Raw genomic sequence first — 72,089 nt, forward strand, 5'->3', positions numbered from 1 at the left:
CACCTTTTAAAGGGAGACTCAGACCTACTTTCAGCTCAACAACTGTCCCCAGAGGCAAAAGCTGTTTTGAATATTGTTGCCGATGCTGTTGCAAATAAGCAAGTTTATAGGATTAATGACCAGCTTGAAGTTAATCTGTATGTCATGCTAAACAACAATCACCCAGTAGGCATTCTAGGACAGTGGGATGACCAACTCACTGACCCGCTGTTAATATTGGAGTGGGTATTTTTGGCTTATCAACCAAAGAAAACAGTAAGCACTCACATAGAATTGGTAGCAAAATTAATTTGTAAAGGCCGTCAACGTTGTGTGCAATTAACAGGCCAAGATCCAAAAAACGTTCTGGTTCCTATAAAAAATGACTATCTTGATTGGTGTTTAGCAAACAGTACGGATCTGCAAATGTCACTGTTGGATTTTTCAGGGAAAATATTGTTTCACTTACCATCACATAAACTCCTGCAAATGCATTTGGAATTGCAAATTGTGCAACGCCCTTTGGTTTCCCCGGTGCCACTTTCCGGCCTTACTGTCTTTACTGATGGGTCCGGAAAGACTGGAAAAGCAGTTGTTACATGGAAGCAGGATGGTGAATGGCAAGACCTTATCGGACGAGAAGAAGGGTCTCCTCAGTTAGTGGAACTCCGAGCTGTTGCAATGGCTTTTCAAAGATTTCCTCATCTTCCACTAAATATAGTTACAGATTCCGCCTATGTAGCTGATGTTGTTAAGAGATTAGATAGATCTCTTTTAAAAGAAGTGAACAATAAGAATCTGTTTTTTCTTTTAAAGACCTTGTGGCATGAATTGCAATCTCAGTCGCAACCCTTTTATGTGCTACATGTCTGAAGCCATACTGCACTGCCAGGATTCATTAATGAAGGTAATGCACGAGCTGATGCTCTTGCAGCCCCAGCTTGGGCTGCTCCTCTTCCGGACAAATTTCAACAAGCTGTGACTTCTCATGCCTTTTTCCACCAAGGTGCTAGAGCATTACAACGACAGTTTGAATTGACTCCTTCTGTTGCCAAAGATATTATAGCTTCGTGTCCAGACTGCCAACAACACGTATCCGTGCCTCAGCTAGGAGTTAACCCTAGAGGTCTACAGAGCCTTCAGGTGTGGCAAACAGATGTTACTCATATACCTGAATTTGGGCACTTGAAATATGTACATGTTTCTGTTGACAACTTTTCCACAGCAGTATGGGCCACCGCCCATTCAGGAGAGAAAACTCAAGATGTTACCTCACACTGGAGATCTGCCTTTGCAGCTTTAGGCATCCCTCACCGCATTAAAACAGACAACGGTCCAGGATATGTGGCAGCCCACACCCGCACGTTTTTACACCAATGGGGTGTATCTCATGTAACTGGCATTCCTCATTCCCCCACAGGACAAGCCATTGTCGAACGTACCCATGCTACTCTCAAGCGACTGATTGAAAAACAAAGAGGGGGAATGCAAGGAGAGATGCCACACAGCCGTCTTGCTAAAGCAATATATTTTTGAATCATCTTACCATCCCAGAATATTCCAATAACCCTGTGATATTAACACATTTTTTGTTGTTACAGAGCTCGAGCGAAGTATCTGTTCCTCGTGCCAAAGTCCTAGTGCGGGATCTTATCTCCCGCAAGTGGGAAGGCCCCTGGGACCTTGTTACTTGGGGACGTGGGTATGCTTGTGTCTCTACAGATCGTGGTCCGCAATGGATACCAGCACGAAATGTGTGACCGTTTTTATTGCCCTCCTCAGAAGTATCACCTCCGCAGTCTGGGTGCTACCACAACCAAAAACAAATGCCTGGGTCTAACTTGTACCCTTTGCAGGAGGCAAGGGAGGGGAATCAATATTATGGCCTGCACAAACTGTAAATGCTCTGATTGATGCTGAAGCAGAGGCTTCCTTAATATATGGGAACTCCAGGAAAAGCTGTACAAACATAAATAGAAAGGGAAATACAAGACCTCCCTGGACAATTGTATTCAGTCATGTTTCCCTCGTTCCTGAATATATAATAGGTATACACATTCTAAAAGGACTAACTTTAAATCTTTCTGATGGTCAGTACACTAAAGGCCTTGATTTTAAAACAAAGAAGGGGGAATTCTCTGGACACACCACATAATCAACTGGCAATGGCTTTATATACTCTTAATTTCTTTAACAGAAATCATTCTGCTTTGACAGCAGCAGAACATCATTTTACTACTACGACAGACTCTGCAATTAAACTACGGGTCTTGTATAAGGATCTTGAAGGAGGCCCGACCTGGAGAGTGGATCTGTTGGTATGGGGGAGGGGGTATGTTTGTGTTTTATCACCCACAGGTCCCCGGTGGATACCAGCAAAGAAAGTTAAGCCATATTGTGAGCTGGAAGGAGCAACCCTCCAACCCAATGCCACAGACCCCTCAACTGATGAGTATTTGATCATTAACGAAATATATAGGTTTATTAGTTACTAGTGAAAGATGTAGCTTAGACAATTCTCTGTTTAGCAATATTAAGAATTAAGAACCCAAGTGTTTAACCGTATTAAAAACTCCCTTGGTTTTCCCCCTTGAGTGGTGGCCAGGCTCTGGGTGGAACCCAACAGGAGGATGAAATCAGATGTTTCTGCTCAAAGAAAATTGCCAGTTATTTTGGCCTGTTGATTTAGAGGCTGGACCTGCTTGCAGCGATGTTGGATGCCTCACCTACGGATGGACGCATCGCGTAGGATTTCCGGTTTGCGAGGAAGGGCACTCCAAATCCTCGCTGCAACCAGGGTTCCCCAATAATTGTGGATCTGAATATTAGTACCCCATTAAGTAAGTGTGCTATTTCGTATTTTCCTTATTTTGTAATACTTAGTCATATGCTTTAATTATTGGCAGTGAAACCAGCCTATTCTTTTCAACTAGTAACTGTGACTGCTGTATTGTTTTTAGCTTCTTGTAGAACTATTTTATGCATACTGTGTTTTTTGAAGTTTGTCTAAATTTTAATTGTTAAAGCTTTGCAGGTGCAGCTGTAAAACAAAGAAGGGGGGAGATGTAGGAGAGGCATCGGCCTGTCAGCGCAGCCCCTGAGAAGCAGTAGGGCTTTGATGAGAAACAGGCCTTTGATGAAAAACAGGCCTTGGGAGAAAGATAAGAAACTGCTGAGTTGTGCCAAGGTGGCAGGGAAAAACAACGGACAGCTGCAACACTGAACTGTGGAAAAGTACTGAACTGTGAGAAGTTACCGCTGCGTGAACAGCCTGTGAAAAAGAAGGTGATTGGTCTGCACAGCGCGTGTTAGAGTGGTCTTATGCTGATAGGAGAAAAGGTTGATAGCTGTCTAATTGCTGATTTGCTAATTATGAAGTAAGAGCTTTGGCGAGAGCATAAGTATGTACTATTGTAAGAATAAACGGCCCCTGCCCTGCAGAAAAAAAAAAAAGAGAATACTCTCTGACTCGTTATTTCAGCCGCTACAAAAAGCATGATAATCTTAAAAGAGCCTTTTAAAAAAATGTTTGTATTCTTCCTTTCCTAGAAGAGGTATTTAAATCACTTAGTGGGTTTGGTTTTGATTTTTTTTTAATCAGAAAACACTTGTGATTGAAATATTTTTTGCTCCATAGAACATGCCAATAGTTTTTTTTTTTAATAAGAAAAAGAATAAGTTTCCTTTCCCAAGAATAAAATTCACATGACTGAGTTATTAAGGAATGATACTTGCTTGTTTATAGGACAGTGTTTTGAAAGATGGAAAAACAGAATGGCTAAAGTGTGAACTTGAAAAGAACGATGTACAAATTCAGCAATTGAAAAATATAATAACTCAGTAGGAGGTATGTAGCTGATAATACCTTGACATAAAAAGGCCTGAACCATAGGCCTCAAACCAAAGCCTGAACCATAGGCCTCAAACCAGAGTTGACTTCTGAGTGAACCTCCCGACCAGCATCATTTATTTCATCATGAAATATGAGCATGGTAATATCCTCTGAAAACTATAGATAAAGAATATATATTTTTGGACCCTAAGCCAGCTGTTTCCTAGAAGGCAGGAACTCCTCGGACATGCCCAGGATCCAGGCCAGATCCGGGATGCACCCGAGTGAAGTGAAGCCAATCTACCAGATGTTTTCATGCCCTTTTTTTTTTTTATATGATTTGTTTGTTAAACTGTATAAAAGCAGGACCCTCTCACAGCAAAGATGGAGACCTCACCTACGAGTGGACGCACTGTGTAGGACTTCCCAATTGCCAGGAGCGGTTCTCCGATCCTTCGCTGTGACAGGGCTCTTGGTAGATTTTCACTGTAAACTGTTTGTGCAAACGGAAAGGCCAGGAAGTGTTTACCTCAAAATTGGTGGGGAGAATGTACAACAGGTATATTATTGCTTATCTCATACCCCATTAGGAATCTGCAAGGTGTCTCACAGACCCTGTGGTACCAGGTTAAACAGAAAAGAGAGGTTGAGAACCCCCTGGTAATTAGAGGAACCAGATTTCATAACTTTGTAAGATGGCTCATCCCTATGCTAGGAGTAAGCGAATTAGAAAAAGCCATAGTAAATATCTCTGCCACTGTTGAAATCTTGGCTAACGCTACTGCTGACGCCATTGTCAATTTACCAAAGGAGATTAATTCATTGGCAGAAGTAACTATACAAAATCGCATGGCTTTGGATCTATTAATGGCTGAAGAAGGAGGGGTCTGTACAGTAATTAATCAAAGCTGCTGTGCCTTTGTAAATCGTGAGGCCCAAATTGAGACAGATGTGCACAGGATTTGGGAAGCTTCAAAACTATTTCATTTAATAGCACAAGATGATGCGTCCTGGGGTTTCACAAATCTTTGGGAAAAATTGACTTCATGGCTACCTAATTTTGCATGGTTAAAACAGCTTTTTGTTCTGGTAGTAACATTGTTGATTTTAGGAGTATTAACTTGTATTCTAATCAAATGTTTCTTTTGGTGCTGCCAGAACACTGGAGATGCTAATGTCACATGGAAAAAGAATCAGCTTAGGCATAGGCTGGGATCAAACAAGTACTTTTCTAAAGTGTTAGATCAGGAGTCAATTTATTAAAGGTAGTAAAAGAATTACTAATGTCTTAGAAAAGGGGGGAATTGAGATGAGGAGCTAGGAAATTAAAATAGGATATAGAAATTAGGCACTCAAGAAATGAAGGTATAACTTAGTTTAGAGATAAAGATGGAAGACTTAGAGATCAGGCTAGGGGCTAGAGGCCCATTAGTTAAAAGATAACTAAGATTGAATAGGATAATAGATCATAGTCGATGGGCCAGAGAGCAGAACAATATGGAAACCTTGATTAATGGAAGCTGTGAGGGAACGCTTCCTGATGGAATAGGAAGACAGCCCTAAAAACTGGTCAAAACCAACCCTATGGTCCGGCCCGAGTCCAGGAGGCTACAGAGACTGCGCAAGGAACGGAGGTAAAAAGTTCAACAGTGAGGAAGAGGAGCTACTTCATCTCGGCGACCCCAGCCCACGACCACCGGGACACACTGCGCAGGCGCGACTAGGAGGAGACCGGGGCGGAACATATGAAAAAGACTTTCAGACTCCTTATAATACGAAGCGGGGATAGGTCATGCATATGTATAGGCGTATTATGAATATGTGATGCTTTGTAGCATAAAGCCAAGACAAGGTGCCACGAGAGGTGTGCACGTTTGTGGTGGAGCGATCCCCCGTGCGTCTCAGCGCTGAATAAACATACCTACTTTATAACCTTATAGGTTGTGGAGTCGTGTTTCCGCACGTCAATATGGTGTACGAAACACCCACTTGATGCCTTGTGTGCCCACTCCTGGACCACCCCGGCAATAAAGTGGCTCCTGTTACCTGATTAAATGGATTTGGGTGTTTCCTTCTCTATCTGCCGTGGGTGGCCATAATGATCTCACTGCACACAGCCTTCCTCGCTTCCTCGAGTGAGAAACTGCCGGACTCCCACAGGAGGGGGGGGGTTTCCAGAGATCTTAACCCCTTCTCCAGGCTGGTTTTAGCGAGCTTTTGAGCCAGTCCATAGCAAGCAATTGTCAGCGAAAGCCATGCAAATGTAAACTGCCCGCCGTCCCACATGGGAGCAAAGCCATCTCTTGCTTCTGACAAAGAAACCACAAAGAGCCCGTCCCAGAGCTGGCTGGGGCTCCTGCAGGCCGTGCCCAAAGGCCTGGATGGACATTCAGCCGCCCATAATCGACTGTTAATTGCCACCTTTTGTTTGGCTTGCGACTGGCCACACCTGGAGAATTCTAAGGGGAATGTGTACGATTTATAATCTTTTTCCAGTATCATGAATCACCTCAAAAATACCCTGTTTGGCAGCAGTTGGCAATGGATATTGAGAGACACAGGTAACGTCTGTCCCCCTAACTCCAAAACTCCACACTGCCGTGTGGTAAACACCACTGTTTACTTGCCAAAACATCAAACTGATCTGAGGAAAGTGGGAAAAAAAAAAAAAAGGAAGCAAAGAAATATAGACAAAGTTGTGAGGCCCCTTAAACAATGCTAGCCATTAGGCAATGTTAGCTAGATAACATTCTTACAGAAAACAGGATAGATAGTAAACTAATCCCTGTCTTTGAGATAAAGGGGGAGCCGTATCAGCTAAAGGATGACCAATTCCTGATAACACCAAGGATTTACTTCCTGGAACATCTTGATAGACACAAAAGTTCCAATTAACAAAACAAACAGGTAAAACTAACTCTACAACCTGAAGAGGAGCCAAAGGTCCAGAGAGCATGAGCAGGAAGCAAAGTCAAAAAATTCATGAAAAGGAAGGAGTCTTACTTCATCCTGAAGACCCTTGAAGATCCCCGCCCACCCTCACCAGGAGGCACTGCACAGGCGCAAAGAAGAAGGACTTGGGGGGGGGGGGGCAAGAGGGGAATTTCTCGGAACTAATTCTAATATTCCCTCCTTATCTTCGGAATCCTAATGCATATGTAACATTTCAAACAATAAAAGGAGCTGTTTTTTTGGCTCCCGGCGCGCACGTTTGTGGCGGAGCGATCCCCCGTGTGCCTGACGTTGTAATAAACATACTACTTTATAACTCTTAGTGAGTTGTAGAGTTTGATTCCGCGCCACATTTTGGCACCCCAGATGGGACACTCTCTTCTCGGCTGCTGGAACGACTGAGGGGCGGACATCCTTGATGCGCCCCGAGCCCTTCTCGGAGGAACTCCGCTCTCAGCTGTTCACTGCGGGGGCAGACAAGAACCATCTAAATTGCGGACAAAGGTATGTTTATAAGTTGGTGGGCTGCTGGTAAGGCGCGCAGAGATGTCTGGTGCACAGCGTAGTCCCTGGAGGGTTCCCGTTTGGGTTTGGGGCGCCATGGGAAGGGTTTTGCTTGTAGGTCTTTGGGGTAAACTATCGATGACTGGTATATAAGAGGTAGTTTGCATTTGGGCAGGTTGTCGGTAAACTACTGACATCCTGCGTTGGAAATCCTACCCCGCCCTCCCGGGCTTGCGGAAATCTCTTATTGAAGGGCATTACGCAGGGAAGTTGAAAGTCGCATAACGCGAGCCTTGCGTGGACCCCTTATAAGAGAGGAACGCGAGCAAGATAGCTATCATTAAAATTTTACGTCAATGTGGCTATAATTGGGATAGTTGTGGTAGCCACTTCAGGCACTTAAATTGTTACATCTTGCACTGTGCACTAAATGTTGGTTTACATTAACTGGTTTTGTATTTGTGGCAAATAGTTAATGGTTTATGATTTATGCTACACATGGACTTGATTGTTGTTTTAAATATGGTATATTTTGTGGTATGAGTGAAAAGCGTGACGGGCCCTTTAAGTGTGATAGAGTGCTTGTGTACCTGAGAGACTAAGTGCCTGCAGAGTAATAAAGTGCCTGCGAGCCTGTGTGTCTGTGTGCCTGCATGCCTGCAGGGTGTGAGTGAGACGCAGCATCGCTGCGAAGCGAGTGTGGAGTTCTGATCTGCGTTCCGTGATCCCGTGAGGGGTACGGCCAGAGACGAACGAAGCGTATGACAAATTTTGGAGATGAGTCATTTGAGCTCATAGTCCATCCTTGGTATAATATACACGGGCCTGCGGATTTTTTTTTTCTTGTAACCCAATTTTTGTATTTGATTGTTTTTAGTGTGGAAACAAGGTCTGGGAGAGGTTTGGGAACGACTTTTGGTGTGAAAAGTGTGAGGGAATTTGGTCAAATTGGGATAGAATCGAACGCGCAGGGGAACTTAAAAGAGTTCATTGTGGATATCTGGGAAACATAAAGAACCAGTAAGGGACACAATGGGGAGTGGCCTAAGTAAAGAAATTCTAAAGAAAAGCCCTCTAGGATGCATACTAGTACACTGGAAAGATATTTCTGGGTCCAGTGGTACAGAAAATAAGAAAACCCTTACAAAGTATTGCAATCAGTGGTGGCCACTTTATAAATTAGAGGATGGAGCCAAATGGCCATTAAATGGGACCTTAGATTATAATACTCTCCTACAATTAATGCTATTTTTGAGGAGAGAAGGAAAATGGGATGAAATATCATATGCAGACATGTTCTTTACTCTCCGAAATCACCCTGATTGGCAAAGAGACTGTGGCTTAGTCCCACCACAAGATCCCCTGGTACTCGCTTTAGAGTGAGAAAACAAAAGAGAAGCAAAAGGTAAATTAAAACGATGTTGCTCAGCATGCAGCATTGGTCAGAGGTGTACAAAAAGTGAAAAAATACCACAAGGATCAGATCCAGACTTGACAGACTTATTTAAACCTCCCCCACGACTGCAGTCCCCACCACAACCGAGAGAAAAAGAACAAGACTCAGACTCAGGCCATACCCTTATCCCTTCTCCTCCGGACAGCCCGGTGGCTGCCCGCATTCGATCAAAACAAACTGGGGCAGTCATCCAAGCACCCCTTAGAGAGGCAGTAGGTCCGGACGGGGGAACCATGCTAATAAAAATACCTTTTACCAGTAGTGATTTGGAAAGTTGGAGAAAGTCTGCAAAGGAATTCCAAAGTGACCCAGTGAGAGTAACAAAGCATTTTCAACTTATATTAAAGCAACATAATCCTGACTGGAGTGACGTACAAATATTATTAGATTGTTTAACAGAATCTGAAAAACAAATGGTCCTGAAAGTGGCGGGAGACCTAGCTGCAGACTACTGCAGAGTAAAAGGGGATGATGTTAAAGATTACTTTCCCCTTCAAGATCCAGGATGAAACCCGAATCATTCTGCTCAATTAGAAAGGCTTAGAGCATATCAAGAGTGGGTTTTAAAGGGGATGGAGAGGGCTGTGCCTAGAAATATAAATTGGTCAGCACTATATGAAATCAAACAGGGCCCCTCAGAAACCCCGTCTGAGTTTCTGGACCGTTTAAGAGAAGTAATGCGCCGCAGTACGCCGCTTGACCCCGGATCTGAAATTGGGATACAGGAACTGGTGTCACTATTTTTAGGACAATCTGCCGGGGATATAAGACGCAAACTGCAGAAATTACGTGGCACAGAAGGCAGAAACTTAGAAACATTATTGGAGGAAGCTTGGAGGGTGTTTAGTAACAGAGAAGAAGAATGTAAGAGGGGTCAGAGGAGAATGGTGGCGGTTGTAAGTGAAGTTCGAGAAAGGAAATTCAAAAGAGAGGCTCTAGAGGAAGATCAATGTGCATTCTGCAAAGAAAAAGGGCACTGGAAGAGGGAATGCACAAAGCTGAAGCGAAGGGGTCGAAAGAAAGGGATAATGGCATTAGTGGATGAGGATTGACAGGGACCTGGGGAATCCACCCTAGCGGATCCACTGGTTATAATGAGGCTAGGGAAAGAACAACGAGAAGTGGAATTTTTGGTGGACACGGGAGCAACTTATTCGGTCCTTAACCAGGCTTTGATGCCCTTAGGGGAAGAATATATAATGGTAAAAGGAGCTACTGGCCAGACTGAAAAAGCTTATTTTTGCAAACCACTAAAATATGAATTGGGAAAACAAATTGGTGTACACAAATTCTTATATCTACCTGATTCACCTAAAGCCCTTTTGGGAAGAGACCTTCTGGAACAACTCAAAGCAGTGATTAGGTTTAAAAGAGGGGAAGTTACTCTGGAAGTAAATGATCAACAGTATGTACAAATAATGAGTTTACTTTTAATGGACCTTCCAATAACAGGAAAGATCAGCGAGGAGATTACTGACCAAGTATACCCAGGGGTATGGGCAACAGACGTACCAGGGCAAGCTAAAAACACTGCACCAGTCATAGTAAAGCTGAAAGAAGGACAGAGGCCAGTAAAAATAAAACAATACCCTCTAAAATGGGAAGATAGGGAAGGCATTCAGCCCATCATCGAAAATTTTTTGAAACAGGGATTATTGAAGGAATGTGAATCTGTTTATAATACTCCTATTCTTCCAGTAAAGAAACCAGATGGATCTTACCGCGTAGTACAGGACCTGAGGGCAATCAACAAAATAACAGAGGACCTGTATCCTGTAGTGGCTAATCCCTACGCCTTGCTCACTACCTTGACTCATGACTTAACCTGGTTTACTGTTTTAGATTTGAAGGATGCCTTCTTTTGCCTCCCTCTCCACGAGTCTAACCAGGAGTTATTTGTCTTTGGGAAAATCCCAGAAGTAAAAGTGGCTGTAAAACCCAGTTAACCTGGACGGTGTTGCCTCAAGGATTTAAAAACAGCCCCACGATATTCGGCAATCAACTAGCCAAAGACCTCGAAAGTTGGGATCAGCCACCTGACAAAGGCAAGGTTCTGCAGTATGTAGATGACCTGCTCATCGCCACAGAGACCAGAGAAGGTTGCACAGCTTGGACGGTGAGTCTCTTGAACTTTTTGGGCCTACAGGGGTACCGGGTTTCCCAGAAGAAAGCTCAGGTAGTACAACAACAGGTTATTTATTTGGGTTATGAAATAAGTGCGGGGATCTGTATCTTGGGACAAAGCCAAAAAGAAACAATCTGCCAGAAACCACAACCCAGGACTGTGAAAGAATTGCGCACCTTTCTGGGCATGACCGGGTGGTGCAGGCTCTGGATTTATAACTATGGGCTCCTGGTGAAGCCTCTGTATAATTTGATCAAAGTACACACAGGTGGGAACAAATTAGAATGGACTCCAGAAGCGGCCAGGGCCTATACAGACCTGAAGAAAGCCCTGATGTCAGCACCCGCTCTCGGACTCCCTGACGTGAGTAAGCCTTTCCTTTTATTCTCTCATGAGAAACAGGGGATTGCATTGGAATCCTAGCCCAGGACCTCGGGCCATATCGGAGAGCTGTAGCTTATATTTCCAAGCAATTGGACGAGGCTGCAAAAGGATGGCCAGGGTGCCTCAGAGCAGTGGCAGCTATCATTTTGAACATCCAAGAGGCCCGTAAGTTCACCTTGGGCCAGAAAATTACTGTATTAGTCTCTCACACAGGTGTCAGCAGTTTTGGAAGTGAAAGGTGGCCATTGGTTGTCCCCACAGAGGTTCTTGAAGTACCACGCTGTCATGGTAGAACAAGATGACGTGGAAATAGTGGTGACTAATATTGTCAATCCAGCCTCTTTCTTAGACGGTAACCAAGGGGAGCCTGTGGAACACAACTGCCTAGAGACTATTGAAGCAGTATATTCCAGCCGTCCAGACCTGAAGGACATGCCACTAGAAGGAGCTGAAGACTGGTTCACAGATGGAAGCAGTTACATGGTAAGCGGCATCCGTTACTCGGGATATGCTGTCACAACAACCGACAGGATCCTGGACTCTGGGCCGCTATCTGCTTCAACCTCAGCCCAGAAAGCAGAAATAATTGCCTTGACAAGAGCCCTTGAGAAAGCTGAAGGACTAAAAATCAACATATGGACTGATTCTAAATATGCCTTCGGAGTGGTACACGCTCACGGGGCTATTTGGAGGGAAAGAGGACTTTTAAACTCTCAAGGGAAGACCATCAAGCATGCCACAGAGATTCTGAAACTCCTGGAAGCCGTCCAATTACCAGAAGAGGTGGCTATTATGCATGTAAAGGCACACCAGAAAGTGCAGTCGTCTATAGAAAAAGGCAATGAGCTCACGGATAGAGAGGCAAAACGAGTGGCATGAGAGGAACAGGTAAGCGAGGGAGCACTAATCCCAGATGGTAAGGTCCCATTAGAAGGAAAACCTCACTATAACAAGGAAGATCTTAAACTTATAGAGGATTTAGGTGGGGAATATAACCAGGATGGATGGGCTGTTATGCCACAACAAAAAATCATAGTTCCCTCACACATGATATGGGCAGTAGTTTGGGAGGAACATAGAAAAGGTCACTGGGGAGCAGAAGCACTGTATAAATATTTGATCGAGAAAATCATTGCAAGGAACCTGTATACAACAGTACGACAGGTAACTCAACAGTGTGATCTTTGCCTTCAGACTACCCCCAAAGGAGGTCCAAAATTAGAAATGGGCCAAATAGGCAGAGGCAATCTGCCTGGCCAGCAATGGCAAATCGATTTCTCAGAACTCCCAAGAAAAGGGGGGTATAAATATTTGATGGTATTAACTGATACTTTTTCAGGATGGCCAGAAGCATTTCCTTGCAGAACAGCAAAAGCTCGGGAGGTTACTGTGATAGACAGTAAACTGTTTGTTCATCAAATTCCATTGAAGATACTGGGAGCTCGTGACATGTTATTCCATAAACTATGTAGGCCTAAGCTTAATCTTAACTATTACATTGTGTAACGACTAACTGACTGCAAGTGCTTATCTAAGTTGAAATGCTGAAGCAAGGACTCCTACTATGCAAAAGACTGAAAAGAGGGAGAAAGGGAAGAAGGACAAAGGGGAGAAAGACAAAGGGAAGAAGAAGAAGAAAAAAAAAAAAAAAAAGGGGTAGTGTCTATATTCTGTAAGATATAAACAAAGGCTTTGTGAGCCACTCTCAGGAAAGCAGGAAATACGAGGAGCTGGTGACGTGAGGAAGACCCGGATGGAGCGACCCCCTAGCTGCAAAGTGCGCAGACGCAGGATACACCTCTCAGAGAGACCCGATACCGGAAGGCGGAGGATATAAAAAAGACGGACCCTCGGGAAGTGGGTGCGCGCCGTTGGTGGAGCAGGGACTCCCCGGCCGCCCAGCGCTGTTTTGCTTATTGCCGCTTGCTAAAATAAATAATTGAAATTTAATTTGTCCTAACTTGCATCATTTTTGGCAAGATAGTCTATAACAAAATTGGTGCCGTGACTCGGATAGAGGCAATCTGGTGGGAAGCCCCATACGGGGAGGCGCCCCGCTGAGTTCAGCGGCCCCGGCTGAGTGCTATCACATCACACCCTCTACCGACGAACTCCAAAACTCGGCAACAAGCAAAAGAATACCGGTAACCCCGTAATCTTTGTGCACGAAGCCCCGGACGAAGACGCAGGGTTGCGTGAGTATAGGCCGGTTACCGTTCGGTGGGGTTGGGTTTCCCGGAGCGTGGTGTGTGAGACGCCCAGCAGGGCGAAGCGAGTGCGGACCCCTTGGTAGTGCAGTTCCCATATCCCGCGAGGGACTGGGTCACGAAAAGGGGGAAGCGAATTGTGTGAGTGTGTGAAGGCGCTCCGGAAGATGGGACAGAAGAAAAGCAAGCCTTCTGATCCCATGGGTGATTTGGGACCCGAGGTGAGGTACCCCCAAATACCACCAGATAGCCCTTTAGGCTTGATGTTAAACCATTGGGAAGATTACCCCTCTAGGCGGGGTAAGGACAAAGCAAAAATGATTTATTATTGTATGGAAGTTTGGGGAGGGAAACAAATCAGAGGCGACCATCTCTATTGGCCTGTTTTTGGGTCCTTTGAAGAATGGGTCTGCCAAGCCCTAAACATTTATGTCAACTCAAGGGAACCCTTTAATTTAGAGGAGAGTGAATATGCACAGGTATGGATAGCATCAGATACCCGAATAAATCTATATCCTCTAAAAGAAAAAGTTAAGAAAAAGAAGGTACGTGATGAGGACGAACCTCCCACCTCTCCTCCTCCTTACATACCTCCACCCCCACCGCCGGCGCCTTCACCTCCTCCGACTGCGCCGGAGGACCCAGAGAATTCAGACTCCCCACCTGAATCCCCGAAAGAACCGAGACGAATAACCCGTAGTCAAACTAGAATGGGGTGGGGTGATAGTGGCTTGTACCCCCTAAGGGAGGTTGCGATGGGAGGACCCCAGCCTGGCATGGGATATGTGACTGTCCCTCTTAATTCAGGGGACGTCAGAGAATTTAAAAAAGAGATGGGGAATCTATTGGAGGATCCCTTAGGTGTGGCGGAGCGGGTGGATCAGTTTTTAGGACCAAACATCTATACCTGGGATGAAATACAAGCCATAATGGCTATACTATTCACTGTTGAAGAAAGGGATATGATCAGGAGAGCAGGAATGAGAATTTGGGATCAACAGCATCAGCAAGGTCCGGCAGCAGATGTAAAATGGCCTCTAAATCGACCTAATTGGAATAATCAAAATGAAATCGATAGAGGTCATATGCAAGACCTGAGGACGATTGTAATCCAGGGTATAAGAGAATCAGTCCCTAGAGGACAAAATATAAACAAAGCCTTTAGTGAACATCAGAAAAAGGATGAAACTCCTACCGAGTGGTTAGAGAGACTGAGAAAAAATCTTCAGCTTTACTCAGGACTGGACCCTAATACCCCAGTGGGACAGGTATTGTTAAAGACACAATTTGTGGCAAAAGCATGGATAGATATTAGAAAGAAGCTAGAAAAAATAGAAGATTGGCAGGATCGGGGGTTGGATGAATTACTGAGAGAAGCACAGAAAGTCTATGTCCGAAGGGAGGACGAGACTCAAAAGAAACATACCAGAATGATGGTAGCTGCGATAAGGGAAGGACAGAGAGTGAACAGTGCTGGGAGAAAACAAGAAGGTCAAAGAACAGGCTATAGATCAAAGGAACCGGAGAGAGAGAGAGAAAAAGGGAGTATTGTCTGCTTTTATTGCGGAAGAAAAGGTCACACAAAGAAGAGCTGCAGAAGGAGAATGATGGATGAGAGAATGTTTAAAGAAGATTAGGGGTGTCAGGGGCTCTATTTGCTGGGGAGCCGAGAACGAACTGAGCCCTTGATAAAGTTAAAAGTAGGTCCTCGGCAACAGGAGGTAGAATTTTTAGTAGATTCAGGAGCGGAGAGATCTACTGTTCAAACATTGCCCCAAGGATGTAAGATTTCATCAGAAAAAGTAAAGTAGTTGGAGCAAAAGGAAAACCATTCAGAGTACCGGTAATTAAAGATGTACTCCTTGAAACAGATTCTAAAGTGGGGGTGGGATCCTTATTGTTAGTACCTGAGGCAGATTATAACCTACTGGGGAGAGATCTAATGATTGAATTAGGAATTAGTTTGGAAGTAACAGAACACAAACTTGAAATCAAACTATGCCCCCTACGGGTTGAAGATGAGACTAAAATCAACCCTGAAGTGTGGTACACTCCGGATACGGTGGGAAAACTGAATGTTGAACCTTTTATGGTAACCATCCGGGATCCTGAAGTACCGGTGAGGATTAAGCAATATCCCATACCTCTGGAGGGAAGGCAAGGATTAAAACCAGAAATTCAGAGATTAATAAAGCAGGGATTATTGGAACCCTGCATGTCCCCTTTTAATACTCCCATTTTACCTGTCAAGAAGGCGGATGGGGGGTACAGATTAGTCCATGACCTAAGGGAAATTAACAAAAGGACTGTAACTAGATTCCCTGTAGTAGCTAACCCACACACTCTCTTAAGTCAATTAGGCCCAAACGACCGGTGGTACAGTGTAATAGACTTGAAGGACGCTTTCTGGGCATGTCCCTTAAAAGAGGAATGCAGAAACTATTTTGCTTTTGAGTGGGAGGACCCAGACACCCACAGGAAAACTCAACTCCGGTGGACGGTCCTACCCCAAGGTTTCACTGAATCCCCAAACCTGTTTGGGCAAGCTTTAGAACAAATTTTGCAGGATTACCAGATAGGAGATACCCTTACCCTAGTCCAGTATGTAGATGATCTTTTAATAGCAGGGGAGGATGAGGAAAGGGTTCGGGAAGAAAGCATCAAATTGTTAAATTTCCTGAGCTTAAAGGGACTGAAGGTGTCAAAATCCAAATTGCAATTTGTTGAAAAGGAAGTTAAATACCTAGGGCATCAAGTCAAGGAACTAAGAAATTGGATCCAGAAAGAGTTAAAGGGATACTTTCCCTACCAAGTCCAAAAACCAAGAAACAAGTCTGGCAGCTATTAGGGCTATTTGGATATTGTGAGCAGTGGATCGAAGGGTATAGTGGAAAGGTAAAGCTTTTATACACCAAAATAACTAAAAATGGATTATTAAAATGGACTCAGGAAGATGATCAACGGTTAAAAGAACTAAAAACTGAATTAGTAAATGCTCCTGTTCTGAGCTTGCCCGACCTGAAAAGACCATTTTTCTTATTTGTCAACACAGAGGAAGGAACTGCATTTGGAGTATTAGCCCAGGAATGGGCAGGAAAAAAGAAACCAGTAGCATATATCTCAAAATTACTGGACCCCGTAATCAGGAGTTAATATCACAAATTTTGCAAGCTATACGAGGGCCCAGCGAAATTGCGGTAGTACACTTAAAGGGACACTAGAGGGGGCTAAATCCTTTAGTACGGGGGAATAACCTTGCTGATCAAGAGACAAAGAGAGCAGTGCTATTAGCACTGCACTTGGATGATCCGATAGAGACCAGAAAGCGGTGTGTTAATTGTGGAGATAATTACCTCCCCTGTTATGGTTGCTGGGACGATTTCGGGGTAGACGGCATAGAATGTGTATGTGAAAGACCAGGGTTTAAGTGGTGCTTTTTCCATGGAAAATCCTATGAAACTTTAAACTTTACTATTCAAGAACAAACAAAATTAAATCAAATGGGGATTAAACAGAAAGCTAATGGAAAATGGGAACTCCCGGACGGCCGAGAAGTTCTCCCAAAACCCATAGCTACCAAAATAATGCAGCAATTCCATAAAAACACTCATTGGGGAACTCAGGCATTAGTGGATCAATTTGCAACTAAATACATGTGCATTGGGATATATGATATAGCCAAACGAGTGATAGGAGAATGTCTCGTTTGTCAAAAAGTAAATAAACATCAAATAAGAAAACGAGTATATGGGGGGCGAGAATTGGCTCATAGACCTTTTGCAAAAATACAAATAGACTTTACTGAATTACCAAAGGTGGGGAGGTATAAATACCTATTAGTAATTATAGATCATTTAACTCAATTCGTAGAAGCCTTTCCCACAGCCCGAGCCACAGCTCACACAGTAACAAGGATATTACTTGAAGAAATTATACCTCGGTATGGAACAATAGAAACAATAGACTCAGATAGGAGTCCACATTTTGTATCCAGAGTAGCCAAAGAGACTTTGGCTGCGCTGGGTACGCAGTGGCAGTACCACACTCCGTGGCACCCGCAGAGCTCAGGGAAAGTTGAACGTATGAACGGAGAAATAAAAAAACAACTTACCAAACTAATGTTAGAAACTAAAATGTCATGGGTAAAGTGTCTCCCTTTAGCTTTGTTAAATATCAGAACTCAGCCCCGAACTGATGTAGGCATTTCTCCCTTTGAAATGCTATATGGGATGCCCTATGATTTAGAAATGCCACCGGATCACCCCCAACTTGAAGAATTAAAGATAAAATCCTATCTGATACAGCTAATGGCAAGGAGAAAACAACTGCAGGCCCGGGGGATGGTAGTACAAAGGCCTCCATTGGATGTGGCCATGCATCAAATCCAACCAGGAGATAAAGTACTAATCAAATCATGGAAAGAATCTTCTTTGACCCCCCGTTGGGAAGGACCCTATGTTGCTCTTATCACTACAGAAACTGCTGTTCGGACTGCTGAGAAGGGGTGGACACACGCAAGCCGAGTAAAGGGACCTATACAGGATCCGGCCTGGAAAGTGACCAGCCCTCCTGGGGATCTACGAGTCACCCTTCGGAAAACCTGAAAGAACTCTCTACACATTGTGAGATAAGAACCTACGAAGGACTCGATGAGTGAGACCCTGATATTTTTGTCCAATTGAAACTTATATTTGTTTTCCTTTTATATGCATAAAGTGTAAAGTGTAATGTATGTAAAGAAGGCTGGGGGATTCATAATGCACATGGAATAAATCTCCGGTCTAGTTGTAATCAGTGTTACTAACGAGAACGGAGATTAACTAATCAGGCCCTAAAACTGGAGTAAAAACAGGAAAATAATTGAAGATTCTAAAACTTGGTAGAAAATATTTACTAAAGGGATAAATCCTGAAAGAGAGTGCACTCACTCTAATTGACCTACTGAATAACACCCTCAGATCCTAAGGGTGATCTGTAGAAAGCAGATCCCCTGGGTCCCCTGTCGTGAACCCGAGGTCAAAGATAAAAACTGGGAGACCTATGTGTCCCGGAGTAGAGGCAAACGTACCCCTGAAGAATACGGCTGCTGCCGAGAAGATGGAACACCCTGCTGCTCTAAGCAACAGAGTAGGCAGAGGAGGCAGAGACGTATCAAAGTGGGGAAAACTTTACTGCCCTACTCTGAAGAAAAAAGGACCTCTGAGGGAGAAGGGCCAGACGAGAGTGTCAGACACCCCGATACAAAAGAGACTAAGAAAAAATATGCAAATCTATAGAATCCCGTCAGCCTTCTATTGGAGCTATTGGATAGTCTGGCTAGGTGTATTAGCTACAATGAATACACTACCAGGATGGGCTAGAACGACTAACCAATCCCACCAACCTTTTGAACATACCCTAACTAATCAAATTATATGGCCTTGGACAGATGCTTATTATGGACATACAGGAAGTATGGATGCAGATTTGTATGGGACAGAGTTAGCAACTACCATACTAAGCAATAACCTAACACTCCAAACATATAAATGGGAGAATTCATCCCATACCTGGACAGCTAAAAAAGGAGATGAGATACAGATAGGCTGCAGAGTATTCAATGTAAATGTGATAATAAGTCGGCACCCTTTAATTCAAACCGTCCATCAGCCCCCTTTTACTCAAATTGTTATCAGAGACAAAACGGCATCTAAAATAGCTCAAACCCATTGTGAGTCAGAGGCCTGTTGGTATACATTTACTGCAACCCAACCAGTGTCCATAGTTTATTTGAGAGGAACCAGGTCAGGAGATCAAGCTATATCTTTCCGATTTCCATTGAATATACAGGAGGAAACTACAACAACCACAACCCACGCTCCCAAAGAGACTACTCAGACTACTCATACTATTCCAACACAACCAACAGTCGTGCTTAGCCCAAGAATTTTTGAAATTGGACCATATGCAATTAGAAATACAGGTCAACAACAAATGCTGTTTAACCCGGCATGGTCTCTCAAACAAGTTGAATTGTTAATGCAAAATAATGTTTCAAATATTCAGACAGCATGTTCACCTTTCCTAAAGACTTCTTACGAGGGATGGACAACCTGGCTGCAAAAACAAACTCCTCACACAAAAAGAACGCAGAGAGACTTAACCGGTGCTTTGAAAACAGGATTGGGAGTTTTAAATAGTATTGATTCGGAGGTGATAATGAACAAATTGGCTACCTCAATTAGTGATTTAACTAATATACAAAGGCCTTTGCGATCTTCCTTATTGGCTTTGGGGGCTAACCAGTGGCTGTTGTCGAATATATTACCAAAAGGGGAAAAGGTAAATATAAAGGATCATGAATTGATTACAGATGCACTCAGTGTGCTTCAAAATAACCTCTCTTTAGCTCTCAGCTGCATCCAGGCTCAAATATGGATGCAGTCGATAGCTGCCTCAATTATAAGAGAAGGTGAAGAAGGTATTCTTCCTACTGAAATTCGGAGAATAATTTGGGACAGTGCTACTAATTTTGAAAAGAAACTCCAATCCTGGTGGAACCTGGTAAACTTTACCTATGACCCCATCACAAACACAGCTACTACCTTTATACTCACTATTTACAATGCCACCATATACCAAATTTATCCTATCATTGCATTAAGGCTGAATCACAACGGGACCATACTCTATCCTTCTGAGCATAGAGTATGGGCCCAAAAGGTAAACGGAAAATGGCAAACTGTCAATCTAGAGTCTTGCATTGTACGGGAACAACAAGGATTCATTTGTGAAGGCAATGCAATTGAGACACAAGATATTTGTTTAGATACTGAACAAAATATTTGTCACTTTGAGGTCCATCCCAATGAAAATCCTAAAACAGTACTTATATATATTGGCGAAGGTTGTGTATGTTTGAGGACGGTTTGTGAATTCTTAACCGTAGACAAGATCATAGTAGAGACAAAAAATTATTCAAATATCTGTGTTTGCAATTTCACAAAGATAATCAGATGTGACTTTTCCTATTTAACCCCGGTCACGTCTTACCAACTCCTGCAATCCAATTATACATTAATACATAATCTACAACCTACACCCATTGGAATGAATCTCACTTTGGTTAGACAGTTACTTCAACACAAAGACTTAGTTAGAATTTTAGAGAAAGTTAGAGAAAACGGACAGAAAACTCTAATAACTGTTCATCACAATGTGGAAGAAATACACCGAGTCTTGGAAAGAGCAAAAAAGAATGCAGAACATAATTGGTGGGACACCCTTTTTGGATGGTCACCTACTGCTACAGGCATCTTGAACAAGTTGTGTCACCCCATTGTGGTTCTCTTGATATTAATCTTAATCAGTTTGACTTTGTCAATAATATTATATGTCATAACTTGGAGAATGATGCAACGGGTAACATATCTGATATCTGTCACCCGTCCAATACTCATTAAAGCCAAAACCAACCAATTAGATGATGACTTTAAATTGAAAAAAACTCTCCTGTTAAGTCAACAAGAATTGCAACGATTTGATGAACAAAATGATAAAAAGAAAAAGGGGGGATTGTGATAGACAGTAAACTGTTTGTTCATCAAATTCCATTGAAGATACTGGGAGCTCGTGACATGTTATTCCATAAACTATGTAGGCCTAAGCTTAATCTTAACTATTACACTGTGTAACGACTAACTGACTGCAAGTGCTTATCTAAGTTGAAATGCTGAAGCAAGGACTCCTACTATGCAAAAGACTGAAAAGAGGGAGAAAGGGAAGAAGGACAAAGGGGAGAAAGACAAAGGGAAGAAGAAGAAGAAAAAAAAAAAAAAAGGGGGTAGTGTCTATATTCTGTAAGACATAAACAAAGGCTTTGTGAGCCACTCTCAAGAAAGTAGGAAATACGAGAAGCTGGTGACGCGAGGAAGACCCGGATGGAGCGACCCCCTAGCTGCAAAGTGCGCAGACGCAGGGTACACCTCTCAGAGAGACCCGATACCGGAAGGCGGAGGATATAAAAAAGACGGACCCTCGGGAAGTGAGTGCGCGCCGTTGGTGGAGCAGAGACTCCCCGGCCGCCCAGCGCTGTTTTGCTTATTGCCGCTTGCTAAAATAAATAGTTGAAATTTAATTTGTCCTAACTTGCATCATTTTTGGCAAGATAGTCTATAACAGTTACCAGAGTCCTTCTACAAGAAATCATCCCAAGGTTTGGTGTACCATCAGTAATCTCCTCAGACAGGGGACCACACTTTGTATCAAGAGTAGTTCAACAAGTGAGCTTACGATTAGGGATCGATTGGCAATTGCATGCTCCCTATCGACCTCAATCAAGTGGTCAGGTGGAGAAAATGAATCACTTGATCAAACAACAGATTGTAAAATTGGAACAGGAAGCAAATTTAACTTGGCCACAATCCTTACCTCTGGCTCTTTTGCGGATCAGAACAAGACCCAGGGCTAAGGAAGGAGTGAGCTCTTTTGAAATTTTATATGGAAGGCCATATTCTGTAAAAATGGGAACATCAGAACAAATAGGGGAAAACCAATTGAATAAGTATCTTATAGAATTGAGCAGACAACTCAAAAAGATTGAGAAACATGTATACAGCACAAGGAGCAGGGCACTTGATGGCCCAGTGCATAAGATATCACCAGGCGATTTTGTATATGTAAAGTCTCTTGCAGATAAGACCTTGGAGCCACAGTGGGAAGGACCATTCCAAGTGCTGCTCACCTCCTTCACAGCTATCAAAATCAAGGAACAGGCATCATGGATACATCATACCAGGGTAAAGAAGGCTCCTAAACAACGCTGGGAGGTAACAGAAACTGGACCATTAAAACTCAGACTCAAACAAAAACTTTTATAAACAAAAGCTATTGGATGTAGACCTCAATATGATCAACCGTGAGTTTGAACTGTTAATATGTTTTAGTATTTCCCTTTTTGCCTGTGCCCAGGAACCTAAAGACTGGCCTTGGAATCATGCTCAGAAAAATCATGCCATGATGATAAAGGATGTGGACTCAAAAACGAAATTAGCCATAGTGGTTGTTCACAATAATAAGGTATACCAAAAGAATCAGTGGAGCAGGGACTAACACTGGCATATTAAGGCTATGAAAGTAGATTGTAGGATAGTTTGGAAAGTAAAAGAATTTACTTTTGGGAAGAAAAGGGGGGAATTGATCTGAGGAAAGCGAAAAAGAAAAAAAAAAAAAAGGAAGCAAAGAAATATAGACAAAGTTGTGAGGCCCCTTAAACAATGCTAGCCATTAGGCAATGTTAGCTAGATAACATTCTTACAGAAAACAGGATAGATAGTAAACTAATCCCTGTCTTTGAGATAAAGGGGGAGCCGTATCAGCTAAAGGATGACCAATTCCTGATAACACCAAGGATTTACTTCCTGGAACATCTTGATAGACACAAAAGTTCCAATTAACAAAACAAACAGGTAAAACTAACTCTACAACCTGAAGAGGAGCCAAAGGTCCAGAGAGCATGAGCAGGAAGCAAAGTCAAAAAATTCATTAAAAGGAAGGAGTCTTACTTCATCCTGAAGACCCTTGAAGATCCCCGCCCACCCTCACCAGGAGGCACTGCACAGGCGCAAAGAAGAAGGACTTGGGGGGGGGGGGGCAAGAGGGGAATTTCTCGGAACTAATTCTAATATTCCCTCCTTATCTTCGGAATCCTAATGCATATGTAACATTTCAAACAATAAAAGGAGCTGGTTTTTTGGCTCCCGGCGCGCACGTTTGTGGCGGAGCGATCCCCCGTGTGCCCGACGTTGTAATAAACATACTACTTTATAACTCTTAGTGAGTTGTAGAGTTTGATTCCGTGCCACAAAACCCTAATATTTTTCCTTTTGTTCTCGAGTTCTGCCCTCCAGCAATTGCACCAACTTCGACATGTTACCAGTAGATCGCCCATGTAATATTGCCTGGGGTACCCCCAGTGCCGACGCCTTCCGCCAAAGAGGATTCCTTCCTGAATCGTAAAACCGACCTGACTTATCCCGGGGCGGTTTAAACTCTCTACCAGGAGGCTGCTCGGGGGGGAGTTTCCGACTGACTGGCCGAACCCTCCGGCTTCCATCTTCACCCCCACCCAGGTCAGTCCAGCCCATCTCTCACCCATAAGTAACCAGATCCTGTCACACTTCTGCCCACGTTAACACGTGCACGTGAAGGGTGGGGGGGGGGGTTTGCTGGTTGCATTCAATAGCTCTTTGCACCCTTTCTCTGAGGGACTGGACATGGATCTTTAAGGCATCCGGGAGCCCTCTGATGAGAGGTTTAAGGTGGCTGGGATCCACCGGCGCCGCAAGCGGGATTCCACACCGGCCCCTCTCATACATCACCTGAATGCCGGCCGCCTTTTGTACTCCCTCTGCCAGCTCCAACAGTCCCTTTACTTTAATGGTAACAGGCTCCCCCCTCTCCTTCGGGTCCACACCCCCAGCCCAGTAAGCCACTCGAGATGTTATCGACTGGTTACCCGCTGGTCCGTCACTTAAAAACACTCCGGGACCCCAGAAACCTCCCGCCTCGTCATCACTCAACAGAATTCGATCCCCCCCCATTAAAGAAACTCTCCACAAATACTCAGTTTCAGTTTCACCCGGCTTACGCGAATATTTAACCTGAAGCTCACTAAGCTCAGGTCCCGTCCAGGGGGTTGTGCGGACAAAGGTTCGGGGGTTCCCACCTTGTGGACCTGTATGCCTTTCTGTTTTAATGAGAGGTCGCACATATCTTTCCTCCAACTCCTTTATTTCCTCCGAGCCACTTTCATCAGACTCTCCCCAAATAGCTCCATCCCACTCCTCAAGATCTACACTGGTAATTAACTTTCAAATCTGAATAACACTAGGGGGCTTTTTTGCTTGTGCCAGCATAATTTCAATTTTTTTTTCTAATAAGTGCCTTCTCTCTCTTTCTCATAACAATTCTGTCTTTAAATGATTGATTTCCAACCACTCCTCTAAGGCATCTCTCTCTACTACTACAAAGTAATCCTGCGCCTGAATCAAGCAGGCACCTAATATGGCACACACTTTTCCTTCACTTCCACTATTTCGCCAACTTCCCCGGCTTTGTTCCAACTTTCTTGCAACTTCCACCAGATCAAACCACCTCTCCTTCGCCCATTGTATCTCTGAGGGAGAAGGGGCACAACTATATTTCTGTAATAACTCCTCTATCGACATCCTGCCAACTATGCCAATTGTTACAGAGGATCTCAAATGAGCAACCAACCACCAAAAATAAAAAATTATTAACACAGTTAACTAGCTCTCCGTAAATTACAGGTTCGAATGTCTGTGAGAGGAGAACAGAACAACTTTCTAGGGTTTAACGGCAACCCAAAATACAGAACAAAGCCCCACTCCCTGGGGTTTAACGGCAACCCAAAATGCTCTATCACTCACCTAACAAGTGAGGGTTCTCAACCTCGAGGACCTGTTCAGGGCAGCGTCCTGACCTAAGGCACCTCGAGGAGTTTCCTTGGGCAGTGTCCTGACCCAAGGGGAGAGTCCTCGACCGCAGCTGCTGCTCCAGGGGATGAGCTCAAAATGGCTCCCCCAGGGGACTCCATTTATACCCAGGCCGAATCTGACCTGTAGTCAACAGTGGCTCACATTGGCCAAAGGCCCCAATTACCGTGAAGCCCTGAGAACAAAGGCAGCCAGGAGCTGCTGCACTTCAGCAGCCAAGAAGCTCTGCTTTCATTGGGCGGGTGCACCTGCCACAGGGGGGTATAGATATATTTTGGTTTTGGTTGATACCTTTACTGGGTGGCCCGAGGCTTTCCCCTGTTGCACCAACAAATCAAAAGAGGTAGTTAAAGCTATGCTAAAAGAAATTATCCCGTGATTTGGTACACCTTTGGGATGTCATCAGATAATGGGCCTCACTTTATTGCTGGAATTGTGAAACAGTTGAGCAAAGCTTTTTCTATAATTTGGGATTACCACACTATTTATAGACCACAATCCAGCAGTAAAGTGGAGCGAATGAATGATACTCTCAAACAGCAGCTTGGGAAAATCTGTCAGGAAACACCTATGACTTAGGTACAGGCCCTACCCTTAGCATTGCTGAGAGTTAGAATCCAGCCCCATGGAAAGAGTAATTTGAGTCCACATGTGTTATTATATGGACGACAGTACCAGGCTCCACGTGTGCCATGTGCCACTCATATCATGAGAGAACTAAATTTTAAAACTTATTTGATATCTTTAGGGAATACCTTACAGAAGCTCCAGAAATACATCGTGACAAATAGACCTTTGGAACTTGACACACCAGCACATCCTTTCCAGCCTGGAGATTGGGTCTATGTCAAGTCATGGAACACTGAACCTCTGACAGAAAAGTGGAAAGGACCATTTCAAGTTTTGTTAACTACCTCTACGGCAGTCAAGGTTTGGGGCAAAAGCCCTTGGATTCATTATTCAAGAATCAAGAAAGCTCCCACCCCACGGGTAGTGGAGCAGCAGTCTCCTCTTAAATTGAAATTAAGGAGGTCATGATTGAGTTTCATGTCTGGTCTGTGACAATTACGATAGCCATGAGTCAAGTTGGGCAAACTCATTGGGACTAAAATTTCCATTCGATGTTAGTCCAAAATCTTACAAGGGTGCTTAACAAAACTAACTGTTGGATTTGTACCCATCTTCCAGAACATAGGTCTAAAGGGTGGTCTTTGACAGGAGTCCCGATTCCTTTTGAAACAAATTGGAACGATTTATGGATAAATTCAAAATACATGAATTTGAGTAATACTAACCTTTGAGTTTGTAAAGTAGAAAATCTTAATATTTTGGATGTTAAATGTGTAACCACCAATAAAACTGCCAGCCCTGGTAATATTTCAGTAGGACACTATCCAAATTGCGGCTGGGCAATACAACTTCAAACTAAGAAAAATCAAGATGGCTATTGGAATGTCCCAAAAGGCAAAGGATGGTACTGGTTATGTAGAAACTCAGCACAAAAGGCCTTAACCTCCAGGTTGGTCAGGGACATGTACACTAGGAGGCCTGGTCCCTAATATAATGAATAAATTAAATTAACAGAGTGGATGGGTAAGGACCTTCCTTAAACGAACCAGAAGGACTGCTATAGCAGACCGTCCTTATGCATTGCACAGTTTTGTTAGATAGTTTCTCCCTTGGCTAGGAGTAAGTGAATTGGAAAAGACAATTGTAAATATATCCGCCATAATGGAGAACATAGAAAACAAAACTATGGACGCCATACAAGCATTACAAATTGAAGTGCCCAGTTTATTTCAGGTAGTATTACAAAATCAAATGGCCCTTGACTTACTATTGGCTTCACAAGGGGGTGTCTACACTGTAATTAACACAAGATGTTGTGTATATGTAGATCAGAGTGGCAGAATTTCCACGGATTTGACAGAAATTTAGGAACAGACAAAGGTCTTGCATCAGGTTACCAAGGATGATATGTCCTGGGGCTTTGAAGAATTGTGGCACAAACTTACTTCATGGCTACCAAATTGGGTATGGTTAAGAAATCTGTTTGTAATAATAATAGTAGTAATCTACATCTGTATCTTAGCTTGCATTATAATTCAATGTTGTAGTTGTTGTAGCCAAATCTGTATGAAAATAAGGTATGGGTATTCAGTATTGAGACCTTGGATTTATGAGTCCAAAGTCTCCACAGGGCTCCCTCCTCCAGCTGCATCCTGTGTTATTCAGGCAGCCTTATCAGCTTCGACCTCCACACTATCCACCCCGTGACTAATAGTTACTTCTTGCAAGTGTTTGAGGCATTCCTTATGTCAGCCTCAACTTTTATCGCTTTCTCAGGCTGTTTTTCTTAGTTCGTGTTTCTTGCAGGCCTGGTTTTTCGTCTCTCACAGTCTCTGCCACTCCTTCCTCCTCATGCTCTTCCCCTGCTCCAGCATGGAGTCCCTCCCACAGGATACAGTCCTTCACACACTGCTCCATCATGGGTCCTTTCCATGGGGTGCAGTCCTTCAGGAACAGACAGCTCCAGCATGGACTCCCCACAGGGCCACAGGTCCTGACAGAAGATCTGCTCCAGCGTGGGCTCTCCACAGGGTCACAGCGTCATTCAGGTGCAGCCACCTGCTCCAGCATGGGTCCTCCAGGGGCTGCAGGTGGGCATCTGGTCCACCGTGGACCTCCATGGCTGCAGGGGGACAGCCTGACCTCTCACCACAGGCTGCAGCGGAGTCTCTGCTCTGGAGCACCTCCCCCCCACACTTCGCTGACCTTGATGTCTGCAGAGTTGTTTCTCTCAGATATTCTCACTCCTCTCTTCTGGCTGCTGTTGTGCAGCAGTTTTTCCCCTTCTTAAATACATTATCCCAGAGGCACTAGCACCATCGCTAATTGGCTCAGCTTTGGCCAGTGGCAGGTCTGTCTTGGAGCCTGCTGGCATTGGCTCTATCGGGCATGGGGGGAAGCTTCTGGGATCTTCTCACAGAAGCCACCCCCGCAGCCCTCCTGCTAACAAAACCTCGCTACACAAACCCAGTATATTTATATCTCTTTCTTAAGAAAGTTCATACAATTTCATATTATAAAGACTAATATAAAGACTAATAGTTAGGGAATGAGATTTTCCTAACATACTTATTACGCATGCTGAGGCCCTGCTTTACAGGAAGGTGGCTAAACATCTGCCTGCCAATGAGAAGTGGTGAGTGAATTCCTTATTTTGCTTGACTTGTGTGTACAGCTTGGCTTCACTTGCTAAACCCTTTTCCTTTTGCCCTTCTGATTCTCTCCACCTTTCCACTGCAGGGGAGGTAAACCAGCAAGCAACTGTGTGGGGGCTTACCTGCCAGTCAGGGTCAACCCACCACAAGTCTGTATTGCATCTTGATAATAAAGTAAAATTAAAATACCTTTATAAATATCATTTGTAAATTGTGACTATATGAAGGAAGATTGTGAAATAAAATTGGAAATGAACGGAATCCCCATCTTTTTGTATTTAAGATTAGTGCAAAGTTCTTCACCTGGGGAGGAACAACCCCAGGCACCAATATAGGATGGGGGCCACCCAGCTGGAAAGCAGCTTGGCGGAAAATACCCGGGGGTCCTGATGGATGCCAGGTTGAACATGAGCCAGCAATGTGCCCTTGCAGCAAAGGCGGCTAATGGTATCCTGGGCTGCATTAGGAGGAGTGTTGCTAGCAGGTTGGGGGAGGTGATCCTTCCCCTCTACTCAGCACTGGTGAGGCCACACCTGGAGTCCTGTGTCCAGTTCTGGGCTCCCCAGTACAAGAAAGACATGGACATACTGGAGGGAGTCCAACAAAGGGCCATAAAGATGATGAAGGGACTGGAGCATCACTCCTATGAGGAAAGGCTGAGAGAGCTGGGACTGTTTAGCCTGGAGAAGAGAAGGCTCAGGGGAGATGTCATCAATGTATATAAATACCTGAAGGGAGGGTGCAGAGGTGAAGATGGAGCCAGGCTCTTTTCAGTGGTGCCCAGTGACAGGACCAGAGGCAATGGGCACAAATTGAAACACAGGAGGTTCTTGTCTGATCGCAAGGAGACTTTTTTACTGTGTGGGTGACTGAGCGCTGGAACAGGTTGCTCAGGGAGGTTGTGGAGTCTCCCTCCTTGGAGATTTTTAAGAGCCGTGTGGCAGGTGCATCCGCCCAATGAAAGCAGAGCTTCTTGGCTGCTGAAGTGCAGCAGCTCCTGGCTGCCTTTGTTCTCAGGGCTTCACGGTAATTGGGGCCTTTGGCCAATGTGAGCCACTGTTGACTACAGGTCAGATTCGGCCTGGGTATAAATGGAGTCCCCTGGGGGAGCCATTTTGAGCTTATCCCCTGGAGCAGCAGCTGCAGTCAAGGACTCTCCCCTTGGGTCAGGACGCTGCCCAAGGAAACTCCTCGAGGTGCCTTGGGTCAGGACGCTGCCCTGAGCAGGTCCTCGAGGTTGAGAGCCCTCACTTGTTAGGTGAGTGATAGAGCGTTTTGGATTGCCGTTAAACCCTAGGGAGTGGGGCTTTGTTCTGCGTTTTGGGTTGCCGTTAAACCCTAGAAAGTTGTTCTGTTCTCCTCTCACAGACATTCGAACCTGTAATTTACGGAGAGCTAGTTAACTGTGTTAATAATTAATTTTTTTTTTTGGTGGTTGGTTGCTCATTTGGGAGCCTCCGTAACACCCCCTTTTCTAAGTAGTTCAGTAAAATCTATTTCCTCCTTTGGTAATCCCAAATACTAGTTTATTGGTAGTGTTCAGGTTATTTCTAAGACAAATTTCACACTTCTCTGTAATGGACTGAACAATTTCTGTCATAGCTCTACTTATAATCATTTTCTGAAGGTGTTTCACCAAATTCTCTGTTCCCCAATGTACCTTATGTTCTTTCTTAGCAATTTCCCTCATCAATTAGGGTGGAACAATTACCTGTCTAGTGGGTGTAACGGCCCACCCATTCACCTGCTCCTTGGCCTGTAATTTAGTTATCAACTTACCATCTTTTTCATCATACTTGGGTGGTGTGTCTGGCAAAATTATTTCCTTTACAGGTACCAGGGCTAGGATGCCTTTTTCTGCAGCCTCCTTTGCAGCTTTATCTGCCAATTGATTACCCAATTCTGGTGCGGTTTTACCTGTCTGGTGGGCTTTACAATGCGTAACTGCGATTGCCTTGGTTTTTGAATGCTTTCTTGAATCTGGGGGGCATGTTTAATCACAGTTCCTTGTGTTGATAACAATCCTCTTTCTTTCCAAATAGCCCCGTGGGCGTGGACTACCCTGAAGACATACTTGGAATCTGTCCATATGTTGGCTCCTTTTCCTTCACTGAGGTCTAGTGCTCTCTTGAGGGCTATTAATTCGGCTTTCTGGGCGGATACCTTTGAAGACAAAGCTCGCAATTCTATTACCTTGTCAACTGTGGTTATAGCATACCCAGACATTTGCTTTCCATCTTGAACAAAGCTGCTTCTGTTGGTGTACAGCTCCCAATCCAGGTTCTCTAATGGGGTGTCCTTGAGGTCTGGTCGACTGGAGTAGACTTCTTCGATAGTCTGCAAACAATCGTGCTCTGGCACTCCTTCTACTTGGTCAGTCGAGAGAAACACAGCAGGGTTAACAACTGAGGTGGTTTTAAGATGAACATCGTCCTGTTCTAGCAATACCACTTGGTATTTTAACATGTGGCTGGGAGCCGGCCAATGCCCCCCTTTTTGTTCTAACACAGTAACCACCATGTGTGGAACATATACAGTAATCTTTTGCCCCAGAGTAAACTTGCAGGCTTCCTGCATTAGCAACACTGTCGCTGCTACTGCTTTAAGACAGCCAGGCCGACCCTGGCTCACATTATCCAATTGTTTGTAGAAATATGCAACAGTTTGTGGCTGTGTTCCAAGGAACTGTGCCAGGACACCCAAGGACACACCCTTTCTTTCATAAGTAAAAAGTTCAAAAGACTGTGTGAGATCTGGTAGTCTGAGGGCAGGTGCTTCCATCAGGGCCTGCTTTAATTGCTTAAATGCAGTTCTGCTCTTATCAGTCCAATCAAGATACCCATTGTGGGAATCTTTTAACATCTCATATAGAGGTTTTACCAGTAATCCATAGTTAATGATCCATAGGCGGCACCATCCCACCATTCCCAAGAACGCCCATAGTTCTTTCAAGGTTTTGGGCTCAGGGAGGCGGCAGATGGCCTCTTTGAACTTGGATTCTAGTTGTCTTTGACCTTTCGGGATTTCAAATCCCAAATATGTAACTGATTCTCGGGCAATTTGGGCCTTGTCCTTTGACATCCGGTATCCGCTGATGCCCAGGAAATTCAAAAGGCTTATGGTCAGGGCAAGACATTGTTCCTCAGTCTCTGCTGCAATCAAAATGTCATCCACATACTGTAATACAGTTGTCTGGTGATTTTCTTTTCTCCAAATTTCTAACACTTTTGCCAATTGATTTCCAAAGATTGTTAGGCTATTCTTAAAGCCTTGAGGTAAAACCGTCCAGGTATATTTTGTTTTTCTCCCTGTTTCTGGATTTTCCACTCAAAAGCAAAGAGCTCCTGACTTTTAGTATCAAGGGGAATGCAGAAAAAGGCATCTTTCAAGTCTAAGTCTGTGAACCAACCTTGTTCCTCAGTGAGGGCTGTTAAGAATGTATATGGATTTGCCACTACAGGATGAATATCCTGGGTTATTTGATTTATTACCCTCAGGTCCTGGACCAACCGGTAATCCTTATCACTGGCCTTTTTAACCAGCAAAATGGGGATGTTGTATTTTGACTCACACTCTACTAGTAACTTATACTTTAAGAATTTCTCAGTTATTGGCACCAATCCATTTCTAGCTTCCAGCTTCAGAGGATACTGTTTAATTCTTACCAGGGATGATCTTGGTTTAAGATCACTTCTTACTGGTTCTGCTCTTTTGGATTTTCCCAGGACTTCTCCAGCCCATACAATAGGAATCACAGCGTCTTCTACTTCTGAAGGTACCTCCTGTAACTCGGCTTCTGTAACATAAAGACTTGGGCATCCAAAGCTTTATTTTCAGGAATATGGATTTGGATTTTCCCTTTTTCAAAAGTGATTTATGCATTCAGTTTACTTCATATGTCCTGTCCTACTAGTGGCATAGGGCAATCTAGTATATAAAGAAATTGATGGGTTAACACCCTGTTCCCAATTCCAAACTTCAAAGGCTGGAAAAACAGCTGATTTTCTTTCTGCCCTGTGGCACCAATCACTGATATAAAGAATTTGCTCATGTTTTTTTTACAACTATTTAGTACAGAATATGTTACTCCTGTATCAACTAGGAATTTAACTGTCTCATTTCCCAGCTTAACTGAAAGCAAGGGTTTGGCTGGGGAGTCTTAATTCCTCAACCCCAGTCCCTGTCGATCTGAGTCTTCCATACCAATCATAAATAAGTCTGCCTCCAGAACGGGTGCAGACAGGGGTATCCAATTAACTGATCGTCTCTTTGGGCATTCATTTTTCCAGTGTCCCTTTCTCTTGCAGATCACACACTAATCCCTTCCCAGAGGGATTCTGTTTCTCATATTTCCTGCTGTTCTTTGTCCTCTCGGGAAACCTCTTCCCCCAGAGGAGGTTTGTGCTTAAGCAAATGCGGTTGCTGAAATTGCAGCATTTTCTGTTAACTGAGATGTTGACATTCCAGACACACCCTCTACTTTTGTAACTTTCTTCTTATAGCTGGTCCTGACTGACCTATGAACAAAGTAGTCAACTGTTGATACTGTTTATTCATCAGTCTGCCTGCCCCTGTATTTAGATTCCAGTCTGGCTCTTGTGCTGGCATAAAATGATCTGGACCATCCCTTGTATTTAGCCTCCCTTCCTCCTGAGCTTTTTCCAGCACCACTCTCTTTTCCTCAGGCAGGACCCAGCAGACTCCTTCCAAATAATTAAATCTGATACTGAAAAAGGCACCTTTATCCAACTGATCTATCTCTTCCTACTGCTTGCCTGAGAGGGACTTGTACGTTCTGAGCATTTCCCCACCTAGTCCTACCCACCACCAGACTGAAACCTTTCTCCTCGTCGGAACTATCCGAGTCACTATCCTTTTGTTTCCTTTGCCTTCCATTCACTCCCTGTGAGAGACGAAAAACAGGTCTGCAAGAAACACAGACTGAGAAAAACAGCCTGAGAAAGAGATAAAAGTTAGCAGGGGGAGTGGAGGCCCTCCAACCTAAGGAATGCCTCAAATACTCGCAAGACGAAACTACAGTCACAGGGTGGATGGTGTGGAGGTCGAAGCTGATAAGGCTGCCCCAATAACACAAGATGCAGCTGGAGGAGGGAGCCCTGTGGAGACAGGACAGCTCTGCTCTGGTGCACCTGGCCAAATTTCAAGGGCCATCTGTCCGGTGAATGACCTTTGCTTCATTATCCACGAAATGCATATTAAAGTTAACACCCCTCAATATGCTAACGAGGGCTAACATGATCATGCTAATTACATCATCCCATGAAACACCTTACCCCTCCCCGTACATGGGATACGTAGGTATGTGGGTCGACCTAGGGGATGGACCCAAGGAAAGTGGGTATAAATCAAGGGGGGGGAAGAAAGGGGGGGGCCTGGAGAGTGCAGTGAAGTGAAGAAGATGGCTGCCTCCTGGAACCCTCGCTGGTGGGATCGACGCAGAAACCCAGACCGGTGATCTCTATTCCCCTATTCCCTCCATCTCCCTCCTTTCCTTTTTCCCCTTTTCCTTCACTACCATTAAGCAATACAAGGCATACTGTATTGCTTGCCACAACTCAGTATATACTTAGCCAATTATCGTGTATCCAATTAGTACATTGTGGGAAGTTAATAAATGTCTGGACTTTGAGATTTCTCTCACCGTTGTCTGCTCTGTTGGGGATTTACGAATCTGAGTCACTTGTCTCCCTCATCTGAGCGGGACATGACACCCTCCCTTTCACCCTGTGCTACCATTTCCTACTCATTTGTCCTTTGCATCGCCTGCTGATGCTACATGCTGCTACAACACTTAGGCAATTTCTTATTTTCTGCCTCTAGTGCAAATACACCACTTTCACTTACAATCAAGCCACATTCCTTATGCATATCATTTATCATACAATGCAAAGAACAAATTCACATATGGCATCTCATTACATTTTCCTTCACGTCTACAAAACAACATTAATCGCAATACAGTATTATAGTTTATATTTCCGTTCTTAGGCCATTTCTCCTGATCATCTAAAGTATATAAGGGCTATCAATGATTACAATATTCAATCAGTTTCTTTCAGGTCAGTGGTTCCCCCCCAGATCTTTCCAGTGTTTCAATAAGCAGCCTAAAGGACCAGCCTTTAGAATTCCTCCATCCTGTGATTGGACATAACCCATCACAAAAATAATACAATAAACAAAATAGTTTTTATAGCTCAACCTTCACAGAATCACAGAATCATCTAGGTTGGAAAAGACTTTGAAGATCACCTAGTCCAACCATTAACCTAACACTGACTGTTCTCAGCTACACCATATCCCTCAGCGCTATGTCAACTCGACTCTTAAACCCCTCCAGGGATGGGGACTCCACCACTGCCCTGGGCAGCCCATTCCAACGCCCGACAACCCCTTCTGGAAAGAAATACTTCCTAATAGCCAGTCTAAACCTTCCCTGGCGCAACTTGAGGCCATTACCTTGCGAGTCTTTCACCACGTCTTACAGGCAGGCAACCAGAAATCCCAGAAGAATGCCTTTAATCTTACCAGGGGACTTACTCCGAGCTCTTTGGTCTGGGGATCAGAGGTTCTCCCCGAGAATCCCTCAGTGCCAGCTGGAGGTCCTTCAACCCTGCGGATCTGTCAAGATTCAGCAGCAGTGTCACATCTGGGGTGCCAAAATGTTACTGTAAATCCGGTCTCAAAAGAACCCCCTAAGACTTAGTTTGAAGTTTTAGCAGGCAGGCATTCTTTATTGCAGCACTGGATGCACAGGGGATCATTCCACCTAACATGCATGCCGAAAGACAAAGGCACACTTATTATATACAGTAAAAGAAATGAATATTCATGTAATTTCTGAGAAGTACACACCTATTTCCAGAGGATCTAATACATATGTTGATACATTGTGCAAGCATACTAAAATTTGGAGAAAGGTCTCTGAGGGGCTTCCATGGGGTTTTTTGGTGGTCTGTGGTGGTCCCTAGTGGTTGTTGAAGAGGTGTCTCTTAGTGTCCTTTCCATGAACTCTGAGTCTTTTTTTCATATAAGGTTTTTTCTTGGCTCATTGCTCTGTCTGTAAAGTTTCTCAGCTTTCTTATCTTTGGCTCCCACAGGTGTCTGTTGGTTTCTCTGCCCTCCCCTCCCTGGGATGTACCCATCACAGTTGAAAAAATTATGTCCTTGGGTGCATTCTTGTCTGAGGCCCCTTACAGCAATTCCATAAGAAAAAAATCTGTTTGTAGGTTTAGATGGAAGTTTTAATTAAATTCCTCTATATTTGTGTGTAAACTAAGATCAAGTTTGCAAGAAGATACTTTTTGTAAATGCACAATGATTAGGAGCTAAGGTAAAGCATAGGTCTATACTAATTACTATATTTGCCTGGTATGCTATATAAACACCATACTGAAATATGAGGACTAAGCAGATGAGAAAAAAATTACATGCATTCATGGTACCTTTCTTCCTTTTTATACGTTGGAAGTTGTTATCTATAGAAGGGAACACTATATACAAACAAAAAATTAGTTTTAAGCAACAATTTCAAGGTCCTTTCCAACCTAGATGATTCTGTGATTCGAGTGTGATCATCACTTCAATACTTGGTTGTTCTTAAGAGTTAATTTTAGTACACTTGTGCAATGTATTAACATATGCATTAGATTCCCTGGAAATAGGTGTGTACTTCTCAGAAATTACATGAATATTCATTTCTTTTACTGTATATAATAAGTGTGCCTTTGTCTTTCGGCATGCATGTTAGGTGGAATGATCCCCTGTGCATCCAGTGCTGCAATAAAGAGAATGCTGCCTTCTTAATGCTACATTAGTGTTAAAGAGGTTTATTCCCTATTTCGGTGACAAAATGACAACAGCGAGTACTATAATACTGTTTTCAGAAGCATATGTTTTTTTCAGATTTTGTGGAGCTGCTTTAGTACTACTAGATCACCCCAGAGGATTCCTGGTTTAAGCATGTTTTTTTCATTTATCATGAAAATATGAAATTTATTTTGAGAATATATGTTAAGTAATAGAAGCCACAAACAGGTGACTATAGACATTTCTGAAAATCTTTTTAATAGAAAAAATAATCAGAGTCACAAATAAGACATCCACAAAGACATCTAGCTGCTGTCTGCTATGAACTTGGGGGCATGTGTGTGGTGTGCTGTGTGTAAGGAACGTGCAAGGCACCATGCTCGGACTCGTATCTGAGGGTAGAAAACATTTTCAAGAAGGCATTTTCATTAGAAGACATTTTTAAGGCTGCCTTTTCCTTCCTGTCTCCTCCTCAACCCGCAGGGACACTGACAGGAATCAGCCCCACAACTGCCGACCGGCCCTGTGAAGTGCTAAGGCTTGGACAATAAGCCCAAGCCAGAGTTGACCTATAGATGAATCCTGTATGTTTTATAACTGACAAGCATTGTATCAATAGGTATTGTACTAAATTATAACAAACCACCTATCCTGATGTAAAAGGTGGGAATATTGAAACCTGAACAATAGGCCCTGAACCGAAATTGCTAACTCAGTATGTAGTCATTAGTGAAATATGTATGGAAGATGTAGCTTAAACATCATAAAACATGTATCCTTCTTTGTGTGTGTAAACAAGATAACAGGGCCACAATAACAGGGCCACAGAGACAGTTGTCTGGCCCTGTGACCTGGTGTGTGACCTTGCTCATAAATCACCTAGATAAGCTGGGAAAACTCCATTAGGTTTTTTCCCTGAGCCCCGGCCAGGCTCTGGGAAAATCTAACGTGAGACTGACTTCAGATATTTCCGCTTAAAACAAAAGGTGCCAGCTCTTCTGGCTTACTGATTTCAGGTATATAAGGCTGGGCCCGCTCACAGCGACTTTGGAAGCCTCACCTACGGGTGGACGCACCGCGTAGGATTTCCCACTTGCCGGGACAGGCTCTCCAAATCCTCGCTGTAACCGGGGCTGCCCAGCGACTGCGGATCTGGACGATGGTAACGTATGCAAGTGGTGATGGATCTTTCTTAATCACTATTCTCTCTCTCTCTCGTGTAGTAATGATTTGATGCATTACCCTGTATTTTCCTATTTGTTTAAGCGCGCTACTTTGTTTTTCCTTACTGTATGTTTTCTATATTATTCTGTTATATTATTTAGTTATTTCTAGTAAAATACGCCTGCTCTTTTCACTCTGGTGTCTGAGTTTAATTGATATCCCTGATCAGCAAAACACCCTGTGACCACCCCGCTCTGGCTGGCTCCAGCACAGCCTTCATTTCTGCAGCCAGGCCTTCAATCAGATGCAGCAAGAAGCGGTATGACCGAAACTACTCCTCCCTTACCGGCACAGGAAAGCAGCTACCAAGGACACCACACCGCCCCTCCCTTCTAGCTCAATGCAGGGGAAACCGCATCACCTGCCACTGGCCAGGCACGCAGACGGTGGCTAGGGGTGGGATAGGCTGTCCTGTCATGCTAGTAGTACCTGCCTGCAAACTCCACAAACCAGCTCACACCTTTATCATAATATAATTCCCTTAAAATAAACTGTAGATTGTTTATACAATATAACATATAATTTGTTTTGGCTTGATAGGGTCATACAAACCTACTTAAAACACACACATTTGCCTTTTCTGGCTGTGCAATGGTTGGTAACTCATATGCACCAAGCAGTCAAAAAAATAATTATTTCTAGACATTTTAAGTTAACTTCAGGCATAATGTACAGAAATATGCACCTAACAGTGAATGCTGCTACAGAACTGTCCTGGTTTCAGCTGGGATAGAGTTAATTTTCTTGAGCTGGGAGGGGGCACAGCCAGAGTGCCAGGCCTGGATTAGCCATTGGAGTATTCCATATCATGTGACATTATGCTCAGTATATAAGAGAGGCAGGTTCTCTCTCACTTCTGGTCTGTGACAGTGGGATCTTTGTTCTGTGGGGACTGTTGGCCAGGAGCAGGCTGCGTATCAGTCGGCAGGTGGTGAGCAAGCACATTGTGCATTACCCATTTGGACTTTATCTGTTATTATTTTGTTACATAACAATCACTAAACTGTTTTGTTTGTTTTTTTTAATCTCAACCCAGGGCTTTTTTCCTTGTGTTCCTTCAGTCTCCTGCCCCCTTCACCTGGCAGGGGCAGGGGGTGTGTAGGGGTGGGTAAGCCACCAGCTGCTGGCCAAGTTCAAATCATGACAAGAACCCATACCTTAAGGGCTACATTTCAAATCCAGCAGTTTCTGTATATAGTAGTCAACCTTTAAAAAAAGGCCTCCATAAAGAATAATTTTTTTCATACAGTCTGTATTACTATTTTTGAAGTACAAGTATAAGGACTACTGTGCTATCAGTATTCCTCTACATCCCCCCCCTAGCAGGAAACCCCAGCACAGTCCTCAGGAGACAGGCAACTTTTCAGCACTAGGTCAGCAGGGGAAAGAGGGGTGAGGACAGAGGCAAAGACCCAAGACCCAAACCCATAGCTCCTTTTACAGCAGGAATCCCTTAGGCTCATCTTAAATCATACATGGTTGGTTTAAGGGAAACCTTAAAGAAAACCCTACTAAAGCTAGAGCAGTGCTCAACTTCTTTATAGCTTCTTAAAAGATGCAGATCATTAAAACAAACCCCAAAACACATATTCTCTCATATATTGACACTTGTGCAGCTTTCCTCCCCCCTAAAATATTTTAAAAACACACCCCCCCAAACCACTCTGCACATACAAAATGTAGAAGTGCATAGAAAAAAAAAAATCCTGCACCTGTTTTTCTCTTAATTCATTTGCATTTTGTCTGACAACCTTTTTCTAGGTTGCTGATTTCTCCCTATAACTTATGTTCAGCCTTTCTCAAGGAAGCACAAATTCTACATGTAGGTTTATTCACTGGGAAAACTGACATACGCCTTGCCCTAGACAAAAGCAGGTTTTGGGTGTTTTCTAAGGGTTGATTATAGCTCTGCTAAGGAGGTCACCTCTTACCTCCTTGCCCTTTCCCATTACATTGTAAGTGTAGCTCCTTATTATGACAGGAATTACCTCATATGGCTCAAAAAGATGAGAAAAGTAAAAAGTTCTAGACAACCCCCAAGTGAAAGAATCCACTTAATCTGGATCACATTCAGATTTACAAAGTTCTTTTGCATTTTTAAAATTGTTTTTATTTAGGAAATGAAATTAAAACTTGTAAACTATAAATACAAATGCCAAGGTATTACATGAAATATCCAGAGGTACTTTATCTTTTTTAATTTCTCACAAATATTTTCTATGGAATTCAACAAACAGGGAAACCAAACAAGTTTAAGTTCTGTATACAATGAAAATCAAATTAGATACTGCCAATTTGTCAATTCATAGAAGTTTCTACTTGACACAAATGAAAGCTCCGAAAACTACAATTCATTCATTAATGATACACCAACTGCTATTTTTAACATTGTTATTTTCATTAAGCAAGCTGTCTAAAACCAGGTGTACTTAACCCACTGTTAACTCAGTGGCATCACAAACCTTTAAAATATTGTATTTATATACTGTCACCAATATAGATATGTACTGCAGAGGGCCAAAAAATGGTCAAATTTCACACAATGTTTGCATTAATATTTTTGTATGTTTTTCCCCAAATGGCAAAGCTGAGCCACTGTTTTCACACAGTTTCTTTAATTTGCCAAAAAGACGTAACTCCATCTATATCAAAGAAGCAGAAGAGCAAGCTTAACAGAGTCTTTCATTTATGCATTTTCTTGTGGGGGGAAAAAAAGGGTGTATCCGTTAAATAAAAAAAAAAAAAAAAGGACCACCAAATAGGTTCCCTAAATTTATTTAAAAATCATAAAATATATCTTAAAAAAAGAGCATTACATTCTGCACACTGCTCCCAAAGGATGCCAGGGACATGTGGAGGACCAATCTTCTACTCAGTTAAAAAAAAAAAAAAAATTACAGTGTACATAAAGCAGGGTGTTCACGATAGTTACAGAAAAAAAAAATTACAATTTATCACCAACAATGAGCAAAAATAAAATCAACTCTCTGCTGCTGTTTCAAAATTTCAGTGTTAGTCTTGTGCAGCCTTTCCCTCCCCCAAATATTTGTAATGAACTAAAACATTACATCTGGTGAACAGCAGACTCCACTACACCTCAAATGCAGAACACCTATGAAGCAGAGGAATGTTGGCTTTTTAAACAGAAGCAGATAATAATAAAAAAAAAAAAAAAAAAAGGTGCAGGACTCCTTCAGTTCTTCACTAGTCTTAGAAAAACTTTCCAGAATACTGCTTCACACTATAAAAAAGAAAAAATAATCTTGCATTAGAATCCTTCAACATCTGCATACTGCTTCACACTATAAAAGAAAAAGAAGAAAAAAGCATGTATTAGAATGATTGACCATACATCTCGCATCAACATTCACAATGGCATTCTTAAAGATTAAACTACAAATTCCCAATACATTTAAAAGCAATTAATTTTAAAATATTAATGGCTAATAATTATAGGCATATAAATATTTTAAGCACATTTAAACATTAGTAATCTAAAGCCAAACATTCAAGTTAAACATTAACAAATGCTATGATATCCAACATGTTATTAAAACAAAGCTAAGCAAGCTAAGTCTGAAACTGTTAATATTTGGCAGAAGAGAAAAGTAATGCCAGCAAGATGTGAAATGCTGCATAACAGCACCAACTGATTTCAACTTGTCCTGTAGAGGCATGGTCTGTGCCATATGGCAGACTGTGATTTGTTGTCAGTTAAGTTATCTAAAAACAACAAAATCACTAGTCTTCCACACAGAACTAGACCAACGTCCACTGAAATCTTCTATATTTTCTACAGGTTCTATATAATTTATTACAAGTAGGCTTTTTGCAGCAATTTTCACCAGAGAAATGAGAGGACTGCTTGGTTAAGGTGTCTTCCATTAAGATTAGTTTTGAGGGAATCTTCATTTTAGTTAGAACAGAGAAAAAAAGAGAACCAAGGCAGAACTACCACTGGAGAAGTTAAGTTCAATAGTTACTTAAATCCTGCTTCTAAAAACCATATTGCAGAGAAGAGCTTTAGAACGTAGTAGTAGGAAAGTCAGTTTAAAATTGACAGTAAAAGGGCAGCATTAAGCTTCAACTTGCCTGTTCTGCAGTAAATACTGAGCATTTTGTATCTGGTCCTGTGTTCCTGTAATAGTTATTATCCGATCTTCTGAGCCTTCTAGTGGTTCATCAATTTTGATTGAAGCTCCTGACTCGTGACGTATTTGTTTGATTCTCTGGCCTCCCTTTCCAATAATAGATCCTGCCAACTAGGGGAGAAAATAAAGCATTCATTTCTTGATATAACTTCCTCTGCAAAAACACAGTACTGTTCAAGTAGCTTCCATCAATTTAGTTTTAAGAGTTACAACGGAAGCTTATTCTTACAGCCTCAAAACATTTTCTGTAATGTTTATATAATAAATACAGGTAGGATAAAGTTGGAAGAACCAGATGCTTGTTTGTAAAAACAAGTTATGTAGACCCTCTCTACTATTGAATATTAACAATTTAAAAAAATAGTTCAGTGCATCTCTAAAGTGAAGACAAAACAAACATCCTTAAGAATAGACTTCCGGTGATTTAGAAACACTTGCTTTATATTAAAAGTACTTGTCAAGCATCCCAAATATTTTTGATTTACTTACATAGTCTGAGAAAAGGCTGTGAGTTTCTTTTTATTTATTTAAACACGAGTGGAAAGCAAGTCAGCTTCACTTACATCTTTGGGAATCGTTACTTGTGTTGTAATGATGGGTCCACCAAGATCTCCATATGAACCACGGCCCCCTGTGTAAGAATAGTCTGATTTAAATGTATGCATCAAGCCTCTTACTGACTAAATGAAGTGCATGCCAAAGTCCTCTATAAAAACTTACCATATCCAGAGCCACCCTCAAACTGTAAGAAAAAGAGAAAGAAAACCCTTAAATAGCAAATAGCCACGATTCATTAACGTGCTTTCATCCCAAGTATCATACTGTTAACTTGGAGCCTATTTTATGCAAAAATCCTAACCTACAACCTTAATCTAAGTGTCATTAAAAGCAAACTGGGGAAGAGGGCAGACCAGGAATAAAGGGGAGAAGAATATCTTAGGAGAACCTCTTCGCTTGCTCTGTTAAAACCTCTAAGAATAAGTCATCAAGATCCAGCCATACCAGTTTACCAAGCAACCTTATCAATTCAGCTGGTAAACAGCTATTGATGCTAATCTACTCCTGACCCTTGGACTAAAATAACATTCAAATCAGAAGATCAAAGTTCAGCCTTATTACTACTACCTATACAGCTCAGGAGAAATTAAAGTCTCAGTTTGGGACAAGACATTTACCTGGTAACTGTCAGCCCTCCTATTCCACCTATATCTTGAGGAAAAACCAAGTCAACTCTAATAACTTTATAATTGATCTCTATTCAGACTATGCTACGATCCTTTGTATCTTAGAAAGGACAATCATGACACTAATTACTACTGTTCTGCTAAAGCTACCATATACCAAATCCAAATCACTGCAGTGGAGCACCCCTGACTGCTTTTATTTTCAAGATTTGTAGACTAGTACTTGATATCAAGTGCTTAATTTGATCTAGTGCCTTCTAAATGCACAAACACCCATTTTAATATCTTCCTGTAGAAGCAGAGAATAGATGTGCACACTTCTCTAGAATTTAACTTATATCACTGAAATACAGGAATCTGCATGAATTACTTGTTTGCAGAAGTTGTAACGTAACAACTTTTTAAAAAAACTGTTTACCTGCTAGCTTTTTGGAGCCACCTCAAAATGGAAGCTATTCAGAAAAAAATTCTTCAGCTGATCATCTGTTTCTAAGCAACCTGTGTCATCTACTCACATTGCTTAGCAATACAGACCATAATACAACATAATAGAGCTTGTAGTGGAGTGAAAAATACAACAGAATGAAGGACACTGTTTAGAACTTAATTCAGAGGCTGATCAGAGCTGCATATTCCACACACATACTCTTCCACCTATTTCTGCTGATATTTTGCAAAGGGAATCCCTTTTTTGGGCTAACTTATTTTAATGAACAATCCTTTTCTTGACCCTTTCTGCTGCTTCTCCTCCCCAGACTACAATACAGCAAATGAATTTGACAGCAGATGAGTAATTATAACTGCAGTGTTTATGTAAGCTAGGAACTAACATTTAATATTTGGTAGCACTTTTCCATCTTCTAGACAGCATTTTCTGACACCCTTTGAACTTTCCTTCCTAAACCCCCTAAGAGTAAGAAGCTTGATAAACACAAATCAAATTGAATACTTTCAAATATATGGATAGGTAATGTATAATAGTTTATCCACAACTGTAAGTAAATAATTGTTTTTAACATTCCTTGTTTGAAACAGGAGAAAACACATGATGAAGTTAACATAAAACATATTTCTAAATAAATGCACCTACAGAGTGTTGAAAAGCAAGAGTTACAGTGAAAGTTACAACTTGGAACACTAAAAGAGGCAATACAACAGAAAAGCTTCTCTCTCAGCTGTGCTGCCACATACTTTCATTGTGGAACATTAACTGCCTGTATAGGATTCACTGTTCAAGACAAATTGCCTATAACCTGAGTTAGAAGGATAACTTTAGGTATTTTTCAATAGGTGCAAGCTGCACTGACTAGATTCAATCTCAAGAAAATCCAGTTATCACATAACCAATTCAAATAATTTTTCTCAAAAATCAACCATTAAATCAGTCAAATAAAAGCATGAGCACACTCACCAACTCTGGTGGCTGCATGTCATCACAGGCATCCACATGACACTGCATCATCTCCCAGGCACAACATAATAGGAGGAAAAGAGGAAATAAGTCCATGTCATGGAGGCTTATAGGTAACTTGGCAAGCAAATGCATACATACCAATATAGAGAAACATTTTTCTGCACTACTTAAACAAGACTCAAAAGTACATGATATAGAACAGTTACAAGATTCACTCCCTTTTACTTTCACTGCAAGGAAACTGTAACTGGTCACACTTCTTTCTTCCTTGTTTCTGTGGTGTAAACGGATTTTCCTTTTACAAAGGACATCAGACAGCTAACGGGAGAGCAAAGCTTGAATATTTTTTTTGTTGTTATTGTTTGTTTGGTTTTTTTTTTTTAAACACCTTTGAGTACTAAAACTGTACTATATACTAAAAGATATTACTCTCAGATACCAAACCCTTCTATTTCTCTCATGCATAAAAAAACCCCCCAACACCAAAACCAGAAAAGGCATTTAATAAAACAAGTAACTGTCATTGATATATCTATGTCAACAACAGGTCAAGCAAGAAGGACATGGCTTCTCATATTTTATTAATTCCATTTCCATATACCTCATATAGCCAATAGCTAGACTAACAATCTACTACTGCCTAATTATATTGGAAATCCAATTACTTTAAAAAAAAGTGATATATAGCATTTATTTCCTTCAGAATTCTTCAACAAACATTGGGGGAAAAAAAAAAAAATCAACAAAGTTATAAAAATATCATTTGTAGAATCCACTCTAAATTACTATTAAGGCAAAGGCCTTTGCTGGGTTAAAACGTGCAACACCACATGAATAGCATATTAAAATATAAAAGCTCATTTAAAAACAGTTCCTAAAATACTAAGTGCAGGATAACTGAAGATACATAACCGAATTTTCTTCTCTACAGACTCATTTGTGCTAGCTACTACTGGTAACCAATGGAAATTAAATCGAAACCAAATGAAACACTGACTGGATAAGACAAAGTGCATAGTATTAATAAGAGTTTATTGACTTTTACATCTAATGAAAGAATATGCATGCAATCCTAACTGATGGCAAATGCCTTACTGTAACTTCCCATTATTTTTAAGGGATTGGCCCAGAAGAATGAAATTTTGTTAATAGAGGTGTCAAACATCTTTCCTTCACTGATTTTTTTTACATGCTCCTTAATGTCAAATCTCTTAAAACATGAAGTACTTTTAATATTTTTAGTGTATGTACCTTTATTGAAGTGCTTATACAGACATGTATATACACACAGACATAGATATAATGTTAAGAAATATCAAGAAGTGGGAATCATTTGAACGAGTAAAACCAGATTAGATGCCTGAACATACACTCTACTTTTAAACAGACATTCTGATTTAGTTCTCAATTAACTCCAATTTAAAAATACTTTGAAAGCATTAGGAATTGACTATTAAAAAAAAGGTGGAGGGAAGGGGGGATTAAATGGCTTTATAGGCACTTCTCCACCTTATCCCCCCCCCCGGTATGTTTTTATGCATTTATATATCTAAAGCACCCATGGGGATAGGGGTGTTAAAAAAAAATAAATAGTGGAAATGCATTCATGTTTTCTCAGCTATCAAAATAGCCATTATGATCCATAAGCATTTCATTTAGAGTAGTTACAGCCTAAAATATATACCTCTGTAATAAGAGAAACAATGCATGTATGTCTTTCAGTAAAATGCTTCAGAGGAGAGAAAGAGAAATACAAAATTTTTTTCCTCCCATCTTAGAATTTACAAGGCTGTCAGTATTGTTGCATCTCATAAAATTCAAGTTTCACCATCCAGTCTTGGTTCACCATCTTACAAGTCTTGAACTACTCAAGTTTTCCACCTTTAGTGTAGAAGAGAACTGGCAGAAAATGAGGATTTCTGTAGATTCAACATCAAAATGTTGGGCTGAAGAGATAATCTATTCTTGCCTTTTAACATATTTATGTAAAATGGCATTCCTGCTCTCTGAAAGTAGCCTTTCCCATGCATTACTTCACAAACCACAATGATGTTGGTTTACTTTAAGTTTAAATGTTTTGCTAGAGAATGGTTTCTATATGAAATGTGTAGTAGCTCAAGACGACCTTATATTTCTGGCATGACACTTCCAACTTCAGCCTCGCAATCCACAGAAAGACTTCGCATCTGCTTATACAATTAAGGATACCAGGATTATGGCTAGCTAAAACTAGAAGTTAAATACAATCTGTGTCAGAAAGCAGTCCTCATTGTAGGCAGGCTATGAAACTCATGCATAAAGCAGGCAAAGCCATGAGCAGCTCCACTGTGAAGAGGAAATAAAATTGCTTTTCAGAACATGGAAAATGAGCAGAGATGACTCCCACTTATTTGTAGAAACTCATGTCAAGAAAGCCAAGGTTAACCTGATCAAAGTCAGACTAAATAGAGTTCAAATAGATTTTTCTATTCTAAATGGAATGAAACAGAACTAGAACATACTATTGCCCAAGCTGAAGATTGTGCTCAACCAGACACTCAAGGAAGGACAGGCTGCTCTGTTTATATGCCCTGACACTGGTTTTACCAGCTGCAAATATGAAAACACAAAAACCGAGCTTTGAAAACATAAGAATATGAATAAGGGATCTTAGAGGTATAGTTCATGATTCTTCTAGTTTCTTAAGATTCAGAGTAGCATAGAAAACTTGGTGGTTTTGGTGTTAGGTTGTTTTGGGGGTTTTTTTGTAATTTTAAGTGCAAGTCTTTCCTTTCAATATTTCTGCTAGGCTTCTGGTGCCCCAATGTTGACATTCTTGTAATATGTACTTCCAGTATGTATTACTGGAAGTAATTGACTCTTCCTCCCAGGAGGCAGCAATGTGTAAATCTCATTTAGGTAGCCCATTTCATAGCTACACTCTACTTCTTTCTCTTCCGTTCATTTAAAAGAAAAATAAAATCTCATCTAACCTGTCATCTTAAGGAATGTGCCAAACAGAACCAGAGGAGAAAAAAAGATTATTAAACACAGAGATTTACCTCCCAGATACTTATGATTTCTCTTCCCAGGAAAGAGGATGTAACCGTAAACGACTACCAGGAAGTCACATTTCAGAATACAACATGGAAGAGTAGCTTTAAGGCTTTTTTTATTCTCTCCACCCCCAACATGGTTGAAAGTACCTAATTTCATTTAAAATTCAACTTATCGGTGGCCCTGGCTCCAAAACATTTGAGATTACAGTAGATTTTTTTTTCCCAGACATAGAAATCAGCATAAAGACAAGAACTGATTTGAAAAAAGCATCATCTGCCAGACCAACTAGAGCTCTTTATAGATATTATTCATGTTCTCTGAAGTTCTACTAACATCTGTTGGAAAACATTGTTCTGACATGCTTTCTTGATCTGAAAATCCTCCCAATTCTTATTTCTGTCATCCTGATTAAAAAGAAAAAGTCTAAAAGAAGGTCCATGTAATAAAACCTGCAGGGACTGTGCTCTACCAACTTTCTATTCCATTGTTGATGGCAGGTAGGGAAAACAATCGACCAACCAAAAAAACCCCACAAACCAAAACCACACAGCAGATTCACATCCCAAATACCCTTTACATCCCAAAACAGTCATCTTCTTGGGGGGACCATTTGTATGGCTAAAACATTTTGGTGATATCAAAGTTTACCAGAAGCACACATGTCCCACACTTAAATGTATGTATTCAAGAACAGTTTCCTCAGATGTTCAAAGTGCTAACTGTATTTACTAAACAAAACAATATGAATTTTAACTCCTACCATTCCATCATAACGGTCTCCAGGTCTACCCCTTCGGTCATAAGACATAAGATCTCTAAAATGAGAAAAAGCAGCAGCACATGACTCATGTTATAAACTAGTTTATACATTCTATCTAATTCAAGTTTTCATGATTTGCACACAACTATGAATTTCTGAATGCTTTAGCCAAGTTCTGAATGACATAAAATAAAGTTACAGAACTACTGAATATAGTCCTGATAGACTGTTGCATCACAAAAATAATTAAATTCAAATACTTTTCAAAATTCTCTGGTGCAACGCACACTCAATCCTACATAATCATTACCAACATAAAGTGTGAAACAAGTCATGGAAACATAAGCACAATTCATCAAATTTTACTCAACTTGAGCTTTGTACAATGCATTTATGCAACAGCTTACCCTCCACGAGGAGGTGGTGGAGGAGGAAGAGGAAGATTACGAGCTCTGCTGCCACCTCTGCCACCACGACCTGGCGGAGGTGGTGGAGGTCCTCTGCGAGGGCTCATATCATCATAATCTCTTCTTGATGGAGGCATAGGTCGTCCACCACGACCAGGAGGCATTCGATCAAAGCCTCCTCTTCCACGCATTGGAAAGCCTACTGGACGTCCCCTTCTATCATCAAACATCATCGTGAAGCCACCATAGTCATATGTTTCATCATAGAAATTGGGATCATAAGGCTGCGCCCGTCCTTTAATTGGAGACTAAGACACACAAAAAAACAAAAATGACACCACCCCTCCCCCCTGGTTAGCACTGACTGTTACAATTATTATATTCTATTAAATTACCATATTAGACATATAAATACAGATTTATACAGTCTGAATACATTCTTGATTTCACAATGCTGATAAGAAAGGCAGGGATGGTGATATTCTTCCTGAGAACTTAACTATGATAGAGAAACCACTGTTACTGATGGGTGGCACGTAAATTTGTCTCGCTTCCTCCCCAATTTATTATTTTTTTTTTTTACTGATATGTAAAGCATGAGTAACAGTCCATTGGTACCAAAAATGGCTTCCCTCTCCAATAAGGTACACCCCAATTCTAGAAAACAAGAATAATTTCAAAGGGTGCTAACAGTCCAACACTTACTTTGTTACTGGAGAAGAGGCACTGAATTCAAAATAGAAATGGAAAGATATAATTTTCCATCCAAATCATCCCGACTTTCGTGAATACCAATGAAAGAATAATAAGTTTAAGACACATTACCTCAGAGATAAGATCCAAGATAATCTTGATACATTCCACAACTCTATCAGGTTTTCCACCAATAAGCACCACTCTATCAGTGGAATGAGGACAACACTCTTGGAAGAGCTTAATGGTGGTCTGAGTGTTCTGTTGAAGAGAAGGAAAAAACCCCAAAATCTTCAGATAGAAGTATTTTAAACAATTTTATAAATTTACCTTCGTATGTCATAAAACTACGGTTTGGATGCAAGACAGCAATGTTGCCAGGATTAGGTCTATTCATCTTGCCTTCATCAGTCCACACAAATAGTAGCTTACGCCTAAACTGACCTGGAATTGCCTCTGACACAATGCCAGGAAAGGATAGAAAACCCTCTAGATTCAGAGACCACTAGCTTTTTAGAACAAACCCTCATTCTTTCACAAAGGAAACAGTGGTCTTCAAGGAAGTGGAACTTAAAAACCAACCCACCCAAAACCAAAGAACACCAACACCCCCACCCCCCCCACCCCCCAACAAAAAGACCCCAAACCCACCCAAAACCAAACCACCCAAAAATCCATCCCATACCACCTTTTTATAGAAATATTCAAACATCTATTAAATTATCATCATTAGAGTTTATGGAGATGTGTCCACGCTAAACCATTTTCTATGTCCAACACCACCAATATAGTCTATTCAGCAGTTCATTCCAGGAGTGAATGGCATTTTAATTTTAAAAAGTATCCTTTATTTATAAAGATTACTCTACTGCTAATATGCTTAAAAGCTTTATAAGAAGTCCTAGGCTCTATCACCAACAGCCACTTTATTTCTGACTTTTTGCAAAAAAGTTGTAATAAGTAACTCAGATTGATCTCAGAACACAGAAATCATGTATGAAATATGTTCTGACAGAATTACTGCACAGATGATGCTTACACTTACTGTTTATGAACACAAAAACCTAATTTATGTAATAAAAGCAGAATCTCAAAAGAATAGGAAACAGTACCTCTCTGAGTTCTTTGATTTTAGCACCCTTGACACCAATAATTCCTCCTGCTAGACTTTGGTGAATTAGAAGTCTTAATTCACAGTCAAAGTCGCTACCTTTGTAGTGTTGATACTGTAAGTAAGATGCATACAAGGAAAGAATAAAATATTAGTCAGGGGAAGAAATAATTGAAAAATCAAAATACTAATTTTGTTTTTTTGTTAAGGTTTTTCTCCAAACACCATGGTATGAATTAATTTGCTGCTGAAATGTAATGCTGTATTTGATACAATATAATCACACCTATTTAAGTACTTTGCCTCAACATGAGGTGATGTCAAATTAGTTTCCCTTATTTCTTTTATTATTATTGTATAAAATTTTAAGATATCAAACAGCGCAACAGGCTTGCTTACAAAGCCAAGAGACATACCTCTTCTAAAGTAGGGATAATCTTCTTCAAGATTTCTCCAATTGTCTCTGTATCTGCACTTATACTCAAGATGCTGTTAGAGGCCATAGTATCAGAAAATATGGAGAAGGTGGAAAAGTAGTAGAAGTTTAGTATTCATAATCATACACAAAATTATAACAAGATTGACTACACAGAAGAATTTACAATTAATATTCCCCATTTAAAGTAAACCTGTTCACTGGATTTACAACACATGCATCTTTGTTTACACCCAATATATATGCACGATGAATTTAAGACTAGGTAGGTCTTGCAGAGAGAGTGAGAGAGAACAAGCAAGCAAGAGCTTTTGGAAGGGCTCAGATTAAGTGGGCAAGAAATCGACGCAGAACTGAAAGTGAATAATCATGTTCCCCACCACCACTAATTTCATATACCCTCACTATTACATTGGTAAAACTGGCACACCTTCTTGCAGAACAAGTGGGGATATGCAAGTGGTCAACATTTTATCTGGAGTAAGGTTGAGAGACCAGTTAGAAATTAGATTACTAATGGGCTCTGCAAAAAAGGAATATAAATACAAGGAAAAAAAACCCAAACCAAAAGACAACCCCCAGAAACTTCACAAACAAACAAAAATGTAACACAAATGAGAAGTGAAGGGAAGTGCACTAGTTGTTATTTAATTAGAAATAATTATGAACAGACAATGTTGGGGGGAGTAAGGTGGGCCACAAAGACAGAGCAAGAGACTCTTGAAACAATTTGATTTATAATGCAGTGAATATGCAACACTTGAAGCTGTGCTCCTTCCACTGAAAATTAGTGGATTGTTCGGGTGGCCAACTCATGTAAAAGTTCAGTGACAAAAAGACTTAATGGGGAAAATAAGACAGAAAACTTTAAAAAAACAATACATGGTCTATAAGGGGATACTATTTAATTATATAAAAGGCAGGTAATAAAATACATTTCTCTCTTTCTAATCAGGCAGTGAGGCATAAACTGTTGGGACATACCGCTCGGGGCCACTGCTGTCTGGGACTGAAACACTTGCATTGTACTGCATTGGTCATTGGCGTTCGTGGATGTTGGCATTGGGCATGGGCATTCAATCAGAAGTTGTCAAGTATGGCACCCGTTTGGCAACGAGCACATTTTTGGGCATAGCCAACCAGGGTTTTCACATGGGCGTTCAGGGGTGGATGGGCCAACGTCATGGTGGGCAACGCAGGGGCAAGTCGATCCAGTACATGGGTAACGGAGATATAGGGCCAAAAAAACAAGGAGAGGGAAAAGGGGGAAAAGCAATAAATTTTAATACAAACTATACTCATTACTCTCAGTTAATGAAGCAAGCTTAAGTTGTTCTGAAGACTAACACAATAATGGATTGCTACATCAACTGTGGCTTAACAGTATGGATCTTAATGAGTTACTTTATCTGACTAAACTACTTCTTACTTTTAACATAATGTTTCAGTAGCAGGCTGGCTTATGAATGTAGACACAAAAACTATCGAGATCCATATTACTGAAACCTCGGGCAAGTTGGGAAATTTAGTATTCCAGACCAATTAAATTATCTGGACTTAGGTGATGTATTTATTTACTTAAAACAAACAAAAACAAACACTAGCTGCCAAAGTTAAGAGCGTATGTATGATTCCTGACCATTTCAGCTTAATCCTCAATTCTACTTGCTATAGTTTGTGAACTTAGATGGAACTGATTCTATAATGATGTATTAGCAAATATTGCGTTGAACACAGCCTTGCTTGAAAAAATTGCTGAAATTGTAGCTGATGCAAAGTACAGGAGTGTAAACAAATGAAATTTAAGAAGCATCATCAAGTTTTATAAATAGATAACATTTGTGCTGAACATGTGTCTAATCACAAGAGTCAACCCAGGATAAAATATGAATAGGTAAATAAGTCATAACCATTTAAAAAGGCTTCCAAGTAACAGAATAAAATGTTTCTTTACTGTTCTATACCCGTATTTAAATCATACAACCTTAACATGAATGTTTTTGTGCTTTATGTCCAAGCTGTTAAAGTAAGAACAGATGGACCATTATGATTGTTTGTGGGGGTTTTTTTTGTTTTTGTTTTGTTTTTTTTTTTTTTTTTTTTTTTTTTTTTTTTTTAAGGAAGTTAAAAAATTCCTCTATCACTGGGTTAAGCCAGCCACCTGCAGTAGTTTTCAATATTACTATAATTGATTCACACATATGGGAAATGGTAGAGTTAAATGTTTTAAGCTTTGCCAATATTTCTAAAGATGTTAACTCATTTGAAGTGTGTAATTTAGAGGAACCCTGTCTGAAAGCAAAGAGGTTTAATATAAACCTCTCCTCCCACATAACTTAAGCTGGGTTTTAATTACAAACTGAAAAACTAAAGTTATCTCCTCTAACAATCATGATAAATGGCTTATGATTAGATTTTGTCTAGATTTTAATTTCTCAATTTCTAGAAATGTATGCAATCAAGTTTTCAACGTAGTGCTCTGAAAGAATTGGTGTTAAATTAATTCAAACTCATATATACTCACATCTGTACGAAGTGCCTTAATATTTTTGCCACCTTTTCCAATCACTGCTCCAGCATTCTGGAAAATAGTTTTCAGAAGTTATGTTATGCTAATACAGCAAAGACTAGATTTTTGAACTGAAGACTAAGAACAATATATCTATTTCTGCATTACCTCATGGGATGCATTTAGGGGTGGGGCAGTGCTTGTTTTGCTTTTGAAAGGTTCGAATTAAATCAAAGCAAACTGACATGTTGTTACCATGGGGGAAAAAAAAAGTCAAAACAGCTCTTACAACTGAACTTTGGAAAGAGATAAAAATACTCAGTATTATTTCAATTTAAATTTTAAGTTTCTAGGCAATTCTGCCTGTGTTAAAACCAGCTCATGGTTAGAGTATGACTGAAAAAATACCTCATGGGATTCCATGCACGTTATATAGGTCAAGGATTTTCCTAATTTATTTGATAAATTTTTTCTTTTTTTTTTTTTTAAATATGTTTGCAAATTTCACTTCTGCACTCCAAACATTTGATAATTTCAAATGCTACTTTTGGTTTAAACCTATATAACTCAGCTGACCACTCAGGTAGGTACAGTCTGAAGAATGTAACACCAATATAAACAATCACTGCTCTCCAGTTGCTAATCAATGGGAATAAACTCAGATATTCAAGAGGGGCAATTGTAAAACTACAGTTTTACCAGGCTATTTCAAGAACTACACGCAAAATTATTGCTTTTATTATGCAGCTCATACATAATGCTAACAGCACCAGAAACATTTTGCAGCACTCCACATAGCTTAACTATTCATCAGAAACACCATGCAGAGCAATGGTAACATTCCCCTGCCCTGACACAAAACACTGAGTTACTTCAGACATTGCAAACATCTGTAACATCTGGAAACACTAAAGGAGATTCATAAATAGCAATTTTACTGTGACAATTTATAGTCAATGAAGCAATTGCAATCCCTGAAACATTACTCCCATATTTCCTCCTGTTGATACATATAGATTTAGTAAATCTGGGAAAATTACTAAAATTCTGAGGAAGTCCTCATCTTGTCTGTCATATTTATAATCATAAGCTGATCAGTCTCTAAACTGCTTGCTTTCTAAAGACTAATACAGTCATTCCCCTGGAAACAATTACGTTCCACTCAAACATAAGAAAAGTGGCTTATAATTTCTATTGCTTTATTTTTTCAATGAGTACTTTTTTTTAAAATCAGAGAAATCCCATAGATCATTAAAGACTCATCCTTGAAAAAATTTATTGACGATAATACCATTGCAATACACTTCTATCATTCATGCACATTTACAAATATTCCTAATAACTTATTTTATTTTTGTGCTGGTTTGGCTGGGATAGAGTTAATTTTCTTCACAGTAGCTAGTATGGGGCTATGATTTAGATTTGTGCTGGAAACAGTGTTAATAATACAGGGATGTTTTAGTTATTGCTGAGCAGTGCTTACACAGAGTCAAGGCCTTTCCTGCTTCTCACACCACCCAAGAGTAGGCTGGGAGTGCATGAGTTGGGAGGGGACACAGCTGGGACAGCTAACCCCAAACGACCAAAGGGATATCCCATACCATATGACATCATGCTCAGCAATAAAAGCCAGGGGAAAAAGGAGGCGGCGGGGGGAACATTCAGAGTGATGGCATTTGTCTTCCCAAGTAACCGTTACGCATGACCCAGCCCTGCTTTCCTGGAGATGGCTGAACACCTGCCTGCCGATGGGAAGCGGTGAATGAATTCCTTGTTTTGCTCACATGCATGGCTTTTGCTTTCCCTATGAAACTGTCTTTATCTCAACCCACGAGTTTTCTCAATCCCGGCACGAGGGGGAGTGAGTGAGCAGCTGTGTGGTGCTTAGTTGCCTGCTGGGGTTAAACCATGACAATTTTAAATAAAGCACACATTCTTTCTAAACATACACCACAACATACACTTTGTCACCACTGTCTTAAGCAATGATATAAGCAGGAACATAGTGATACTGAAAAAGCATACTTTGCTTTGAAGCAAGATGCGCAATTCAACCATCTCATCTGTATTCCGAGATCTTTTGAAGGCCTGTTCTTCTTCCATATCTTCTGCAGGACGTTTGCCTGTAGACAGGTCCGTAGGGGAGAAAAACCACAAACGTATATTTAAGTCATGATAAAAACTGTATATCAAGCTTATGCACTGTATTCCTAATGAAACATTCCCTCCTATTAGCCCAACACTAACTTCTGACATCTACCCTGAGTATCTATAGCAGAGAAACAGGTTTTTACTTCATCAGCCTACATATCAATTAATTATTGAAGACTCATTCCAAATCTATGAACTACAGTTGAAATGAGAATTTTGCAAACCTAGTGAAAAATTTACAACATGTTGTTTAAAGCAGTGCTGCATCACCTACCTAGTATTTCTTTTACAATTGGGAAAACCTTAAAGCCCAAAAGATCAAAAGTAGTTTGTCCAATACTGAAATACTGGTGGAACAATAGGAAAGCAGTATTTCAAATAGCTTTGAAAAACTGGCATGAATCAACTCAATGCTAACGCCCTAACCCTTCTTCACTAATTAAGTCCAAAAAGTTTTTCATTTAGCTAATATTTAGAGATATTTCACATATATATACACACATTCCTTCAAAGTAACAACTGCAATAAATACAGTAATAGATATTCCTGACAATATTTTTACATGATCACACTGTCCAGACAAGTATTAAGTATTTAACTATCAAATATGTTCAAATCCTTAATTATAACTTTTAGTTACTTATGCCACATCTAAAATACTCCCAAAGAAAAATTATGTATTCATGATACAAAACCCATGTAAAACCATACGTGACACTTAAAAGATTAAATGCAAAAATACTGCCAATAAAAACATTTGATACAGTTAAAGTGTTCCAAAATAGTTAGAAATACTGAGACTTAAAAAGGTTCTTTCCTCCCCAAATAAAATAAAACAGCCCTTTAAAAAATTTACCATTTGTCTCTGTGCTGGTAAAGGTCTCCTCCTGTTGTTCAGTCTCCATTACCTTTTATTCTTAGGTGTACAGATAAAACCTGCTGCAGAATAAAAAAAGCTAGTACATCTATTTTTTTTTTTTTTGGGGGGGGGGGGGGGAGGGAGAGAGCAAACTGTACATCCTACTAAAGGGAAAAACAAAAAGAGATGCCTGCTTTTAGAACTTACCAGTTTTATATATGCTTGCAGAGCAAAACTTAAGTGTTCTGGGCAGGATCAAAACCCCAACGGCCTACTGCTTCAGAAGCCTATGAAAACAGCATAGATCAGGCTCTGTTCACTTACAGGTCTGATTTTCGCTACAACTAAAACCAGGGGTTTGACCCAAGATTTTGCTGCAAAGTTTTTGTTTATAAATGAGAAAACATAACAAGGCCAAACACACAACTAAGAGGAGAAATAATAATCAAGTCTGTAAATTTACAGATAAACAATTACAGTCTGAATTATTCTGGACTTGCTCAGTTTTCAAGCAATCACATTTACTGAGAATGATTTTCAGATATTTAAAGTGAACAATTATCTGGTTTCTAGTTTTTTAGGATGTTATAGAATACATACCTTGAATTTCATTTTTAAGAGACATTATGTTTAGTTCTAAACCAAATTAGACTAAAAAGTTGTTATTATAATCACCAGCATTAATTTTATAAGTTCTCTTTCAACTTACTAGCAGGCATTCTATCATGCCTTCCATTCAATATAACAGATGAACAAAAGAAATTACACACAAGCCACACGAGAAAAATTCTATTAAAAATACCACACTGTAGTTACGTATACATACATGAAGAATCTCAAAAGCAGCTGAACTTTTTTGACTTTGTGAAACAGGCACCTCTTTCAATATCTATTTTTGTTAAGTCCACGCGAGAATACTTGTAAAACACATTAAAAGTCCAGGCAGAACAATTTTGCACCGTATTTTCTTAAAAAAAATTAATTTGTACAGATAACAGCCAAACAAAGAATGCTACTTCTCCCCCCCCCCGGATTTTATCGCTCATCTTCCATAGCCTGGGCAAACGGTTGACACTTACCTATCCACGAAGAAAAAGTGAGGTACCTTTAACCTTTTAAAACATCCTTTCAATCATCTGTTAATTTGTAACAGTTACCCATTTGTGTAGGCTGACAGAAAGCACTGCCGGTAGGCATGCACTCTTTTACAACCGCTGCTGAGAGACCGTCTTCCCAGCACATGATAGTATTTCCAGGCCCCTAATTTGAACTAATGGAAAAACGCCGCTTAAAGAATAGCCAAGTCTCAAACAGACGTTGCCAGAGCGCGGGGGAGGCGGGAAGAGAAGTTTCACCAGGTTCAAATAGCTAGCCCTTCCAGATCCTCTTCTATTTTATTCCAGACCCTTGTCTATTTACGACCCTCCCAAAAATTTTAGAGCTGCAGGGGGACGAAGTATAATATAGCATTGAGGACAAGATGCTCTCAATTAGTTACTGTGATCTGTTGGGCAAATCGAGTTTGAGGGATTAAATTGGCTAACTCAGTGTTTTTAAAAACATCGAAAGGACAAAGCAGCCACAGACACAAGTAGAGGGCTGGGAGATGCCGGCGCGTCTCTACCCCGCTCCCTTCAGAACAAATGGCCCTTCCCACTGCCCATGCGCATGCCGAGCCACGGCCTGCTCGGGCTGACGTTCACCTTTACCCCTCGCACGATTTCCACAGCCTGCCCGCCGCCGCAGAGGGCTCGGAAAACCAGCTCACTCCCTGGGCGGGGAGGAAGGGGGAGAAGGAGGCGGCGTTACATAACTCCCGCAACCCGAGACCCACCTCCGCCGTGGCGGGGACCAGCAGAAATGGCGGCCACTGTAATGGCGCCTACCCACTACTAGGCGGAGCCACATGCCGAAAAACCATCACCACGCGGTCACAAGATTTCCCCACTCTGCCCAGGGAGACACAAAGGAGGCAGTCAGCGGCCCTTACCCGAGCTCAAACGGAGCCGACCGAGCGCAACAGCCCCACCACGAGAAAAACGCCGAGACTGCCCCTAAAAGTAGGCCCGACTGTAGAGCTCTCTCCAATCGGTTTGGCACGGTCGCTTCCGCACAGGCCGCAGCCAAGAACGCCTTCCCTCCTCTTCCTCTCTGCCTACCATCATTCCCAAAAACTCACCCCATGCAGTTACCTAGGGTAGACGCAGGAAGGCGGCGGCGGCCGCTCCCCCAGCCTTAGCGCATACCCGCTAGTGCAGCCGGCCTCCACCACATCGCCCCTCCCGGAGCCGCACTGGTTGAGCCGCCGTAGTCGCACTAAGGTCGCCGAGGCGCGACGGCTGCCGACAGAAACACAGATCATCCTTCCCTCAGGACAGATGGGGCCCCTTGGGCCCAAATTGCTCCAAGCCACTCCACAGTAGCTAAGGAGGAGTCACTCCCGGCCCCCTCCTTCTCCACGCAGCAGTTCCCGGACCTACCTAATTCCGCCGCCCCGCCAGCGGGGGAGAGCGCTGTCCCTACGGGAGCCCACGGAAATCCTGGGGCCCAGCGACTCAGGTCTCCCGCGTTACTGTGTCACACAACAGCGTCGAGAGGGGCGCGACCAACAGCTTCACTTCCCTTAGCCCGCCCGCCCCAAGGCCACGCACAACACCTCCTCCTCACCTTCATCAGCTACGCGCGCGAACCGCACTTACCTGCGCCTACCACGTACGAGAGAAAGAGGTAAGCAACTACCACCAGCACCGCCAGGCGCCTGACCCAGCCACCTCCTCTCCTCCCCCCGAGTGAGGACCCACTGCAGCCCCATTGGGTAAGGCAGCTGCCCATCAGGGCAGGGATGGCCTCTAGCTCGCCCCGCCCTCCGTGCGGCCACGGCAAGACAGGCCTGGGTGTCACGAGGAGAGGAACGCGATTCACCCTGCACCGCCACAGTGTGCTTAGATGGTTTGTTTATTTGTTTTACCTGCTTGACAGAAGCTATGAGAAGAGCGGACAATAACAGTGGAGACAATAGAAGGCGGTAAAGAAGAGCGACCTCAGATTTTTTTTGGGAAAAAATGGCGTCTGTGAAAACTCCGCCTTGTGCTTGTCCCCTAGCACCGGAGGGGGCGGGGCAGGGCTCTTACGATGCTTAAAGGCACGCATGACTCCACACCTCCTATTGGCTGTTGGGTTGCGCGGGGTTTTTGGGGCTGTGTACAGAGAGTAGGTGTATTCTCTTTTTTCTTCCCATCCGCAACTCGGGTGATGGAAGGTACGCTGTCCTGCTGGTTCTGCCCGCTCGTTCGGCACTGCCCCCGCCCTGGATAAGTGCGGGGTGGGTCGGCTGAGGGTAGGGTGTGGGGGAAGAGGCTTGGGCTTTATTCAGCCTGTTTGAGGAGCAGGGACGTATGTGCCCCCTCTCCGATATGACTCTGTGGTGGGGCGGACCATCCCACCTCAGCGTCCATCACTGTCCACTGCAGCTCGTCGCTGCCCGCAGGGATGCGGGATGGCAGCTGGCCTCACCGCCCCTGGGGGTCTTGGCACAAGGTAGCAGCACCAAGCGGGTGACAGGCTGTTTAAGGACTGCTCAGCCGAGATGAGAAACCTATCAAAAATGGCGTGATATGCTGGTCCTTACCTTACAAGAGACCCATGGAATTAGACCTGTTGATGAGTAAACAAATGGATTATTTCCCTTAAGTAACTGTACCGGTTCTTTTAAGTGGTAGAGTTTTGGGGAGAACTTTAAGCCACAGTATTCTTTTCTTAGCTGCAGGTTATAATGTCAGAAGACAAGCCTTGTGTTTCTTAACCATTCTTACAGTAACTTTTCTTTGGTGTAATTCTGTAGGGAGGTTGAGCTCCTTGGTCATCCCCTTTAAGGGGATAAACAGGTTCCAAATGCAGTTATACAACTTAAATGTGCATAGCTACTTCCAAAACTAACTAGTATCATAGAATGGTTTGGGTTGGAAGGGACCTGAAAGATCATCTAGATACAATCCCCTTGCCATGGGCTGGGACATTTTTCACTAGACCAGGTTGCTCAAAGCTCCATCCAACCTGACCTTGAACATTTCCAATGATGGGGCAGACAAAACCTCTATGAGCAACCTGTTTCAGTGCCTCACCACCCTCACAGTGAAGAACTTCTTTACATCCAATTTAAATCTACCCTCTTTGAGTTTAAAGCCATTACCCCTTGTCCTATCACTACATGCCCTCGTAAAAAGTCCCTCCCCATCTGTCCTGTAGGCCCCCTTTAGGTACTAGAAGGCCACTATAAGGTCTCCCTGGAGCCTTCTCTTCTCCAGGCTGAACAACCCCAACTCTCTCAGCCTGTCCTTATAGGTGTCGTGGTTTAAACCCAGCCAGCAGGGAAGCACCATACAGCCACTCACTCACCATCCCCTGCCTGGGGGATGAGGGCAAATAGATTGGAAGGGTAAAGGGAGACTCGTAGGTTGAGATAAAAAACAGTTTAATAATTGAAATAGGGTTGGAGTAGCTTCAGTGTCTGTTGTGGGCGTTGGAGTGGCTGCAGTGCCTGTCATTTTGCTATCAGATCCAGAGCCCTTCTCTTCCCCTTGAGGGCACTGAATAGTGTTGGACAGGGCTCGGTAGGCATGGGCCAGGCCCCAGCACATTGCAGTGATTTGTGTCTCTCTGGAATTGCCAGGGTGACAGCATACGTTTTCCAAATATTTTACTAGTTTTTTGGGATTCTGCACTTGTTCAGGGTGAAGTTCCAAAACACTGGGGGTGCCCACTGTCCTAGGTATTTGCCCATGCTCTCCCACACCCCCTGCCACTCATAACTCTCCAGCCTTGGGGTAGATCTCCGGGTGATACTCTTAAATAGTTGCTTAGCCCTGAACAAAATCTGAACCACATGCAGGAACACGCTGGCTCCTAACAATAAGATGACCATGTTAGTGTTAACATTCCAAGGATATTCAAAATTTCCAAAATTCTCAAACTCTATTGTAAGTAGCCTGGAGGAGAAGGGGAAGGAAGGTGTCTCCCCCATGGATTGGCTCTCTGAGGAGAAAAGGTAAAGGGTGTAATTGTTAATCTTTTCCGCTAGATGACCCCGGAGTACAGACGTGACAACAGTGCTGAGTACAAATACAAGACTAATCTCAGGACCAAGAACTTTATCGTGCCATAAATCAGAGTTATATAGTACAGCAAAGCAAAAATAATAATCCAACTCCCATGGGAGATAAGCCGCAGCATAGTTACTATATATGGCAAGTGAGGTGATGCATAGCACAACTGTAAGAACGAAAGCCACAACTCTAGGAGCAAATAGATTGACATTATGACAAGCAACTGATAAGCCAATATAATGAATGCTTATAATGAATTCATTATAATACACTCTGATCAGATCCGTCGTTATCTCAACCCTTCGAGCCCCATGTTGGGTGCCAAAAAGGACTGTTGTGTTTTCAACCCATCTGGCAGCCAAACACCATGCAGCTGCTCACTCACCATCCCCTGCCCTGGGGATGAGGGAAAATAGATTGGAGGGGTAAAGGGAGACTCGTAGGTTGAGATAAAAAACAGTTTAATAATTGAAATAAAATAAAACAATAACAGTAATGGAAAGTACAAACAGGTAACACAGTGCGATTGCTCACCATCCGCCGACTGATACCCAGCCTGTTCCCGGCTAGCGATCCCGAAATACCAAGATCCCACAATCACAATCCTGGAAGCAAGAGAGAACCCCCTCCTTCCTGGCTGACCCTCCTTTATATACTGAGCATGACGTTACATGATATGGAATATTCCATTGGCCAATTTGGGTCCGATGCTCCGGCTCTGCTCCCTCCCAGCTTCTTGTACACTATTCTAGCTACTCTATCCCAGCCAAAACCAGGACAATAGGAGAGGTGCTCCAGCCCTCTGAACATCTTTGTGGCCCTCCTCTGGACTCACTCCAACAGGTCCATGTCCTTCTTATGCTGGGGGCCCCAGAGCTGGAGACAGTACTCCAGGTGGGGTCTCACAAGAGTGGAGTAGAGGGGAAGAATCCCCTCCCTCGACCTGCTGGCCGGACTTCTCTTGATGCAGCCCAGGATACGGTTGGCTTTCTGGGCTGCAAGCACACACTTCCGGGTCATGTTGAGCTTCTCGTCAACCAGCACCCCCAAGTCTTTCTCTGCAGGGCTGCTAATGAGATGGGAGAATAACTTCTTGGGTCAATTTTTGAGGTAGACTGGGTGTGAACAGCAGCACTGATAGGAATAAAACAAACAAAAAAGAGTTGGAGGAGAACCTTTCTTCTTCTAGTTATTATGTTCTCTTTCCATCCACAGTGAAAGGATTTCAGGTGTATACTTCCAATTAAATCAACAGGAAAAGATGAAGCCACCAAGAAGGGTTGCTTGTAGAAGTCTCAGTACTTTCCTGATACTTTGTGATGAGTAAACTGTATAGGCTGTTTATGCTGGTTGAAGCTTGCTTGTTTAATTATTGGAACTTCATGGGGTTTTTTAGCATCAGTGGAAGTGTTTTAATTGTAATTGCTTCTACATTGTTACACTTAGAATAGCTGAACTTTGAATTGAGAGCAAATGTCTATACAATGCAAGTGAGAGATGTCATAACTAGCTACTGTCAGAAGAATAAAAACATCTTTCTGGGTTTTGTTCTAGAGAATTCACTTTTTTCTTTTAACTTAAAAGACAATGTCTGCATCTAACATTGCAGCAAGAGTGGAAACTTGGCTTTCATCTATGTGACATGTTGAAGTTCCTTTGGTATGGCTAGAAGCATGTATTATTTCTATCTGTGGAAAAAAATCCCCATATTTATATTTTAACCATTGTCCTCCATTCCAAAGGGGCTTTAACTGTTTGGCTTGCTTGATCACAGCACGTGTCTCACATTCATGGATAACCTGTGCAATAATGTCCATGGTTAAGTCCACCCCTCAATCACAAGCCCATCTATATGTTGCATCTCTTCCCTGACGGCCTGAGGAGTCATGGGCATCAACGTGGCATCAGTTACATGGTGTGTAGAGGGGATCCTCCCTTTGAACATCCAGCCCAGCACTGGCAGTTGGGGTGCCAGGAGGAGCTGTGCTTCAGTCCCAATCACTTCTGAAGCAGCTCGAACCCCTTCATATGCTGCCAATATCTCTTTTTCGGTTGGAGTATAATGGGCTTCAGATCCTCTGTATTCCCAACTCCAAAACCCCAAGGGTCGACCCCGAGTGTCCCCTGGTGCTCTCTGCCAGAGACTCCAGGTAGGGCCATTCTCCCCGGCTGCAGTGTAGAGCACATTTTTAACATCTTGTCCTGTCTGAACTGGCCCAAGGGCTACTGCATGAACTATTTCCTGTTTAATATGTTCAAAGGCTTGTTGTTGCTCAGAACCCCATATAAAATCATTATTTTTCCGGGTCACTTGATAAAGAGGGCATTATCCAGCTGAGTGGCAATCAAGGCTTTCTCCTCTCTTCTCTCGCCTTTCAATCTTTCTGCGTAAAGGAATGAGCTTCCTCTGTCGCTTGAGTGTCAGCTTCCGGATGCGGATAAAGTACTGCATGATCCTAGTAAACCGCTGCTTGCATTTGTGTCGGATGAACCATGGCCAGTAGATGAGGTTCTCGTCTATCTCTTCCAGTGCTTTCTCATAGTTCTTGCTTAGCAGGACCCACTCCCAGAGTTGACAGAGAAAAGCTGCCCACTCTATTGTCTTCATGTACAGGTAACACCGCCCTTTCTCCTCCCTGATGGTCACGTACTGGCTGTTTGCCAGTGGGCAGGAGGAACGGTTGCACAGGCCGGTCAGGTTGTACTCATTGCAGCAAAAGTTCTGGGTTTTTGTCATTATCTTGTATGAGCAGAACTGCCTGTTGCCCAGCGTGTCCCAGACAATGTCGTCTGAGTGCATGGCGGTCGTGCTGCCGGCCCACGTGGCCTAGCGCGCTGCCATCACCTTCAGTACTCTGGGGTGAATCCCATGAGGCCCCATGGACTTATGAACATTCAGTTGATACAGCTGGTCCCTTACAATTTCAGTGTCCACAAATGGAAAGTCACTGTTCCTGCAGTTGTGGTCCTCCACCTCAGAGGACTGGGCAGCCCAAGGTCTATCAGTATTATTAAAGGCTTATAATTTACATGTATTCACTCTCAAATTGTAGAATAAGGCAGTGGCTAGACCAAAGATGTGGTCGGATTCCAAATAAACTAGTCTGGCCAAAGCAGCTTGAGGATTAGCCTAATCCTTCCAGATACCAATTTGGCCTCAGTGATACATGTGTTTATAACCCAGCAACTTCTTTCTTGTTGAATGAAGGAAGCAACAGCTAGCTGTAATTATATCATCTTAAAGTACCAGTTAGGAATATTAAAGGATAAAGGATTTCCTAAAGGGTGTGCTGTATTGGTTCATATCAAAAGGAGACTTTTCACAGAAGTTGAGTAGGGAGCACTATTAGATAGAACATTAAATATAACATTTGGAATGAAATATAAAACCCTATTTCTTAATATCTTTTGTGTGGGAATTTTTGTTGTACCCCTTGAAGTGAATTAAAAACATGTTTGTGCTTAAATATAAAGAACAAAATTAATGAACACTGCATTGGACAGAGTCCTACCGTTATAAGTGGTTCTACAAGGAGTCTGTAAAGATGAATCACAAGCTGATTCCTTATATACACTTGCACCAGCACCAATCCCATGAGCAATTGCATGAGGTGACTCAGCCTGGCCTTGAGTCCATCCCATGGCCCAGCTCTGCTGCCCAAAAGTGGCCCCTGAGCGCTTGCATTTTAGGATGGCTACAAGACAATGCTGTGGATTTTTCTTATCACCAGGGGAAACTTCACTCCCTTACAGGGAGTCCTCCTGTCTCTGGCATTCCTGCTTCCAGCCAGTTCAACCCCTTCTGCAGTTGGACCTTCTTGCCCTCCATGCCAGATCATTCCTTGGTCACAAATTACCACTGCTGAGCAGTTACAATTTGAATTTCCTCTTCACTTGCTATAATAATTTCAAGCATTTCTGTTTAGAATAAAATCTTAATAACTTTAAGCTTTTCTTTGTAGGTAGAGTGATTTACAGTATAGTGTTTGAGTTATCTGGTGTCAAGCAAACTTAAATGTATTTACCTGGGAGGAAAAAGCAAAAAGGACTTTAAAAAGTAAATACTACTCATTTCTAATCCAATTCTATTCATTATTGTCCTAGAAGGAACAGAGTGCTAGGAATAATGACAGCAAACTGAAGATTAAGGGCAGCCTGACATTGCAACTCTTTTTTAATCCAACATAAGAGGTAGAAGTTTCCTACAACTCTGCTTCTCATATAAATGTATGTGTAGCAGACTGACCTGTTTCTGCTTCTTAGTCTTCTCTTATGGCTGAAAAAACCTGGTTCTTTCATCCTCTCCACGGAGTGGCATATGCTCCAGCCCCATGACCACCTTGGCAGCCATTTGCTGGACCTGCTCCATTATGTCAGTGGCTTTCTTGTAGTGGGAAGCCCAAAATGGGACACAGTACTCCACATGCAGTCTCACAAGTGCTGAATACAGAAGGATCACCTTCATGGACCTGCCTGATACTCTCTAATAGAGCCTGGTATGTGGTTGGTCATCTTCACTGCAAAAGCATGCTGCTGACTCATGTTCAATTTTGTTGTTCACCAGGGCGCACAGGTTTTATTCTGTAAAGTTGCCTTTTAAGTAGTTGGCCCCTAGCCTACATTGTTGCATGGGGTTATTTGTGCCCAGATGTAGGACTTTGCATTTGCCTTTGCTGAACTAATGAGGTTTCTATCAGACTATTTCTCCAGCCTGCTGAGGTCTCTGCTCTCTTGTATATTGACTATTTTCTCTCCCCACCCCCCCATTTGGTAGCTTCTTCCCTGCTTTCCCCTTATTCACACAGTCAGTAATCTCTTCATAGAAGATAATCAGATTGGTCAGGCATGACTTGCCCTTGATAAATCCATACTGGCTGTTCTTCCCAATCACCACCTTTTCCTTCATGTGTCTGGATAGGGCTTCAAGGAGGATTTGCTCTAACCTTCACAGGGACTGAGGTCAGGCTGCCCAGTCTGTAGTTCCCCGGATCCTCCTCCTCATCCTCCTTGAAAATGGGTGTGACATTTGCCTTTTTCCAGTCATCAGGATCACCTCCCCCATTGCCATGACCTTTCTAATATGATAGAGTGGCCCTGCAATGACATCAAGCCAGATCCTTTCAGCACCCTCAGCTGCATCCTGTCTGGTCTCATGAAGTTGTATGTCTATTGGGTTAAATACTCCCTATAACTGTATCTTTCTCCACAATAGGTAGTACTACATTTCCACAGACTCTATTAATAGGCTTGGGGAAATGGGAAGCAAGAAAGGTTACTATTAAACCACAAATCTGACATTATTGTAAAGAAAAACATACTTAGCAGCCCCAGGACTGCTGGCTTCCTAAACACTTGCTTAGATAATTTACCCCTGGTATCACCTATTAGTGTAGTTGCCCTCATACAGTTTCTACAAACTAGAAAATAGTGCTATTAAATAGAAAGTGTAATTAAAGATCCACTTTAATTTAAAACATTTTTAAAAATCATTCAATAGATTTATTTCATGAAAACGTGTTATTGTCTGGATCCTTTTACTTACAGATTGAGGATTTCCTCTTAAGTACAAAAATTGATGAGAAATACCTTTGAGCTGATATACCTGAACTGACATACTGCATAAAGCATATGTGCAGCAAGTGCCTAAATAAAATAAACATTATATCTCTTTAAAATGTATGTTAAAATACACAAAAACACCAAAAGAGATTTTATATTTTATTTCACAAGTTACTAAGAACACACATGTGGTCAGATATGAAGTTCAACAGAAAGGCATCAAGTTTTTAAATACTGTAATGTTGTCATATTTGGTAGCATAGGCAAAGCCAAAACAGGAGAAAAGCAAATGTCTTACCTACAGGGTCTGTTGCTTATCATAAAAGGAAATGAGATTGATACTAATCATGTAGAACATAGGCTATCATCTTATTTAATGTAAAATAATAAAGGACAATGTAAAATAATCCTCAGTATCTCTGGAAAAATACTAAACCTACTGTTTCTAGTACTGGTAGATGACTAAGCATGAAGCAAAAAAATTCTGGGTTTTCTTATATCGGGTGATACCAGTTAGGCTACTATTTATTTCCCAGTTGTATTTAAAACTCCTGATTCAGTGATACTTCTTCCATTTCTGTTATTTGAAAAACAGAACTAGGAATTAGTTTGATCTAATAATATCTTAGTAGTGTTTTTTATGAAGTTAAAAACCAGTAAATTAGGCCCTGAGTACACATAGAAAAATTTAAAAGTGAAATAATTGTGTACACTCACAGCTAAGTATTAATTATTCATACATAAGTATAGTTAATGAGTTAGCATAGACTGTTGCAAATGTACAAAATGAAACATGGCTATATATTTATCTCATATATTTTCTATTCTTGTAATAGTTATTCTTGTGACAAACTGTGATATACTTTAACAGTATACTATGTATTGCTGGAACTCTTACAAAATTACTGTTTTGTAGACAGGAATAAACTATTATTACTGCCTTCTTTGCAGAAGATAGCTTTCTTAAAATTTTTTTTTCAGCTTCAGATATATGAAAATGTCTGATAAAAAATATTAAGTACTTTTACAACAATGATAATCTTAAACTGATCTAAAGGCACATTATTTCTGAAAGCTTGTTATTTTGTGAAATTAGTAGTTTTGAATCTAAAAATCAGATGTTATGTCTTCAGTGTAATTTATCACTTTAGATCTTCCTGAGAAATATGGCCAGTCTGTTGATATTTCAGGTATTTCAAAATTCAAGAGAAATGTTTTGTGATGGAAGTAAACAAACCAAATCTTTATCATGATGGAGACATTCTAATAAGTTGCCAGCTAAAATTTTGTGTTAGTCTGATGTTGGGAAATTGTACATTTCTATTCCTGACTTCACTTTTGGAGCATAAAAGATTGTTAGAGGGGGAGAATTTGTGAGTGGAAAAGGAAGGTGTGATTGGCAAGAATATCAGGTATTTTAAAAGAAGGGTGTTTTAACAGGATGTTTCTTTACTTAAATGAAAAAAAAAAAAAAAAGCAAATGATTAAGTAAAGCAACATTAAAAGAACATTGTCTTAAGCATTTTTGGTGGGTTGACCCCTTCCAGCAGCCAAGCACCCACATAGCTGCTCACTTTTCCCTGCCCAGCATGATGGGGGAGAAAATAGGAAGAGCAAAACTGTTATAAATGAGCTCAGACTCATTAAGATTTTAAAACTTAACTCCAAATTTGTTGTTTGAATAGAGACAAGCAAACAGCGCTGGGTGTGCTGGGAGTCTCCGCTCCACCAAGACACACACCTTACATAACAAAACCGAGTCTTTTTATAGTGTAGTCCTTGTACATATTCATGAGGATGGGTGTGTTCCCTGAGGGGTCTTCGAAGTTGTAAACAAGTTTCGCGGGCTTTTCTCGGGTTTCCATCATGGAGGGGGGGAATGACTCAGCATGGAGGATGACTCAGCACAGGTGTATTCGCAGCCATAGTCTAAACAAGTCTGGACATGACACTGTCTGGTTTGATGATGGAGGCCATTTTAACTCCCCTCTAACAACAATTGATCTTAACAACAAGAACTATGTACATAACATCTTATTTCCTAAAAAAGTACAAAAGCATTTAGGAGTTCTATACATAAGAGAATTACATTTTATCACTCACGTGGGCACGAATCAGACAAACATATCTCACAGCTTTCAAGGTGGCCATTGCCTGAAGAGTGTCTGGGCATGAGTCTGCTTGTGTGAGGTGGTGAGTGATTGCCTTTGCATTACTTGGGTTTTTTCTCTTTCCTTCATTTATGAAAATGTCTTTAACTTGACTCATGAGTTTTTCTTGGTTTTTGTGAGACTCCCGGCACACCCAGTGCTGTTTGCTTGTCTCTATTCAAACAATAAATTTGGAGTTAAGTTTTAAAATCTTAATGAGTCTGAACTCATTTATAACAATTGGGGGCTCGTCCGGGATGGTCTTAGATCCTGCATTCTGACTTAATACAGGGGGGGCGCCCCACCACTAGGTGGCTCCTGGTTGAGTCAGATCAGGACTAACACCATCCTGAACCTGAATAAAGACAAGCAAAGAACTTAATTTTTTTGTGAGCTCCCTTGCCGGCTGCAGCAAGTTTTTTTTTGCCCGTAATTCTGCGCGCGAAGATCCGGACGAAGACGACAGAGTCGTAAGAGTTGCGTATACTGTTTGGTTGGCTGGGATCCGGTTGCCTGTGTGTGAGTGAGAGTGTGACTGAGACGGAACCTAGTTCCGAAGCGATTGTGGAGGTCTCTTAACCGTGGTTCCAATCTCCCGCGAGGGAATTGGCCGGTGAAGGACCGAAACGATTCCCATAGGATTCGTGGGTGGGTGATAGGTCCTAAACCCCCTGCAAGACACTCTCACTGGCAACCAAGGGCTGTAGGAATTACCACTGTAAAATTCCTAGATGGGTCAGAAGAAATCGAAGACCCAGGACCAGAAGAAAGGGAGCAAATTATTAGACATACCTCCAGAGAGTCCATTAGGCATAATGATTAAGAATTGGAACCAAAGGGGCCCCAGAAAAGGAAAAAAGCAAATTAAAGTTAATACAGTACTGTATGGTTGAATGGCCAAAGAAACCTTTAAGACCACATGTCTTTTGGCCTGTTTTTGGATCCTTCGAAGACTGGATCTGTCAAGCTTTAAATGAATATGTTAATTCAAAGGAACCTTTTAATCAAGAAGAGAGTGATTATGCAGGATTGTGGAGCAGGACTTCACGTCCTTTTCCAGCCTCAATACTTACCTTAAAAACAAACGAAAAGTTTGAGGAAGAAGAAGGAGATAAAAATAAAAAGAAGGAAGAAAAAGATGATGAATGGAAACCACTAGATAACTTGCCGCCTCCATACTTTAACTATTCAGCTCCGACAGCCCCAGCGGCTTTAGCGGCTCCGGCGGCCTTAACAGCCCCTGCGGCTTTAACAGCGGCAGAGGCTGTAACGGCTCCGGCGGCTTTAACAGCCCCGGCGGCCTTGACGGCTCCAGCGGCGGTTCCCCTTCCACCTCCGGCTGCATGCACAAGAAGTAAAACTGCCGTAACTGAGAGAGCTTCTTTATATCCCTTACGGGAGGTACCCCTCGGAGGCAATCAAGGAGGCATCGGATTTGTGGCAGTCCCGTTAAACACCACCGATGTAAGAAACTTTAAAAAAGAGATGGGGACTTTAACATCAACAGAGCCCTTGATAAAATTATTGATCGGTCCCCACAAAGAAGAGGTTTTATTTTTAGTAGATACGGGAGCTGAAAGGTCAACTATTCAAAGACTCCCAAAGGGGATAGAAAAAGGAAAAGATTATATTTCAGTAATAGGAGCAAAAGGGGAGCCTTTTAAAGTTCCTATTCTGAAAAATGTAGAAATAGAAACAGAGAACAAAATCTACCTCAATGATTTACTTTTACTCCCTGAGGCAGAATACAATTTATTAGGAAGGGATCTGATTTTAAAATTAAATCTAAACATCTGAAGCCAAGGGGATAAATTACAGATCCAGCTATATACTTTAACACAAGAAGATGAAAAAGCTATAGACCCCTCAGTATGGTATAAGGAGGGGGAAACTGGAAAAATAGAAATGACCCCCATAAGTGTCCAAATAATGGATCCAGGTCGTCCAATCAGAACCAGACAGTACCCTATGCCAATGGAGGGCCGGAAAGGATTAAAACCTATAGTTGATAGACTTTTAGAAAAAGGAACTTTAGAACCATGCATGTCACCTCATAATACACCCATCCTCCCTGTAAAGAAACCGGATGGGACATATAGAATGGTACAAGACCTAAGAGCTGTAAATCAGCGAACAATTAGTAAATTCCCCGTGGTGGCAAATCCTTACACTTTACTAAGTCATATATCCCCAAAACATACTTGGTACAGTGTAATAGATTTAAAAAGATGCCTTTTGGGCCTGCCCTCTAGATGAAGAATCTAGAGATTATTTTGCTTTTGAGTGGGAAGACCCTGAAACGAGACGAAAACAACAATTAAGATGGACTGTGCTGCCACAGGGGTTCACAGAGTCACCAAATCTATTTGGACAGACTCTAGAAAAAATATTACAAGATTTTATATTACCTAAAGAAGCAAAATTACTACAATATGTGGATGATTTATTAATAGCAGGTGAGACTGAAGAAGGGACACGAGAGACCACCATTAAATTGTTAAATTTCCTAGGTGAAAAAGGATTAAAAGTTTCCCGATCGAAATTGCAGTTTGCAGAACAAGAAGTAAAATATTTGGGACATTGGTTAAGCAAAGGGAAAAAGAAGCTGGACCCTGACAGAGTGTCTGGGATTTTATCCCTAAGACCCCCAAAAACAAAGAAAGAAATTCGACAAGTGTTAGGATTATTAGGGTATTGTAGACCCTGGATTGAAAGCTATAGTGAAAAAGTAAAATTTTTATATGAGAAATTAACTAACAACCAACTCAAATGGTTTACAGAAGACGAGGAGAGATTAGAAGAAATAAAAAAGACATTAATACAAGCACCCGTGCTAAGTTTACCAGATTTGGAAAAGCCTTTTTATCTTTTTGTAAATACATCAAATCAAACAGCATATGGCATTCTTACTCAGGATTGGGCAGGAGTAAGAAAACCCATAGGATATTATTCTAAATTACTCGACCCGGTAAGCAGAGGGTGGCCTGCTTGTCTTCAAGCTCTAGTTGCCACAGCACTACTTGTAGAAGAAGTTAGAAAAATTACCTTTAGTGCCCCTTTGAAAGTATATACCCCACATAATGTCAGGGGTGTTTTACAACAAAAAGCAGAAAAATGGTTGACAGATAGCCGAATCCTGAAATATGAAGCAATATTAGTTGATTCTCCTAATTTGGAACTAAAAGTGACCTCTATTCAAAGTCCAGCACAATTTTTATTTGGGGAGCCATCTGAAAAATTACAACATAATTGTTTAGAAGTGATTGAAACCCAGACCAAAGTGAGACCAGATCTAGAAGACGCTGAATTAAAGAAAGGAGAAATATCATTTATAGATGGTTCATCTCAGGTAGTA

General features: G+C 41.7%; 1 protein-coding gene and 1 pseudogene across 9 annotated transcripts; both read right to left on the reverse strand.

The window, feature by feature from the left end:
• Positions 1-39,293: 39,293 nt before the first annotated feature.
• LOC141917570 (heterogeneous nuclear ribonucleoprotein K-like) lies at positions 39,294-59,019 on the reverse strand. Of its 9 annotated transcripts, none has more exons than XM_074810877.1 (16): positions 58,892-59,019; positions 56,131-56,210; positions 55,921-56,003; positions 54,939-55,048; positions 52,929-52,985; positions 51,389-51,432; positions 50,385-50,457; positions 49,970-50,083; positions 48,990-49,118; positions 48,165-48,472; positions 47,758-47,812; positions 43,956-44,006; positions 42,081-42,102; positions 41,924-42,006; positions 41,302-41,471; positions 39,294-40,511 (listed from the first exon to the last, which is right to left on the reverse strand). In XM_074810877.1, exons 3-16 carry the CDS (start codon positions 55,967-55,969, stop codon positions 40,478-40,480), a joined length of 1,299 nt encoding a protein of 432 aa, XP_074666978.1. In that variant the 5' UTR covers positions 55,970-56,003; positions 56,131-56,210; positions 58,892-59,019; the 3' UTR covers positions 39,294-40,477. The 9 variants fall into 9 exon arrangements, with proteins under 9 accessions (XP_074666978.1, XP_074666982.1, XP_074666979.1 ...); XM_074810881.1 differs by lacking the exon at positions 58,892-59,019 and adding an exon at positions 58,623-58,723 and having other exon boundaries at positions 54,939-55,036; positions 55,921-56,000; XM_074810878.1 differs by lacking the exon at positions 58,892-59,019 and adding an exon at positions 58,623-58,723 and having other exon boundaries at positions 55,921-56,000.
• A 4,074-nt stretch (positions 59,020-63,093) lies between these two features.
• On the reverse strand, positions 63,094-63,825 carry LOC141917709 (protein MAK16 homolog pseudogene; annotated as a pseudogene).
• Between the last annotated feature and the right edge of the window lie 8,264 nt (positions 63,826-72,089).

The sequence above is a fragment of the Strix aluco genome, chromosome W (assembly GCF_031877795.1).
Source record: "Strix aluco isolate bStrAlu1 chromosome W, bStrAlu1.hap1, whole genome shotgun sequence".
In the NCBI taxonomy this organism is placed as follows: Eukaryota; Metazoa; Chordata; class Aves; order Strigiformes; family Strigidae; genus Strix; species Strix aluco.

Coding starts and splice junctions, on each gene's coding strand:
- LOC141917570 (XM_074810877.1), bottom strand. CDS start 55,969: ATGGAGACTGAACAACAGGAGGAGACCTTTACCAGCACAGAGACAAAT. Junction 51,433..52,928: donor TTAAGGCACTTCGTACAGAT/GTGAGTATATAT, acceptor TGACCAATGCAG/TACAATGCAAGTGTTTCAGT. Junction 48,473..48,989: donor TCTTGGATCTTATCTCTGAG/GTAATGTGTCTT, acceptor TGTGTGTCTTAG/TCTCCAATTAAAGGACGGGC.